This window comes from Alternaria alternata, assembly GCF_001642055.1.
Source record: "Alternaria alternata strain SRC1lrK2f unplaced genomic scaffold CC77scaffold_44, whole genome shotgun sequence".
Classification (NCBI taxonomy): domain Eukaryota; kingdom Fungi; phylum Ascomycota; class Dothideomycetes; order Pleosporales; family Pleosporaceae; genus Alternaria; species Alternaria alternata.
Window position 1 is genome coordinate 1 of NW_017306233.1, and position 61,471 is coordinate 61,471.

At 51.8% G+C, this 61,471-nt stretch overlaps 28 protein-coding genes across 28 annotated transcripts; 13 read left to right on the forward strand and 15 right to left on the reverse strand.

Moving 5' to 3' along the window:
* Positions 1 to 1,536: 1,536 nt before the first annotated feature.
* On the forward strand, positions 1,537 to 1,960 carry CC77DRAFT_1026681 (hypothetical protein). The gene has a single exon (XM_018526308.1). The coding sequence runs from the start codon at positions 1,617 to 1,619 to the stop codon at positions 1,863 to 1,865; it is 249 nt and encodes an 82-aa protein (XP_018378795.1). The 5' UTR covers positions 1,537 to 1,616; the 3' UTR covers positions 1,866 to 1,960.
* Positions 1,961 to 2,669: 709 nt separating this feature from the next.
* On the reverse strand, positions 2,670 to 4,475 carry CC77DRAFT_951036 (DUF862-domain-containing protein; the record flags this gene model as incomplete). The annotated part of the gene is made up of 2 exons (XM_018535355.1): positions 2,670 to 4,202; positions 4,254 to 4,475. 2 exons carry the CDS (start codon positions 4,473 to 4,475, stop codon positions 2,670 to 2,672), a joined length of 1,755 nt encoding a protein of 584 aa, XP_018378796.1.
* A 438-nt stretch (positions 4,476 to 4,913) lies between these two features.
* On the reverse strand, positions 4,914 to 6,912 carry CC77DRAFT_671572 (hypothetical protein). Its single transcript, XM_018532700.1, has 3 exons — positions 6,826 to 6,912; positions 5,010 to 6,774; positions 4,914 to 4,958 (listed from the first exon to the last, which is right to left on the reverse strand). The coding sequence occupies exon 2, from the start codon at positions 6,725 to 6,727 to the stop codon at positions 5,216 to 5,218; it is 1,512 nt and encodes a 503-aa protein (XP_018378797.1). The 5' UTR covers positions 6,728 to 6,774; positions 6,826 to 6,912; the 3' UTR covers positions 4,914 to 4,958; positions 5,010 to 5,215.
* A 1,726-nt stretch (positions 6,913 to 8,638) lies between these two features.
* CC77DRAFT_1026686 (hypothetical protein) lies at positions 8,639 to 9,498 on the forward strand. The gene has a single exon (XM_018526309.1). The coding sequence runs from the start codon at positions 8,829 to 8,831 to the stop codon at positions 9,228 to 9,230; it is 402 nt and encodes a 133-aa protein (XP_018378798.1). The 5' UTR covers positions 8,639 to 8,828; the 3' UTR covers positions 9,231 to 9,498.
* A 463-nt stretch (positions 9,499 to 9,961) lies between these two features.
* On the forward strand, positions 9,962 to 12,233 carry CC77DRAFT_671607 (alcohol oxidase). The gene is made up of 4 exons (XM_018532701.1): positions 9,962 to 10,411; positions 10,468 to 11,074; positions 11,134 to 11,759; positions 11,827 to 12,233. Exons 1-4 carry the CDS (start codon positions 10,048 to 10,050, stop codon positions 12,036 to 12,038), a joined length of 1,809 nt encoding a protein of 602 aa, XP_018378799.1. The 5' UTR covers positions 9,962 to 10,047; the 3' UTR covers positions 12,039 to 12,233.
* On the reverse strand, positions 12,106 to 13,392 carry CC77DRAFT_1026688 (hypothetical protein). Its single transcript, XM_018526310.1, has one exon. It carries the CDS (start codon positions 13,317 to 13,319, stop codon positions 12,180 to 12,182), a length of 1,140 nt encoding a protein of 379 aa, XP_018378800.1. The 5' UTR covers positions 13,320 to 13,392; the 3' UTR covers positions 12,106 to 12,179.
* Positions 13,393 to 13,478: 86 nt separating this feature from the next.
* On the forward strand, positions 13,479 to 14,289 carry CC77DRAFT_1003358 (hypothetical protein; the record flags this gene model as incomplete). The annotated part of the gene is made up of 2 exons (XM_018523204.1): positions 13,479 to 13,779; positions 13,854 to 14,289. The coding sequence occupies exons 1-2, from the start codon at positions 13,631 to 13,633 to the stop codon at positions 14,287 to 14,289; spliced, it is 585 nt and encodes a 194-aa protein (XP_018378801.1). The 5' UTR covers positions 13,479 to 13,630.
* Positions 14,290 to 14,460: 171 nt separating this feature from the next.
* On the reverse strand, positions 14,461 to 15,320 carry CC77DRAFT_951058 (protein tyrosine phosphatase; the record flags this gene model as incomplete). Its single annotated transcript, XM_018535359.1, has 2 exons — positions 14,461 to 14,894; positions 14,996 to 15,320. 2 exons carry the CDS (start codon positions 15,318 to 15,320, stop codon positions 14,461 to 14,463), a joined length of 759 nt encoding a protein of 252 aa, XP_018378802.1.
* A 968-nt stretch (positions 15,321 to 16,288) lies between these two features.
* CC77DRAFT_951109 (hypothetical protein) lies at positions 16,289 to 17,861 on the reverse strand (the record flags this gene model as incomplete). Its single annotated transcript, XM_018535361.1, has 2 exons — positions 16,289 to 16,444; positions 16,497 to 17,861. 2 exons carry the CDS (start codon positions 17,859 to 17,861, stop codon positions 16,289 to 16,291), a joined length of 1,521 nt encoding a protein of 506 aa, XP_018378803.1.
* A 515-nt stretch (positions 17,862 to 18,376) lies between these two features.
* Positions 18,377 to 20,199, reverse strand: CC77DRAFT_671236 (Prp19-domain-containing protein). Its single transcript, XM_018532699.1, has 2 exons — positions 19,566 to 20,199; positions 18,377 to 19,513 (listed from the first exon to the last, which is right to left on the reverse strand). The coding sequence occupies exons 1-2, from the start codon at positions 20,054 to 20,056 to the stop codon at positions 18,589 to 18,591; spliced, it is 1,416 nt and encodes a 471-aa protein (XP_018378804.1). The 5' UTR covers positions 20,057 to 20,199; the 3' UTR covers positions 18,377 to 18,588.
* Positions 20,200 to 20,596: 397 nt separating this feature from the next.
* Positions 20,597 to 23,983, forward strand: CC77DRAFT_1100796 (alpha-glucosidase-like protein). Its single transcript, XM_018530091.1, has 4 exons — positions 20,597 to 21,202; positions 21,254 to 21,951; positions 22,005 to 22,835; positions 22,886 to 23,983. Exons 1-4 carry the CDS (start codon positions 20,977 to 20,979, stop codon positions 23,852 to 23,854), a joined length of 2,724 nt encoding a protein of 907 aa, XP_018378805.1. The 5' UTR covers positions 20,597 to 20,976; the 3' UTR covers positions 23,855 to 23,983.
* Positions 23,984 to 24,195: 212 nt separating this feature from the next.
* CC77DRAFT_1100797 (hypothetical protein) lies at positions 24,196 to 25,791 on the reverse strand (the record flags this gene model as incomplete). The annotated part of the gene is made up of 1 exon (XM_018530092.1): positions 24,196 to 25,791. The coding sequence occupies exon 1, from the start codon at positions 25,705 to 25,707 to the stop codon at positions 24,196 to 24,198; it is 1,512 nt and encodes a 503-aa protein (XP_018378806.1). The 5' UTR covers positions 25,708 to 25,791.
* Positions 25,792 to 27,138: 1,347 nt separating this feature from the next.
* CC77DRAFT_1014859 (hypothetical protein) lies at positions 27,139 to 27,708 on the reverse strand (the record flags this gene model as incomplete). The annotated part of the gene is made up of 2 exons (XM_018523917.1): positions 27,139 to 27,573; positions 27,637 to 27,708. The coding sequence occupies 2 exons, from the start codon at positions 27,706 to 27,708 to the stop codon at positions 27,139 to 27,141; spliced, it is 507 nt and encodes a 168-aa protein (XP_018378807.1).
* A 149-nt stretch (positions 27,709 to 27,857) lies between these two features.
* CC77DRAFT_1026694 (hypothetical protein) lies at positions 27,858 to 30,123 on the forward strand. Its single transcript, XM_018526311.1, has 3 exons — positions 27,858 to 28,447; positions 28,582 to 29,590; positions 29,652 to 30,123. Exons 1-3 carry the CDS (start codon positions 28,188 to 28,190, stop codon positions 29,979 to 29,981), a joined length of 1,599 nt encoding a protein of 532 aa, XP_018378808.1. The 5' UTR covers positions 27,858 to 28,187; the 3' UTR covers positions 29,982 to 30,123.
* CC77DRAFT_1100800 (hypothetical protein) lies at positions 30,017 to 31,865 on the reverse strand (the record flags this gene model as incomplete). The annotated part of the gene is made up of 2 exons (XM_018530093.1): positions 31,177 to 31,865; positions 30,017 to 30,727 (listed from the first exon to the last, which is right to left on the reverse strand). The coding sequence occupies exons 1-2, from the start codon at positions 31,822 to 31,824 to the stop codon at positions 30,017 to 30,019; spliced, it is 1,359 nt and encodes a 452-aa protein (XP_018378809.1). The 5' UTR covers positions 31,825 to 31,865.
* Positions 31,866 to 32,441: 576 nt separating this feature from the next.
* On the forward strand, positions 32,442 to 33,335 carry CC77DRAFT_1045374 (hypothetical protein; the record flags this gene model as incomplete). The annotated part of the gene is made up of 2 exons (XM_018527395.1): positions 32,442 to 33,147; positions 33,319 to 33,335. 2 exons carry the CDS (start codon positions 32,442 to 32,444, stop codon positions 33,333 to 33,335), a joined length of 723 nt encoding a protein of 240 aa, XP_018378810.1.
* A 541-nt stretch (positions 33,336 to 33,876) lies between these two features.
* On the forward strand, positions 33,877 to 34,799 carry CC77DRAFT_951053 (Cloroperoxidase; the record flags this gene model as incomplete). Its single annotated transcript, XM_018535357.1, has 3 exons — positions 33,877 to 33,991; positions 34,045 to 34,557; positions 34,624 to 34,799. The coding sequence occupies 3 exons, from the start codon at positions 33,877 to 33,879 to the stop codon at positions 34,797 to 34,799; spliced, it is 804 nt and encodes a 267-aa protein (XP_018378811.1).
* A 2,105-nt stretch (positions 34,800 to 36,904) lies between these two features.
* CC77DRAFT_1014864 (pectin lyase-like protein) lies at positions 36,905 to 38,133 on the forward strand (the record flags this gene model as incomplete). The annotated part of the gene is made up of 2 exons (XM_018523918.1): positions 36,905 to 37,287; positions 37,344 to 38,133. The coding sequence occupies 2 exons, from the start codon at positions 36,905 to 36,907 to the stop codon at positions 38,131 to 38,133; spliced, it is 1,173 nt and encodes a 390-aa protein (XP_018378812.1).
* A 2,447-nt stretch (positions 38,134 to 40,580) lies between these two features.
* Positions 40,581 to 42,510, forward strand: CC77DRAFT_977379 (hypothetical protein). Its single transcript, XM_018535966.1, has 4 exons — positions 40,581 to 41,241; positions 41,321 to 41,780; positions 41,857 to 41,987; positions 42,054 to 42,510. Exons 1-4 carry the CDS (start codon positions 41,058 to 41,060, stop codon positions 42,413 to 42,415), a joined length of 1,137 nt encoding a protein of 378 aa, XP_018378813.1. The 5' UTR covers positions 40,581 to 41,057; the 3' UTR covers positions 42,416 to 42,510.
* Positions 42,511 to 42,669: 159 nt separating this feature from the next.
* On the reverse strand, positions 42,670 to 44,125 carry CC77DRAFT_1100805 (NAD-binding Rossmann fold oxidoreductase family protein). The gene is made up of 4 exons (XM_018530094.1): positions 43,559 to 44,125; positions 43,388 to 43,489; positions 43,273 to 43,334; positions 42,670 to 43,225 (listed from the first exon to the last, which is right to left on the reverse strand). The coding sequence occupies exons 1-4, from the start codon at positions 43,953 to 43,955 to the stop codon at positions 42,698 to 42,700; spliced, it is 1,089 nt and encodes a 362-aa protein (XP_018378814.1). The 5' UTR covers positions 43,956 to 44,125; the 3' UTR covers positions 42,670 to 42,697.
* A 1,134-nt stretch (positions 44,126 to 45,259) lies between these two features.
* CC77DRAFT_951103 (hypothetical protein) lies at positions 45,260 to 46,701 on the forward strand (the record flags this gene model as incomplete). The annotated part of the gene is made up of 3 exons (XM_018535360.1): positions 45,260 to 45,331; positions 45,391 to 45,703; positions 45,812 to 46,701. 3 exons carry the CDS (start codon positions 45,260 to 45,262, stop codon positions 46,699 to 46,701), a joined length of 1,275 nt encoding a protein of 424 aa, XP_018378815.1.
* A 149-nt stretch (positions 46,702 to 46,850) lies between these two features.
* CC77DRAFT_1045378 (protein GCY) lies at positions 46,851 to 48,624 on the reverse strand. The gene is made up of 7 exons (XM_018527396.1): positions 48,175 to 48,624; positions 48,028 to 48,112; positions 47,953 to 47,960; positions 47,720 to 47,877; positions 47,628 to 47,657; positions 47,261 to 47,558; positions 46,851 to 47,193 (listed from the first exon to the last, which is right to left on the reverse strand). Exons 1-7 carry the CDS (start codon positions 48,236 to 48,238, stop codon positions 46,901 to 46,903), a joined length of 936 nt encoding a protein of 311 aa, XP_018378816.1. The 5' UTR covers positions 48,239 to 48,624; the 3' UTR covers positions 46,851 to 46,900.
* Positions 48,625 to 48,859: 235 nt separating this feature from the next.
* CC77DRAFT_1003397 (general substrate transporter) lies at positions 48,860 to 51,026 on the forward strand. The gene is made up of 2 exons (XM_018523205.1): positions 48,860 to 49,698; positions 49,769 to 51,026. The coding sequence occupies exons 1-2, from the start codon at positions 49,204 to 49,206 to the stop codon at positions 50,903 to 50,905; spliced, it is 1,632 nt and encodes a 543-aa protein (XP_018378817.1). The 5' UTR covers positions 48,860 to 49,203; the 3' UTR covers positions 50,906 to 51,026.
* A 766-nt stretch (positions 51,027 to 51,792) lies between these two features.
* CC77DRAFT_1003399 (putative flavin-containing monooxygenase) lies at positions 51,793 to 54,294 on the forward strand. The gene is made up of 3 exons (XM_018523206.1): positions 51,793 to 52,424; positions 52,524 to 52,935; positions 53,066 to 54,294. Exons 1-3 carry the CDS (start codon positions 52,160 to 52,162, stop codon positions 54,282 to 54,284), a joined length of 1,896 nt encoding a protein of 631 aa, XP_018378818.1. The 5' UTR covers positions 51,793 to 52,159; the 3' UTR covers positions 54,285 to 54,294.
* A 287-nt stretch (positions 54,295 to 54,581) lies between these two features.
* Positions 54,582 to 54,965, reverse strand: CC77DRAFT_1067920 (hypothetical protein; the record flags this gene model as incomplete). The annotated part of the gene is made up of 2 exons (XM_018529047.1): positions 54,582 to 54,689; positions 54,741 to 54,965. The coding sequence occupies 2 exons, from the start codon at positions 54,963 to 54,965 to the stop codon at positions 54,582 to 54,584; spliced, it is 333 nt and encodes a 110-aa protein (XP_018378819.1).
* A 2,283-nt stretch (positions 54,966 to 57,248) lies between these two features.
* Positions 57,249 to 57,998, reverse strand: CC77DRAFT_1026702 (hypothetical protein). Its single transcript, XM_018526312.1, has one exon. It carries the CDS (start codon positions 57,949 to 57,951, stop codon positions 57,487 to 57,489), a length of 465 nt encoding a protein of 154 aa, XP_018378820.1. The 5' UTR covers positions 57,952 to 57,998; the 3' UTR covers positions 57,249 to 57,486.
* A 568-nt stretch (positions 57,999 to 58,566) lies between these two features.
* CC77DRAFT_1003405 (NAD(P)-binding protein) lies at positions 58,567 to 59,759 on the reverse strand (the record flags this gene model as incomplete). The annotated part of the gene is made up of 2 exons (XM_018523207.1): positions 59,288 to 59,759; positions 58,567 to 59,235 (listed from the first exon to the last, which is right to left on the reverse strand). The coding sequence occupies exons 1-2, from the start codon at positions 59,537 to 59,539 to the stop codon at positions 58,567 to 58,569; spliced, it is 921 nt and encodes a 306-aa protein (XP_018378821.1). The 5' UTR covers positions 59,540 to 59,759.
* Positions 59,760 to 60,332: 573 nt separating this feature from the next.
* On the reverse strand, positions 60,333 to 61,211 carry CC77DRAFT_1045382 (hypothetical protein; the record flags this gene model as incomplete). The annotated part of the gene is made up of 1 exon (XM_018527397.1): positions 60,333 to 61,211. The coding sequence occupies one exon, from the start codon at positions 61,209 to 61,211 to the stop codon at positions 60,333 to 60,335; it is 879 nt and encodes a 292-aa protein (XP_018378822.1).
* Positions 61,212 to 61,471: the final 260 nt, after the last annotated feature.

The window sequence follows — 61,471 nt, forward strand, 5'->3', positions numbered from 1 at the left end:
AGCTATCTCCCACTATCCTTAGTAACGTGAAGCAAGCACTATTGCCTACAGTTACGCCTCACAAAAAGGCTCTGTCGGAACGTCTGGTCCAGGCTGCTGTTCACCATATCGCGCTCTCAGCCATTCCCTAGCAGATGACCAATACTCGTCTTCGACATCGCATTCGAGATCGCTCCATTCCGGACGTAGGAAGCTAAGGCTCTGATGCCTCCGGCTATCGCACTCGGTACCGCTTTCTTCCGGATTTAGGGAGCTGGAGCTATGATGACTTAAGCGAAGCTCCAATTCAGATCTGTTTTCAAGACGTCCTCAACGGATGTATAACGTGAGTATAGTCTTGCGCACTGGAATGTACAGTTTGTACTTCTTGCTGATGTTAACTATGTCAAACGACGCTGACCTCCGGCATGGCATGATCACGTGCCCTTCTAATGCCGTAGCAAAAGTAGTGCTTCTTCTGCATTCCTCCTGGATCAAGGAGCGCAGAGAGGCAAGCATCGTATCCTATGGAAACCGGCGTGAGTTGGTTAAAGTTCAGCGAACGAAGGCTACATACATACGCGTAAAGCTTCTGGCCCACGAATGAATTCAACGACGGCGTCTTGGTCAAAACGGTATTTCAACAGATGAGCGGCAATGGTTGCATTGTCCAAGATATAGTTGGGGTATTTCCAAAAGATCAGAATAACGAGATTGATGTGAAAAACAGGATTGAGAGGCATGGTGTTACAGGGTTAGAGTATTGAAGGAGCAGACCGAGGCAAAAGCTTTGGGTGGACTTGGAAAGATGGAAGGTAAATCCGGAAATGTTTCCAACACCGCTGCTCATAGCATTTAAGAAATACCCCTTGCCTTTGGGTAGAAACGCTAATAGTTGCGCTACGTTGACCCCGCGGTGGTGCGACACGCCATTTCCGGCCCCGGAGAGACTTGACAACTACACTGGGCAACTTTACAACATTCCATCGAAGCCAGCAAGCATCTACCGTACTTCACATAAGCACAAAAGTCATCACGAAATTTCCCCCCATAACAATTTGTCATCTCGTCCGACCGTCGTTGTTCGTGTGGTGATGGTACTGAGACAGTTGGTGATCAGCCCGTAGATCCCGTTCAGGAACCCGGGCTGAGCGGGGCACCTCCTGCAACTCTTACATGGCGCCCCAACACTCGCGTTAGCTACGTATTGACTACCCCTTACACTCGCATTAGCTATGTATTGACTTCCCCTTTATCTACTGAAGCATCCTCAGTCCTGCGTTGGCAACATTGCTCCAACACTAAATCCTTCGATATGGGTGACGTTCAACAGTGCACGGTTGTTTTCACAGATGGTAGTTCGCTCAAGCAAGGCAAAAAGACTGCCGCTGGTGCTGGCATCTTCTTTGGCGCAAACGATCCAAGGTAAGCGTCCAGATAAAACCGCTCTTGCATACAAAGACGCCGCCAACAACGTATCACAACGAGTCTATGGCTGACGTCCTCGAAGAAATTGTAGTAGTTTCGTGGACGGGAATCAGACCAATCAACGCGCGGAGCTGACTGCCGTCCGAGACGCGTTATCAAGAGTCAAATAGACCGAAAATGTCATCATTTTCTCCGACTCGCGGTACGCCATGAACTCAGTAACGACCTGGTACAAGCGAAATGTGATTAAAAGTTGGAAGAGCGTTCAGCCAATCTCCTTTTCTAACTGGGATCTTATAGAAGACACCGTCAAGATTCTGAATGAGCGCAGGATGAAAGGTGGGATCACAGAGTTCTACTGGGTCAAAAGTCACTCGGGCAATGCAGGCAATGAAGCAGCCGACAAACTGGCTGGACATGGTGCACGGTATGCGCTACCTACACCTGACAGGGTTTGAGTATCCTGATTCAGCGCTTGCTAACATGCACCAGTCGCGCATTCGAGAACCGCTACGGCAAACCGTACAGCGAAGAACGACGAAGTCTTTCGAACCTCTGGAACCCCGCTCCACCTGGGTGGAGGGTGATCAAACTCGCGAACGGGGATGAGTAACTCGTGCGCATCGACAAGCAGGAGCTGATGCGAAAGAAGAAACAAGAGAAGAAACGAGTTGAGAAAGCACAAGCTGCTCGAGGCAATTACAAGCGAACCAAAAACAACCCGAATGGGAAGAAGGCGCCGCAGCCGAAAAATGCGATGGAGAGGATAGCGGCCAGGAAAGCCATGGAAGACGCCATCGAAGAGGACCCCATGGCGTACCCCCCGCCGAGGTGTTTATATCAGTCAGCCGGGAAGACAGCGTTGCCATTAGCATCAGGAATGAGAAGACAAACGGATAGTGAGGCGTATAGATCAGGTATGCTAGAGGCATCGGATGGTGGGCGGATCCCACCGGTGGTAGACATGATCCGGTTTGGAGAGAATGAATTCACTCCAAAGGAGATCGTAGTGACACATCATGAGATGGGGGAGACGGAGGACACGGAGGACGTGGCGGACGCGGAGTACGTGGAGGACATGGAGGACATAGAGGACATAGAGGACAGGGAAGAGACGGAAGAGATGGAAGAGATGGAGGAGACGGATGACATGGAGGACATGGAGGTGACGGAGTGATTTCGTTTCGAAAAGGTGCCATTTTCGTGTATATTAGAGTCAAATTCTATGTGTCACTATCTATCATACGTCCTCACCAAGTGGTTTATGCCTCAAGCAAGCCCGTAACCTCCTTCACCATCAACCTATCCTCGGCAGCCTTCGCTTCAACCTTCCCTATCGTGCCTGCGGCATCCATCACCTTCCATGTGTCCCTCAGCTCGCCTTGCAGATCGGCAGCATATACCAACCAGCCAACACAGATGATGCCCATCTTCTGGTTCTCGCTCCACTGCTCCTCACTACTGATGTTTTCCAGCAGCGAAGCCAGTAGCTCGCCCTGCTCCGCTTCCGGTAGCTCAGACTCCGAAGGTAGCGCATGCGATACATTTGCGCTGTGCTTCTTCATCCTTATCTGATGATTGGAAGATGTTATGTTCATCGCCAGGCTGAGGGCGGAGGCTTTGAGCGCGGGGTGTTTGTCGTCGAGTAGGGCGGTCGTTAGGATCGAGATGAGCGTGGACGAAAGCGGTGGAGCGAGGAGGTGTGGTACGAAGAGCGGCGAGGTGAAGAGATTACATGCGAGATGTAGCGTCGTAAGTCGAAGCGGGTAAGGCGCAGATTCGCCAAGCTTGTCTACGTGATCGAGAAGATGGTGGATGGTTGCTGGTGTGCCTGTGGCTCCTTTGTGTTCTTCTGCAAAGAAGCCAGCTACACGAACGTCGATCAGCGATATTCTAAGCAGGTCGAGTGCAGTGAAGAGAAGCTCTGGTGGAAGGACTGAAGTGCTTCTCCTCAAAAATTGGGCAAGCTGCGGAAGATCGCCTAATGGCGCTTCCATGGCTCCAGATTGCTCGCGCATCTGGAGGAAGGACACAATGGATGATACCGCCGGATCTTTCCCAGCATCTCCCATCTTCGCGACCAGCTTCTCCATTGGCGGTACCTTTGCGAACTTGACTGGTCTTTGACTTTGCCGTAACAGCATGGATGTGCTCTTCTCGAGATGGGGATGGGTTGGGAATGCAGCGTTGACTAACATCTCCACATTGTTCCGCAGCTGCCTTGGATCAGCTCCACTCCACTCATCTTGCTTCTCGCCTCTGAGGTATGTTATGAAAGTTGGTGTCGCGCGAACGTTCGGATAACGGGTGCTGATCGAGCGCTCGGCGTGGCTGAAGTCTATCTTGATGAAGACACACTTCGTACCGTTCTCGGCGGCGAGATCGTCATACGGCTGATATACCAGTTTACATGGCGCGCATGTAGAGCTCGTGAAGAAGATGATGGCGCAGCGGTCCTTCGCTAGATCGAGAAGGCGATCTACGTCTCTCAACGCTGTTATGTTGTTGACCCTGCCCGTATTCATCTCCAATGCGCTTCCTCCAGATGAGGCTCCGTTGGATGTGTTTCCATTCGAAGTCTTCGAGTTGGCTTGTGGTTGTACTGGCTGCGGCGTCGGTGCTTGCGTGATGGGTCGCATGGCGGCGTCGATTTGCGGCCGTAGCATCTGCCCGAACGGCGTATTGAGGACGGTCTGTGGGAGCGATGTAATGTGGTCTGGTATCCCCTTGCCTACGAGGAACATGGCGAAGTCGTTGGAGAAGTTGTTGCAGTTGTGCTCAAATAGATCGTAGGCCTGCATCTGCCGTCAGCGTAGTCTAAGAACAAGTGTCAATTGGAATAGTACCTCAGGGGTATAAACCTCCTTCAAAGACTCGAGATACTCCAATATAACCTCCATGGGAAGTGCAGTTTGGCCAAGCTTGATGACTTCCATGGGCCGGCCATGATGTGTAGCTCCCGCCTGACATGTCTGTACGCCTTGGCCGTAGTAGTACTCTACGCCATCAATCACGATGGAGGTATGATATACAGCATCGATCTGTATGCCTAGAAACTGCATCGACATGCTCCGTGCAAGACCCTGTATGCAGTTAGTTCTGGGCGATTCTGGAAAGCATCGCGAATGCGCGCGCCTGTACACCTGCTCAAAGCACTTACTTGAGAAAGGTCATACACGTATAATTGGACATCCATGTTGGAGACTGTTTGCGAACGTTTACGGAGCGGTATCGCGCTTTGTTGGTACGTGAAGGCGTGGTTCGAAGTCGTAGGCAGCTAACAAGATGACGTAGAACATTCGAGAAGTCGCGAAGGCTGACGAACGTCAAAGCGCCGGCGCGACCCGCGACCCGCGACATCGCGCTGGCACATGACCTGCTGGGCGCAGTCCAGGTCAGTCACTGTCGTCATTCCATCGGTTGCTAAAATGCCCACATTGACTCGAGAATGTGTCTGTAGGTCTTGCGTGTGTTGGGGGAATGCGGTACCCCTCAAGTTCACGGACGCACGGACTCATCCTAGGCCGCAACGCCGCTGATCTTCAAGATCTCTATGCCGGATGCTTAGATGGAACAACGGAGGGAAAAAGTTTTTTACTAACGTGCGTCTGGTCATCGCCATTCCAAAGATGCCGTAGTGTCATCAAGTCTAACGAAAAAGTAAGACCGCCCAGGCCTCGGTGATCTGGACGGCCGACGTTATGCCGCCGCCATCCAGCGCCCGCCCCCCGGCCCCTCACCGAGCGCCGCCGTGGCCATGAAATGATTCGACTTTGGCCATCTCCATCTCCCTGCACTCGATGACGTCTTATCTGATTACATGCTGCCATCGAAGTAGGTGCCACGGGGGTAGCGGCGCCTCAGTCTGGAATTGGTGCGGCTCGTGTAATTGCCATCCCTCTTCCCAGTCTTCCGGCGTCCATCCTTCGTGCTCTTGCAGCAGTTGCTCAACATCGTAAGGTGCGCCAACGGGGAAGTTGGTTCTGACCAAAGAGCTGTGCGTTGAAATAGCACCGATTGCTTCTGGAAATTCTTCATGTATGAAACTTGCAGTGTAAATTCGCTTATCAGGCCAAGAAGGTCGTGGTAGGAGTCCAGTATCGTAGCAAATGTCGAGGGCGCTCTGCCAAGCAGCATCGCGTTGGATGATTTTGAAGATGCGCGACGTCTGGTCAGGCAAGGGATCACCATCAAGTACGAGGGTGAAGGAATCTTGCGGCATCCCGAGCGAGGGGAGTGCCCTAGCCTCCATGATCCATGTACCTACCCCCTGGCTGATGAAACCAGCGTCACAACGGTGACGGTCCAGAAGCCCGTGATCAAGGAAATTCTGATCACCATGGAGGTAAGCGCTTATGTCCTTATAGGACACGGGGATTGCATTTCTCCAAAGACTGACAAAGCGCTCAACCTTGAGTTGCGGGTGTTCTCGACAGACGTCAATGAACCCCCTACCATGGCTTTGAGGAAACGCGATGGATTCGCGGTCTTCTATCAGTATAATTTTCCTGATATTGTCACGCGTAACCCTCGGCATAGAGTGCAACAACCGGAGAGCCATAGAAGCTGCTGAGTAAGTGTACTTTGTGTTGGAATGAGGGACCACGTTGTCGTCTATGATGAGCTCACGCAGTTTCGCGATCTCCTCGATATCTGTAATTTGCCATGGCACAGGCCTTGCTTCGTTCAACGCAAGAGTTCTGGCATCTTCATGCGGATCTGGGTCTGGAATGACCATAACTCTCGGACCAAACAAGAATCCAGATCGCTTCTGGCGAGCCTCCAGTTTTAGCGCCTCAGCTTCACCGAGAAATCCGGGCTGTTGAGAGATCAAGTTCAACGTGAATGCCACAAAATCGCGCCATATTGATGGAGTTACACAGCATTCCTCACACAGCGCGCCGATGAGACGGATTTTTCCACGCAATCGCCAATAATCTATTACAGGCGCGAATTGTGGATATAGCGACTTCGCCACCTGCGCCTGCTCTTGGCTGAGAAGCTCAGGAGCCAGTGAGTCTAGTAGTGACTCCTGTCTCTCGTATATCTCTCGATTGACGACATGAAGTACACTAGCATGCTCCTGTGTATGATCTGAGTGAAATGTCTTGAATCGGAGTGTGTTGGTCCGCAGCGCAAGCCCGTGTGTTTCGGCAGCGATTTGCCGGCAAGCAAGCACCAAAGACAGGTCGATGGATAGACCATCGGCCCATCGAAGCTTGTTGGTGACGAAATCATATTTGAAGCCTCCTTCACCGTCGAAGTAGTATTCGTAAATGAGATCGCGCAATTCGCGAGGCAGTCGGAGAAGATGCGCCATGATGGGGTCGGTCGGTAAAATGGCCTGCTGGGGATTCGCTTCGGTAGCTGTTTCGGCGGTTAGCTGTGCAACCCCGCTTCAGCGGCAGCCATGCTCACTATCGTTGAGGCGCGGAGGATCGCTACCAAAATATTGTCGTCGCGGGTCTGTTGGGGGAAAAGTCTCTCACAGCAGACACTTTCCTAGCAAGCTGGAAGACAACCCAAAAGACGCATCGGTGACCTTATATATGCGAAAGTGCAGCAATGAGAAAAGTGGGACATAGCTTGGTTGATCGTACCAAGGTTGTTTGCGGTACGGACCGTTTTGGCCTCAACGGCAAAGCTCGCTAAGGCGATTGCTTCCATGGAACGAGTCGCACGACCAAAATCTCGGCATCATCACGTTCGCAACGTTTTTTGTTCACATCCGCACACACATCCACAGTACACATGAGGGAAAGAGAGTTATATTTGTGGTGGGACGAGGTCCACCGAGTGCAATTTATGAAGGATGACCACGACGAGGCAGCGTAGCTGCCGTACACGAATGAGAGACGAGATGAAAAAAGCAGGGCCTCGCTACCCTGCAACTACGAATAGCTTAAGACGATGATTAGCTAGAGACTCTAGTCAGCGTGGTACAGTGATCTGGTGTGTAGGCAAGACATACCTGGGAGCCGAAGTTATCTTAGTAACATCATTGTTAGAAGCTCGTTGGGTTGCGCAGTACCCGAGCAATCGTTGTCTCCAACAGCGGTTGTGAGGGTTTTGGTGGGTATCCTGTGTATTGCTATCTATCCTAGATGCTAAGGTACATGAGATGACCGGGGCGCGCCCTTTGTAGCCTTAGCTTGCCAAGGCTAGTCATGTGACAGAGATCGCTGTCTCCATATTTTGCGGGGTTTTGAATCTTTTAGTGCAGCCGTGATCAACAGCCATCGTTGTAAGTTGCCTATTTGAGGAAGTGCGGGGTAGTGGGTGGGTTGTGGGTTCTGTGCTCTTGCTGTGATCAACAGCTTTTTTGAAAGTTGCCTATTAAGGAAGTGAAGCTGTTGGGACTAGTGAGACCCAGCCGTATGGCCCCTCACCAAAGTACAGCTGTCTCTAGGAAATGCTAGCTATCGACACGACCGAACCGTCTGGAATAATACCTATAGATTTCGGTAATCAGAATGATCCCGAGCATATCGCCTCGCCGGCTGACGACACTGCTTCAGGACGCAAGCACGACGATGAGGGGCAGCGTCCAGCCTCGCTTACGAGCAAGGGGTAGGCGCACACCACGACAATAACATCCCAGGAACGCGCCTATGGCACCAGCCATCAGCTCCCATTGCACAAGAAGCGGTCAGCGCCTTGTCAAATCCTGCACCATTACCTCCAAACATGTACCTGCGCAAGCCCTCGCTCGCTCAGCTCCGGTCCAACGAGACCCTGATCCCGCGTCTCTCCACATACGCCTCACACCTCCACCTCTGCCCATCCATCATGCAAGCAGTTCATTCGCTGCATCCCCTGGTCGTTCAGCGCAATCCTTTTCTGCCCAGAATGCGGCTCTACTCACGCGTTCGCCTCCTCCGCCGCGCAATGCGACGTGATTGGTCCCTCGCTAACGCCACTAACTTTGCCTTGCAGCCAATTCTAAGTTCGCGACGAGGGTTCGCCAACTACGCTAGGCACAACTCAACTGCGTGTGGCCAGCAGACATTACGATTTGGTCGGGATAGGCATGGCAAAGGAGTGGGGGTTGATTGTTCTGGAAGGTGGAACATGTTGCGATTTGTGCATGAAAACCCCTCATGTTCTCACTATTGTGATTTGACAGCCCGGCATATCCTTTCTTTCTCGTTGTGCAACGCAGTCTTCGGTCGTTCTCGATTCTATTTACCTAGGCCAATTCGCTCACTACTGTACTGTCGTTTGCTTTCTCCTCGACTTCCTTTCATTGTAACCTTCGGTCATCGTCAGCATCACTTGACGAACTACCATCGCTAGCAGCTCAAAAGTTGGAATCGTCCGATCAAAGACACCATCGACAGATCTCATTACGCTTGAGCACCAAGATCAGCAGAGGCTAGAAGAAGACATCGAATCCTCCACGACACTACCAAATAAACAAAATGGCACCAGCGCCTACCTCAACCTTCACACCTGAAGCCCCACCAGCCATAATCCCCAACGCCAGCTCCCGTAGCGACGGCTTTAGTCCCGGCGCTATCATTGGCATTGTGATAGCCATCGTCTGTCTTCTCCTCGCCGTACCCTTGATTGCCATCTGCCTTCGGCGATACGAAAAGACACGTCTGCGGGAGACACCCAAAAGCCCAGGAAGCAGCAACATCAGTCTACGCAGCGTGCAAGAGCACCACAGCTTGAGCAGTATACTCGTGACGAAGGAGTTGTCGCGGTCGAGTATAAGGATGGAGAGGGTTGACTCGGGGATCAAGAGGCCAGATGAGGTTTATGAGAACGGAAGAGAAAGGGAGAGAGAGTGGAGCTGTACTGAGGTCAGAGGTGGGTGATAAGGTCGGGTTGGCCAATGGCATTGCTTCCAATAGCGATGCGGACATCATACGGAATGCATGCAGGTAACGCTACATATGGCATCAGCGTCTCTGGCATACAACACCTGCGACGGCAGTACACATGCATGTACTAGGTCGGTGCTACAAGAAGGCATCAGCCAACGATCGGGGACGGTAATGAAGCGTTATAACGGTGGTGGCTGCGGAACCGGACCGCGCCGTAGCTGACCTGGCCGTGCGCGCCCATTGCAAATGCTTACGAAAACCATGATCGCAATGAAGAGTCGCAGGGATATGACGGATATTGGGCTCCACATGTACCCACCCGCCAGAACATCGAATTTTCTGGAAGACACGCCATCGCCATGTCTGCTCGACGATGGTCAAGAAAGCGCGTCCAACCAAGCGCGTTCCGCAAAGATCGCGAAGCTGATCTCATCCTCGCGACTGCTGCACGACTTGTTGTGTCGCATGGAACAATGTAGTCCGATCCAAGTGAAGATTTGGCTAGCTGGCACTAGCACCTCGGCGAAAAGAAAAAATCTGGCCGAGCTTTGGATCAATACTGGAACAAAGCAGCTTACAAGACGCTTGATAATGGTTGAATTCAGCAAAGAGGTCCACTTTCGTTGCTGTTGCTAAGCTTTTGCTAAGCTCTCTCCTTTGCTACAGTGTTTGTACGCCATGAAAAAATCGATATCGTTATCCACGATAAATAGCATCGCAATGCGTCTCAAATTGCCCACTTTCACTTCCGTGCTTTTCTGTGTTTGATTCAGTACCGAGAAACTCTTCTTTTCACGTTCTTTTCAAGATGTTCAATATGCAAATTGCCCTTCCTACACTCCTGCTAGCACCAGCAGCGTTAGCGGTGACAAAAGGTGCAGGAGATGTTTGGACACATAGCCCACGATACGACTACATCATCGTTGGTGGCGGAACATCAGGCCTTGTTGTTGCGAATCGTCTTTCCGAAGACTACAACGTCTCAGTAGCAGTCATCGAGGCTGGAGGCGTTGAGCTATACAACCCCAACATAACCGACACCTCGAAGTATGGAAACGCGTTTAGCACCTCGGTCGACTGGCAGTATCAAAGCGTTCCTCAGACCTTTGCTGGAAACGCCTCACAAGTTTTGCGTGCAGGCAAGGCTCTTGGAGGAACAAGTAACATCAACGGTTCGTCCAAAACAAATCTCAACTCGACCCTTAGTTCTGACAGTTTCGTCCGACAGGAATGACATATCTACGAGCTGAAGCTGCACAAATCGATGCATGGCAACAGATCGGAAACGCAGGCTGGGATTGGGAGAGCTTGATGCCATACTACAAGAAGAGCGAATACATCCAACAACCAAGCGAATCCCAGCTCCTCCGTGGAGCCTCAATGGATCTTAAGACCCACGGTACCACTGGTCCTTTAGCCGTTGGATGGACGAACAACATGATGGGTGAGGAGGTCATGTCTTCGATCAATCAGACTTTCGATGCACTGGGTGTTCCCTTCAACGACGAGCCCAACGCAGGGAACATGCGAGGCCTTACAGTCTTCCCTAAGACCATTGAGCAAGCGGATAACGTCCGAGAAGATGCTGGACGCGCTTACTATTGGCCCGTGTCCAAGCGGCCCAATCTTGACATCTATCTCGAATCCTTCGTCGAAAAGATGATATGGCATCCAGAATCAGAGCATCGAGACGCTAAACGAACCGCAAGTGGCGTTGTCTTCTCAGGGCTCAATGGTACGAGGACCACAATCCTCGCCAATCGCGAAGTCATACTTTCGGCAGGAAGTCTCAGATCGCCGCTGCTTCTGGAGCAGTCGGGCGTTGGTAACCCATCGTAAGCACCAACTCAAGTCGATACGGATACACTCATGACTAGACTAACGATGACTATAGCATTCTTCAAGAGCACAATATTGACGTCGTCGTCGACCTTCCATTCGTTGGCGAGAACTTGCAAGACCAAACCACCACCGACATGTTCTACACCAACAACAACAGCACCAACTTCACTGGACTCGCCGGTTATGCAGCCTACTTCAACGTGGACGACGTTTTCGAATCCGATCTTGCTGCTTTCAACGCAAGCGTCGCAAGCGCTCTCAAGCAGTACGCCGACAGGACCGCCAACGCCAGCGGCATCATCGACAGCTCCGTGACCGAGAAGCTCTTCCGCATCCAGTACGACCTCATCTTCAAGAACAAGATTCCCATTTCCGAAATCATTGTTTCGCCCGCAGCGACTGGGCCCATTACTATCGAGTACTGGGGCCTTTTGCCCTTTTCGCGCGGCAGTATCCATATCAACTCTACCAATGCATCTGCGCCGGCGAACATCAACCCCAACTACTTCATGCTGGACTATGATATCCGTCAGCAGATTGCGACGGCCAAGATGGCGCGCAAGTTCGCCAATACAGCGCCTTTTTCCAACGCACTCTCTAGCGAGACGACTCCCGGACTCGACGTCGTACCCACCAACGCATCCGACGCAGTCTGGGAGAAGTGGCTGAAATCGACGTGTAAGTTCCCGCCCTTACAACAACATGATGCAGTCAAAGTGAAACTGAAACTAATACAACGTTGTAGATCGCTCCAACTTTCATTACATCTCGACGGCTGCCATGATGCCGCGTGAGCTTGGGGGCGTGGTAGACTCCAACCTCACTGTCTATGGTACCAGCAATGTTCGCGTCGTTGATGCTTCTGTTGTTCCATTCCAGATCTGCGGTCACCTGACATCGACGCTGTATGCTATTGCCGAGAAAGCAGCAGACATGATCAAGGCTCGGTATGAGTAGAGCCGAAATCGGCATACGATTGGTAAGGAACCGCTCAGCCTGAGACTGTTATCAAAAGAGAGCCATGTAGTTGTAGTTTAGTGTTTGGCATTTTGCTTATATCCATTTATCTCTCGTTCGAATAACAACATTGCGCGCTTTTTACAACTTCCGATACAAATGGACTTGCATACGCATATTCTCCAATTCAATCGGATAACGCAATCTCTCATCCAGCCTATACCATCTACTCCCATCTTCCTTGATCTTCTCCCACCTGACAATCTCATCTTTACTTCCCCGGTTCTCGGTCGCTTGTTCCAGCAGCGTGTGGTCCAGTAGCCACTGCATCGGGTACTTCTTCTCAGCTCCGTTCAGCGTGACTGAAGAGTAGCTTCCGGGACTGTCGACTACGAGGAGAAGCGCACCGGGCTGGAGGACCGATGTCATTTGGAGAAGAAATTTCTGGGTCAGAGGCATGGATGTCGAGTAGAGTTCGTTGAGGGTAAAAAGCAGCGTTACGAGATTTGCGTCTGCGAGTTGAGCAGATAGGTCTTCTGTCGAGGCTTGGAGTACATCTTGCTGCTTGAAGTGTACCGAGATATCTTCAGGGTTGAGAGGTGAGACATTTGCGGCTCTCGCAGCTGCTGATGCGTATTTGTTTAATGTCGGCGCGGTGGTGAGTTGTTTTGCGAGATTCTCCACGACGACGCTCCAGTCGGCGACATCTATTGCAGCGACTTCGATATGTGACCCGGTGCCCTCACTTTTCCCATCCTCTTCTTCTTCTGCGTTTATGCTAGACATCAACTTCAGCATGCCACCCAGCGCCACAATCTCTGCACCTGCTCCGCCACCGAGACACACGACTTTCCGACTTTTCGACTTGGTACCCTCTTTGCCGGCCTCTTCTCTTTCTTCTTCTCCTTTATCCATGTCCGCCCATAACTTGTCTCTCCACTCCCATATCAGATCTAGATACCCCAACGCACGACTGGGACTCCATCTCGCCGCATACACCTCCAAATACTCATTCTTTCCAAACGCAGTCGCAAAATCGCGGTTATAAAGATGACCTTTGACTTCCTGCAGTAGCGGAGCAAAGTCTGAACTCAGCCTTTCCGCAAACGAGTTTCGAAAGATGTTGAGTAAGAGTTGTTGAAGTTCAATGGGTATATACGATATACCAGGCCCTTTGACTGGGGCAGTCGAACTCGGACGTTTGTCGCTCTTCGGTTTCACAGGTTTCTCTCCTTCTCTCTGCGCCTTGCGCTTCGCGTTGAGTTTGGAATTTGGCGCCATGTTCGTTGCTTATCGTCGTTGTTGTTTACACAGCCCAATGCAATGGGTCAGAGACTAAGTGGGAAGGAGGGTGGGATGAAAGTCTCATCGCGTTATCGATAGGCGGTAAGCGAAACGAGTTGTGTGTGGTTCGCCCCCGCATGTTCAGTGTTCGGAATCCTTTCCGAAACTGCATCCCGACCTCGGGGCATGTTGCGACGAGCATACGGCCTGACTCACTTTCCTACATTGATTGACTCACTAGCAGAATCTCACAAGTATATACAAGCAGATTGCATTCACGCAAGTATACATCATTGACACATCTCATAATGCGTCTTCCCTACGTCCCCGACCCTCCAAACTTCACGTCCGAAGAAGACAAAGCTGTCGAGCAGCGCGTGAGACAACGTCGAGGCGAAAAGGGTCTCATAGCTCTGGACAGAACATTACTTCATGCTCCTCCGGTCGCCGATGGATGGTAAACCATAACACCTCACCGAATAGCAAGAGCAAAGTCCTGACTAACAACGTGTCTTTTCACAAACAAAACAGGAACTCATTCCTAGGTTCCATCCGCACCAAAACCAGTCTTCCAACTGCCATCCGCGAAACAGCCATATGCCGCGTCGCCGTCCTAAACAAAGCATGGTATGAATGGGAATCGCACTCGCCCATCCTAGAATCCGCAACAGACGTCACCGAGCACCAAGTCCGCGCCGTCCTCGAGTCTGCTGCCCGAGAACCGCTGGACGATATCCTTGGACCTCGACTCTCGGCCGTGCTAGCCTATACAGACGCCATGACGCTAGATGTGCGTGTCCCGGATGCTGTGTTTGAGAAGCTCAAGGAAGCGGGGTTCAGCGACAAGGAGATTGTAGAGATTACGGCGACTATTGCAGCGTATAATTGCGTGTCGAGATTCCTAGTTGCGCTGGATGTTGGAGAGAGGAATGCGCAGACGGGGCCGAAGGAAGGGGGTAAGGAGTAGTAGACAAGCTGCGCAGAGAGACATGTTTGTCCGTCAATTCAAAAAGGACAACGGTCACGTCACATGTTTACTTTTTTCTTGGTCTTATATACGACTGCTGTCCTACACACCTCACATACACACACACACTTCTCTCCCATCCCACCATGACCCGCTCTTCCAAAACGCTAATCACACCCTCTTATTCTGCCTCGCAATCTTCCTCCTCTGCGCCAACATATGGCTGAACAAAATATACGAGCCCGGCACATAAACCGCCAGTATCGCCCAAAGCGCATAAGCAAACATCTCATTCCTCTCCTTTGCCAGCGGAATCGCGCTATACACCAACCAGCACTCACTCGCAATACCCAACGGATACAGAACCAAGAAAGTGTTGTACCGCAGCCAAGTCCACAGCTTGGGCACTCCAAGCCCAGACAGCGAGAAGACAAAGTACGAGTAGCGTATTACTTCTGTTACGCTCCAGGCAAGCAGCATGGTAGCGTAGGCGGGGGAGTGGCGTGTAGATAGAGGGAACGCAGGAGGCGAGGCGATGAGGTGTACGAGCAGGAAGCGGGAGGCTACTTGCATGAGGGTTGTTAGGAGCGGGGCGCGAACGAGGCCTGTAATTGTAGTTGTTAGCTGGTCGTCAAAATCTCATCTTTATGGTGTAAAACGAGAGAAGAAGAGATATGTTAAATGGGAGATAGATGACAACACGTACCAACTAGACTGTGCAAGACTTCCAATCCAGCGAGCGTCTGTACAGTCCTCGTGTATCCCTCGAGACCATCATACACCTTCCCGCTCGCCAGTCCCCGTCGCGTTGCGGTGAACCAGTCGTCGCTGCCAAAGAACGCGCCGGCCTTTTGTGCATTGACCACTTCGTTCGCACCGATCGTCACGGTCTGGTACAGCACGCCTGCCCACAGTGCTGCAGAGGCGGCATTATAGGCGAGAAGGTATGCGTTCTTCGCCCCGGATTGTTTGGCGGGTCGCTGGTCATTTGGCGCGCTGGCGGCCTTTGCTGGTGTAGATTTGGCGGACATTGTTTTGTGTGTGTGTGTGCTGCAGACTCGATTGCAGTGAGTGGATTCGTTCGAGAATGGAAGGAGCGAGATGCAGCCTCGGAGGTAATGACGAGGTGACGACGGTGTGTGTGTGTACCTGAGGCTCGCTGATGGGCATGCAAGCTGGCATTTCTCGTATGGCCTCGGCTCGCGTACCTGAGAGACCCTGACGTCTTGGCGCGGCTGATGCCGGCTTGTGCCATGTGGGATGAGATCATCATACGTCAATCTTCTCGTAGATTTCCAGGGGTGCGATCATCGGATTCTCATCATCTAAGCTGTAAACGCTGCTTGGGATTAAAACAAATCAAACCAGATCAAACATATGAGTCACTCGTCTAGACATCGTCATGACAATCACTACGGGAAGTGAGTCGTGTTGAGACACAACAGGGCAACGGCGAAGCAGTCGAATGACTTGGTAGAACAAGCTCAATGCAGACGCACTTCCCAAACACCTCGTCTTTCTTGTATTCAAGCTGTGATAATCAATGGACAGACGGTGATCATGTTCAAATGCATACTAGACTACGAAAGAATGGCAATGAACCGAGACATCCCCCAACCTCCCTACCGCCTCTCTCACACTCTCAATGTTTTCCGAAGCCCATGCAAGCCCATCAAGCCGCGGCTTTGCATCTTTCATTGTACAGTAGTTAGACCTTCCATATCCAACCCCGCCCTTTTTCTTCTCTTTCATTGGGGATAACCAGCATCCTAGAGGAAGCAGACCACCCATGAACATTCACCGAAAAAAAAAGTAAAAAAAAAGGAACGCCGTGCTATGCAAATGCAACAAATGCGAGTTAGATATGATGATTGCGCAAACTGAGATGATGCAAGCAAGGGTATCGTCAAAACACCCAACCATGACTGAGCCGAGATAGGAGAGATGAGAAGGTTCGTCAAAGGTATCCGCCTCTGGAGTTGCAATGAAGCTTCCCCAGTTACAAGAAGACCTGAATCATGCTCTTCTTGTTCGTCACATTCTTGTCGCAGCCATCAACTACGCAAGTCTTGAAAGGAAGCGTATTCGCCGGTCTCTCCTTGCCCTTTGCGCTGCGCTTCAACGATCGGTTGGTCGTGCATTCACCGCAGTAAACCTGAGTAATCATCAGTTGGCTGTTCTCTCCATCTCCGTCGTATTGAACTTACGTGGCCGCATCCCTTGACAATCCACACCTGCCTCTTTGTCTCGTCTCCCCCAACACACAGCTCGTCCTCGCAATTGGGACACACCAGCGCACCCCCGTCCTCTTCGGGACTCCTCGTAAAACCCTCAGGTGCCTTTGGCGGCGCAGTATACGTTGGCGGTGGAGGCGGTGCCTCCCTGCCCCCACGGGGACCAATTTCGAAACCCACCATCTCAAAGTCCATGACGGGCGCCATGAAAGCGCCAACTCCGACTCTAATATGTGGTGCACGTCCCCTCGACGCGCTCCTCGAAGGCGCCACTGGCTCCTGTTGGTTCCCAAACTGCGTTCTCGTCCGATTGACCTGGTCGTGAAACCGTTCGATCTGTGCGCGGAGGTGTGTGAAGCGCCCGTTTAGTGTGAAGAGGTCGAGGACATTGTCCATTTGCTCGTTTGCTTGGCGACGGCGTTGTTCGTGCTCGGGGAGGGCGTTTGCGCGGAGGAATTCCACCTCTTCGTCGCCATCTGAGTTGTCGCGGGGGAGGCCGTTGGGCAGGGGAGAGAGAGAGCCATGGGGGCGGCGGCCACCCGGTATGGTGCGGGAGGATATGAATTCAATCTCTGGTGAACTCGGCGCTTGTCCTGGTGCTGGTGCATCGACATTCCACTCTTCGTCCCCGTTGTCCAGGTCGATGATGATGTCCATCCCCCGCGGTAAGCGAGGCGCGTGTCGGCGATTACGATGGCTATGCGACTCTTGCTGTTCTCTTTGCCTCTCCCTCTCCCGTCGTGGTTCTCGCGCTTGGTGAGGTATTTGGCCGTCGTGGCTTGCACCGTAACCCGAATCATCAGCCGTGAGATCGATGACGTTGTTGTCCTGCCTCACATGGATGGTGTCGTCCTGCCTCACATGGATGGTGTCGTCCTCGTCCATGTCATCATCCCCTGTCAAGTCCACCGATGCTGTTGCTTGCGACTGCTGTGCCGAGCCAGCGGGCCGCCTGTAATCGAAGCCATCCCCTGCAAACCGCCGTGTTGCTGAAGACGCCATGTGTTGGACGCGCGGGAGGTACAGGCCGGCAGTACGTGAGTGTTCGGCACTGGCGCTGGAATCGGCGCGCTCAAGGGGCGGCCGGGCATGCGATCGTAATGCCGACTCAAAGCTTGGTGTTGCTTCGCGGCCGAAATGGGGTGCTGCTTCGAGGCCGAAATGGTAGCGTGTGGGAGGCTCGTAGTAGTTTCCGTTTCCTGGAATATGTTGTCTGTCGTCATCGTCATCGTCGTCGTCAATGTGGTAGGTTGGCGGTGGAGCTTCGCGGTTGTTCCTATTGCCAAAAGGGTCGTATTCGAAAAAGGCATGCGGGCCAGAAGCTTCCTCTTGGTCCATTTGGGCATGTGAGCGCTACGTGACGTTCTCTATCAGCGCCTATTCTCCGCTCACTCGCTGGGTACAACCGCCAGCGGCACTCACCTTCTGCTGTCTGTGCGTATACCCAAAAGGCAGTGCTTCTCCGTCCATGCCGGATGTGAGGGAGAGTGTGCGGCCGTGGGTGGATGTGGGTGGAGTCGCAGTCGGAATCGACAGCACCGAGCTGAGGTTGAGCGAGGGTTGGGCCCGTCTGGTGCCGTTGGGGTGCTGACTTCGGCGAAACTGTGGTGGCGCTGGGAACATTGGACATCTGTGCAACATGACAAACCATCCAACGTCAATCCTCTCAACCCTTTCACCTCACCGTATACCCGCACAAATCAGTCACCGACTATTCTTCGACACTCTTCTCGCATCTTCTGCGACTTGATTGCTCCTGACGCCATCGCAATTGCCTCGCTTGCACATGTGAGATGGATCGTGACGTAGTGTTTTTCAGCATATGGAAACATGATATTCAGATTGATGGTCTCGGAGACGACCCGATTTTCCCGTCGTCTACAGTAATGCTACAAACCAATTTACGCCATATCGCCCTTCATGCACTAGCAACGTCCTCAAATGCATGCGCATAGCTTCTAGATTGCCCCACACATCATGGAATACCCTCGAGGTAGTCGATCAAGTTCCCGCTAACGGAAGACTATTAAAAGTGATGGAGTATACCTTCAGACCGATTCTCTGGCTAAGGCGCTGTCAGCACTGCCAAACCACCCTCGGTAGTCAGCGCCACAACATTCTCGGCCCTGCCACCCCAAGCGACATCCTTTGCCGGCGCCGCCTTCCTGACGAGCTCAGCCCAGCTCTTCGTCGCCTTGGTGTACTGCTGCACCGAAACACTGCCAGTTCCACCAATTGCCAAGAACTGGCCGGTGTAATCCCAGCTAACGCTATTAACCGGGCTGCCAGATTCAAGCGTGTGGATGGCAGCCTGCTTCCTGATGTCCCAAATCGCGACACTGGACGAGTTTTCCTGTACGACGGCGAACCAAGTTCCGTTTTCAGAAAACTTGAGATCGACGACGGGAGCCGAAGTTGCGAGTTCGGCCATTTGTGTGCCAGTCTTGATGTCGTAGATGCGGATGTTGCCGTCGGAGCTTCCGATGAAGAAAAGCATGCCGTCTACGTGGAACGAGACGCATGTGATCTCGGCTTCGACGTAGACTTGCGAGACCGTCTTGAAGGTTGTAAGTTCGTGGATGGCGTATCGCTTGTCGGCGCCGGCGGTTGCGAGCATCTTGCCGCTGGGATGTACGGACATGGACGTGACAGCTCCGGCGTGAGAAGCTATTTGCGCAACGTCATCCCCGTTGGAGAACACCTTGACTGTGCCTGCCGATGTTCCAACAAGCGCGCGCTCTCCCCACCATGCCACCGATGTGACTGCGCTGCCTGCATTGAATGTCTCCAGGACCTTGCCCTGGGTCAGTGAGTAGACGCCCGTGGTGCCATCCGCTCCACCGAACAGCACATTCTGTGCCTCGTTGACCGCAATCTTGGTGCTGCCTGGGTATAGAGATTCGGTCGTCTTGGCAACGTCGTAGTTGGAAATGGCGTCCCCAGAGGTCCAGTCTGCCGGCGCAGGTCGCTTTCGTCGGGTGCCGAAGAGTCTGTGTATGTTAGCTCATGTTGATGGCGTCATTCGACTGCAAGGGAACTCACTCTTGCTGTGTCTCTTCCACAAGAGCTACAAGCTGCTGAGGCAGGCCCTGGCCGTCCACCTGCATGGCATCGCCCTGGCCGCCTCCACTGATGGTGACGTTGGACAATGCCTCGCGCGCCTCGTCTCTCTCCTTGGATATCCGCGCGATGACCCTCGTCGCCGCATCGTTCTGGTACAGCGCAGTACTCAGCTCCTGCCTCGTTTGCGCCAAGTGCTGCTTGAGCGTATGCGTCTCCAGAACCAGCGCATCCCACTCGTTCTGGAAGGCGCTGAGCATGGCCGGTATCGAGGTGAAGTTGGGCGCGCGCGGAGTGACGACATTGGGCGACTTGAGCTCGATGAGGTCCTCCGTCGCGAGATCCTCGCCAGTAACGGGGTCGGTGTGGTGTTCTGAGATGTGGGCTTCGATGAGGCGCTTTTCGAAGACGTTGCCCGATTTGCGCGAGGCAACGGGTTCGCGGGGAGCTTCGCCAGAGATTGCGCAGAGCATGGTTGCGGGATTAGCGTGTTGGTGGTTGATGCTGTCGCGTTCGTTAACTTTTCGGTCTTGGGATTGAAGCGCGCTAGTAGTTTGGACCGTGCGCGTCCACGTCCAAGATGCTCCACGAGGGACTAGGTAGAAGCTCTCTTTCCCATCATCGAGAGTCTTCGTTCTGTGAAGGCTAGCATGTTGCGTCTTGTCTTATGTCTGTGGTTCTACTTGCTCAAAGCCAACCACTTAGCAGCCGTCAGTGCATGTGCTAACCCAGGCTTTTCGTTTATTTGTGCCGACAGGCATGATTCTGGAAGCCATAGCTGTTCGACTGTCCAAGTCACATTACTTGCCCCGAAGATTTGACGTCTCGGTCCGGCCACTCGTTCCATGCCACCAAACTCTAGTTTTCGCATCTCCAGCCGTCCTCTTGGCGAGCGGAGGCACGAGGGCGCGTCGGCATGCGAAGTCGGACCGGCATCTCCCACTCCCGACATTCAACGAATCAACGCCCACGCGCTTGCATCGCGCTTCGCATCCGAGTAAACAAACTGGATCATTTACCCCAGACTTTTTCGCCTCTCACCATTTTCAGCCCCAAACCGGAAGGTCTCCGGGAAATCAAGCAATTATAGTGTCCCCCTGCGGAACCAATGACCCCGCCTCGCTCCATCTATGGCTCTCGCATCGTTGCCAAGCCATGCAAGAGCGACCTCCTCTATGACGGTACTGCGGGGGAGCGCGTCTTGGGTGCATATCCGCCTACTCTAGTTATGTAAACGGTAAGTCCGAACCGAGATCACGATGCATGCCTTGTTGTTGTAGTGCCACAGACTAGCGTACACGGGCTGCATAGGTTTGTGTATAAGAAGGACATCGCTCCCTCGACGGATCAGCATCCTACCAAGGTCCTGCTCTTTTCAATTCCATCAGGCACCATGATCACCAAAGGACTTTTAGCTCTTGGAACAGCGGTACCCGCACTTGCGGGTTCGCTTGTTCAACGACAGAGCTCGTCGCTTGAGGGATGCCCCGGATATACCGCCAGCAATCTCCAAGATGATGGCTCCAGGGTCACCGCAGACCTCAGCCTTGCAGGCGCCGCTTGCAATGTTTATGGCGAGGACTTGACTGACCTGAAGTTGGAAGTCGAGTATCAGACTGGTACGTTGCGTTGGCTTCGCTATTCATCGGCTCTATGCTAACAGTCCACAGCCGACCGACTCCATGTCAAGATCTTCGACGCCGCCGAACAGGTCTTCCAGATCCAAGAGTCTGTCTGGCCGCGTCCTTCCGGCAGTGAGGGTGTCAGCCCGGAAGACTCTGCTCTGGCATTCACCTGGACCGACAGCCCTTTCTCGTTCGCCATCACGCGTAGGGAGACCAACGAGACCCTCTTCGACACGTCGGCTGCATCTCTTGTCTTTGAGTCACAGTTCCTCCGTCTGAGGACCGCTCTGCCTCCTTCTCCAAACCTATACGGTCTTGGTGAATCGACAGATCCGTTCCACCTAAACACCACCAACTACACCCGTACTCTCTGGAACCGAGATGCCTACGGCACCCCAGAAGGGTCCAACCTTTACGGAGCTCACCCAATTTACTTCGATCACCGCGGTGAGAACGGAACCCATGGTGTCTTCTTGGCCAGCTCCGAGGGCATGGACATCAAGATCGACGACTCCGAGGGTCAGTACCTCGAGTACAACACCCTTGGTGGTATCCTTGATTTCTACTTCCTTGCTGGTCCTGGACCAAAGGAAGTCGCAACCCAGTACTCCGCTCTTTCCGGCCTTCCTGCCATGATGCCGTACTGGGGTTTTGGTTCCCACCAGTGCAAGTACGGTTACCGTGATGTCTGGCAAGTTGCCGAGGTTGTTGCCAACTACTCTGCTGCGGACATACCTCTAGAGGTGAGTTCTGAACTGCCGAATCGCCATTTTATATTTTTGCTGACATTATCTAGACCATGTGGACGGATATTGACTACATGGAGCTCCGCCGCCTGTTCACCCTGGATCCAGAGCGTTACCCGCTTGACCTTGTCCGCCAACTCGTTGATTACATCCACGCTCACCAGCAGCACTACATCATGATGGTCAACTCCGCTGTCTGGAGTGGTGACTACGACGGCTACAACAACGGAGCTGCGCTTGACGTGTTTCAAAAGCGTCCTAACGGCTCTTTCTTTGAGGGTGCTGTCTGGCCAGGTCCCACGGTATTCCCTGACTGGTTCCACCCCAACACACAGCAGTACTGGGACGAGCAGTTCGCTTCGTTCTTCGACCCGGCAACTGGTGTTGACATCGATGGCCTCTGGAACGACATGAACGAGCCTGCAAACTTCTGCCCGTACCCTTGCCTCGACCCCGAGGCCTATTCTGAGGAGTCCAAGAACCCTCCCAAGCCACCACCAGTCCGCACCTCCGCTGACGGTCGCCAGATCCCTGGCTTCCCAGCAGACTTCCAGCCTCAATCCAACTCTAGCGCGGTTCGCCGATCAAGCGCTCAGCTCAAGAAGCTTTCCAACGTCAAGCGTCAAGCTTCCAACAACACTGCTGACCTTGCTGCACACCCCGGTCTTCCTGGCCGCGACTTGATCAACCCGGAGTACCAGATTGCGAACGCCGCTGGATCTATCAGCAACAAGACGCTCGATACTGATATCCAGAACTACGACGGAACGTACCACTACGACACCCACAACTTCTGGGGTTCGATGATGTCGATTGCTTCGCACAAGAGTATGCTTATGCGCCGTCCCGAGCGCCGTCCATTGATCATCACCCGCTCTACTGTAAGTTCTCAGCATATCACCAGACGCTATGTAGCTAACAAGAGATCCAGTTCGTCGGTCTTGGCACATACCTAGGAAAATGGCTCGGCGACAACGTCTCGGAATGGGCGCAATACCGCTTTTCAATCGCCGGCATCTTAAACTTCAACTCCATCTACCAGATTCCCATGGTCGGCCCCGATATCTGCGGTTTTGCCGGTAACACCACGGAAACCCTCTGTGCACGTTGGGCAACACTTGGTGCCTTCTACCCCTTCATGCGAAACCACGCTGGCGACACGTCAATTGACCAAGAATACTACCGCTGGCCATTAACCACAGCCGCAGCCAGGAATGCTATTGCAGTACGCTACAGACTACTCGACTACTTCTACACTGCGTTCCACCGCCAGACCACCACGGGTGTACCCAGTCTGAACCCCCTGTGGTTCCACTACCCCTCTGACGCCAACACCTTCGCCATCGAGCACCAATTCTTCTACGGCGACGCCATTCTCGTCTCTCCTGTATTGGAAGAAAACTCGACCTCCGTGTCCATCTACCTGCCCAACGAAATCTTCTACGACTACTGGACCGGCGAGCGCATCCAAGGTCACGGCTCGATGATCAACCTCACAGACGTCGGTTTCGACACCATTCCCCTGCACATCCGCGGCGGATCCATCTTGCCTCTCCGCGCCGAATCCGCAAACACAACCACGGAGCTCAGGAAGAAGGATTTCGTACTGTGGATCGCGCCCAATGCGACGAATCAAGCTGAGGGATCGCTGTACCTCGATGATGGTGATAGCATTGAGCAGCCGGCCGTGTCCATGATCTCTTTTACGTACGACAATGGCGCATTCAGCATGAGCGGTGAGTTTGGATACCAGACTGAGGTTGTTGTGAAGAACATTACTGTGCTGGGTTGCGAGCAGAGTCTTCAGGGTCCTGTTGCGCTGGATGGAAAGTTTGAACATGTCTTTGGCGATTGCGCAGCTGGTTATTCGGGTAAGGCGCCGAGGAGGGGTTTGGCGTAGTGGTGTTGTTGTTGAATTGATGGGGTTGTGGGTTGACCATGTTTCCATTGCATGTAGTAAGGGAAGATGACATGGGAGCGCGATTAGCAGCCGCTTCCAGGAATTAATCCAAGTGAGATGCTAAAGACGATATGAGATTTCGAACAGAATTTTGTGACTACCGCAGGATTGAGAGGGGGTTTAGGCTGAGACTACCGTGAGTATGTGGAGGGGAGGGGGACATGAGACGAGAGTGAGCTGGAGCTGAAGTGGAAATCGAAAAAGGTGGGAGAGGAATAATCGTTCGGTAAAGGCCGAGCTCTCTAGGTGGGGAGAGAGATAACACTCTCGCGAGAACGTCTTTATATTGATGCATACATACTCTCGTCTATCCACGGACGAGGCGGACATGTCTTGACCACCCACTGCCGATGCAGCTTCCTCGTGCTCGCCACCTTGGCCCAAAAGTCGTCCCAGTATACCGTATACGCCGTTTTGTTATCACGCGATACATACAATTTATGGCTAGAGTTGCGCATATCCGTCATCCTATGGATGCAGAAGCGCAGGTTGGCGATATCAGCAACGACTTCCTTGCTCACATCTACCCATACAGTATTTGGCTGTTGTGCATTTGACTCTGGTGATGAGGGCGGTTGCTGCTGCTGAGTGAGGACGTGTTCGTCCAGAGTAATTACTTCGAATGCGCAACCAGCCCAAGGACCATGTATGAATTCTAGATACTTGTCCGGCGAGTGTGGGTCCTCTGAAATAGTAGTAGGAGTAGTAGTCGCAGATGGCGCTCTGTTACCACCGCTACAAGTGAGAACGAGAAAGATGTTGGCCAGGGTAAACTGCTCGTCCGTCTTTGGCTCCGCGTGTTTATTTTCCCTTTTCGGTTTGTAGAGCACGCGTTTTGTGAAGGTTTTCCCGACTCTTTTCATCCTATCGGATAACAGCTCATAGGATCTAGGGTCGTCCCCCCAGTCAGCTGCCGGATCAGAATCAGGCTCTTCTTCCAACTGATCCGAGCGCACGTATTGTCTGGTGGTCAGGTTGCGGAGCACCCATACTCTCCGCCTAGAATATGCACCTGGTTTGGGACGCAGCATCAGATCCTGCTTGATATTCTTCAGGTCGTCCGGTCTGTTCTTCAGGTCGTAAATCCACATCTTGAAGGCCTGCTGGTCTGAAGCTGAAGGACAGTCCTTCCAAACAGTAAGAGCTAGCCATCTTTCATCTTGATCATGCCATGTCCAGTCCCATTTCCAATCGTCAACTGAAGCAAGGGGCGTCTCGAACGTTTCTTCGATACCATAGTTCTGACACTGCTCGCTGGTGAATCTCGCCTTGACGTGGTGGAAACCAACCTTCCTGCCAACCCAATTCTCCCGATAGAGACGGTGAATACGGCTCAACACGAGCGGCCATATACGAGCGGAAGAAAGGCCTAGCGCGAGGAAGTTGAGAGAGAGCTCAGCGATGTGATCGAGGGTGGCTTGGGCGTTACGGATCTCGTCGACGTATTTCGGACTGGGATTGCGGCCCCAGTCGAGGTGTTTGAGTCCGCGACGGCGGTCGAAGCAGTCCAGTGGCAATACGTGATCGAGGATCTGATCAAGGATCTCGTTTGGAAGACGTTCGAAAAGGTCCCCACCAGGAGGATAGAAGTGTTGAACACGCTGAGCATCCGACAAAGGCTTGACAAACGCGTGATAAAACCAGTCTTCGTTTTTTTCCTTAAAAAGTGAGGCCGTGTCGCAGTTGTAATCATCGCGCTGTCCAATATGAATGGCTTGATTGAGCTCCGGGCAGACAAGCTGGTACCAATCAGGAAACCCGTTATCCGGGTTACGGTCGAGACGGCCACTCATGGTCTGTAAAGTCTTTATGCAGTCCCAAGGGGATGAAGCCGTAGCTTGGGGGTTGGGGAAGTCATCTCGCGACTTGTCTGCCCCTTGTTCATGTGATGTCGCACCACAGCCTAGGCTATATCCAAACCGGAAACAGCAATGTGATGCAGTAGTAATCCAACACGCTTAGGCAGCTGCGCTGCCGTCCACGAATGGAAGCACGAAGAAAAGCGGGCCCTCGCTTGCCTGCTACCACGAATGGCTTGGTACGATCGTACAGCAATGTAATTAATCCGTCGAATAGGCATCGTCAAATGAGGTACGCGATTGCCTTGCCAAGTAAACACCGCACCGTTGAGTGTCATGGCTCGGTGTTTGTCTGCAGTGTCAACTTTTTGTCGCGCTTCGATTGGCAGCATATCCAAGAGCCGTAGAGGTTGTGATAGAGTGATTAGCCTAGGCTGCGTCGGGCTAGTGCAAGATAGATGCATAGCTACGAGGGATTGGACGAACCTCGGCATCTCAATTTGGTGAATAGCAATCGAACTTCACTAACTGTTTGTTGGATGATAGCGTGCGAATGCACTCACCACGCATAAAACACCATAGCTGAGTCAAGGGAACAGCGCCCAATTCACTTACTAAGCGCGCGGCATTGTATGAATGAACTAGATATTCACGACCGTGTTTGGGCAGCTGTGACTACTTTGCAATGACTGAATGAAATACGACGGGCGATTACATATACCTCTGCGTACCGTCAGCTAGCCATTCTTACACAAATACCTGCAGACTTGTGACCATCAAAGTTGTTATATACTCATTTACCTAGCCTATTCCTCGGCTATCCACCCACTTGGCCCATATCACAGCCTGAAGCTAGAACACACAACCACCGCGGCACCACGATGTCCACCAACATTGGCACCAACACAGTGCGACGTGGAAAGTCACCGCTCGAAGAATTTTTTCATCGGGCCAGCAACGCCGGCCTACACATAGAAGCGGAAGTAGAGATTTATCAAACGAGGGTTGACAGCAGCGGCAACTGGGAGGTCGTGAATGAATCGCACTACGTAGATGAACAGGACAAGGACGAGTGGGTTCTTGTCGGCAAGACAGAAGGCGAGAAGACGCAGGAGTGTAACGCGAAGCAGAGGGCGGACAAACGGGCAAAGCAGGTCATACAGCACTGAAGGATTGATAGTTGGACCGTTAGCAAAAGTGCCATGGAATCGAGATCAAGCAAAGACAGCTTGGAAGCAGGATTGGGTATCTTCATTCAGTAGCCACGCGCAACATGCACTCTCGCCTTTATATCAGCAATTCAATTGCCACCGACATCCATATCAGTCTCATAGTGTCCGCTCGCGGCACTCGTGCTATGCGCGTCGCGACGATGCTCCCGTGGTGTCCAGCGTGTAAGGTAGTGTGATGGCACCGAGTCCCGGCTCATTTCTTTCCCTTCTTCTTCTTCTTGCCTCCCGCGCCGCCCGTACCAGCCGCAGGTACACCACCCATCTTGACGTCCCCACCCTCGTCGACCTGCGGTGTAGACGCGCCTTCTCCGCCAGCCGGCATGCTCAAATCCTCCATCGTCTCCGGCAGCGCTGCCATGTGTCTCCCCAATCTCCCCAGATTGCCAATCAGCCGGCCGACCTCGGCGCCCTTGTTCGTCTCATACTGCAGACATGTGCCCGACTCTGGATCGTACGTCTTGAGCGTAAAGAAGACGGTGACTTCCTCGGGGTTCTGCGATTGCGGCGGCGGTGAAGACGCACGCGATGTGTCGGCGGGTCGGGCGGCTCTCTTCTCGTCGTACTTTTGGCGCTTCTTTATCTTGGAGGATGTGGGTTTTAGGACCGAGTATTTGGATGTGATGCGTGTCTAGGAGGCATGGGTTAGATGAGGCCGTGTCGCGTGCGTGCGGCAGGGTGGAGCTTGGCATACGGATGTTGGTCGCGCTTTGAGGAGGAGCGACGACTGCTCGTACCACTCTGCGCTCGTGTCGAAGTATGGCATCGTGGCGGGTGTGGGTGGGTGTCTGGGGTAATGGGAGAGTGAAGGTGACGATGAGGCATGGTCGGTGCCCTGTGGGTTCGGTAGGCGGGCAACTTTTGGCGGGGTCGCTCGGGAGAACATCGGTCCAGGCCAAAACCGTCACTCCCACCTAGGCACCGTACCGCGCGACAGGTACCCGGAAAAAGGGCTGAAGCAACTCCCGACCTATCAAGCAGCAGCATTCCTCGTTGTTCAATACTCCCTCGAACCTTCCACGGCCAAGGTAGTTGACTCACGGCTCAACCGTCTCATCTCAAAACTTCAGACTCAACTGCGATACCCTCCAAAACACGCCTTGGTCTACCTAACACATCAACCGCATCTGATACATTTGCCTCTCGAGAATGCGGGGGCCTACCTATTCGGACGCTGACCTGTTGGCTCTGAAGGAGTCTCCAATAGTCAAGAAGCCTGATGGACTGCCTTCAATCTCACAATGGATGGACGTGCCTGCCGACCAAAACACCAACAATGGCCACGCCAACAATGGCACCATGAATGACTCCGTTGCGCAAGACCTTGGCAACATGAAGCTAGAGGAAAAGACGGACTATGACAAGATGCCCACTCCTAGAGCTGAACTCGAAATTACCATTCAAGGACTAGTGGCACGTGGCAACCATCTCAACAACGAAGTGGAAACCTATATCGCCGCAGTTCTAGAGAAGCAAAAGGTTGGAAAAGTCTACAATCCAGTCGAGTACGTTCAGTCATCGTGCTATCCAAGATAGCCTGGATGATCCCCTGGTATTCACTCCACCAGTAAGCTTAGCCGCGATATCTACTACAAGAGTACCAAACCAACACGCTCGTTCACACCACTAACGACAACAGATACCGAAATCTCCGCAACGATATGCGCAATGAACTCGCCTTCCTGAAGAAACTCGCAGGCTCCAACATGGATGAAGAGAAGGCCCGTCACTACATCGTATCTTCTAACCTTCTTTACTACGAAGCCCTATGGGCCGCCGCAAAACGTACATCAGGGATCCAAAGTTTCCGAAAATACTTCTTCTGGAACCGACACAAAGCTCCCGGTGGTAAAAACACAACAAAAGGCGTCAGCCTAGCCAAAGGAAGCCAAGGCAAGAGCAAAACTTCTGCACTTGTCGACATCGTCGCGGAAGAAGGCGCAGAATGGATACGAGTATCAACCGTCTCCGAGAAACGTATCCTATTCGATCTCGCAAAGCTGGGCTGGGTGAACGACTCCGACTCGGACGAAGACGAGGACATGCCGCCGCCCCCTGAAGACGACGATGACGACGAAGACCAGATCGACGTGGTGCGAAATGCTCGCGAGCTTGCGCGAGCTGCGCGCGCAAATCCCGTGCGTGGTCGGCCACCCAAGGTGCATTTCGTCCTCACACGAATCTCTGCTGGTAAGACACCAGCTATCGATATGACCATCAACAAGATACGCGCGACGGGTGCGATAGTACAGTGCGGAGAAGACATACCGCCCGCGCTGTCGATAGACGCCGTGCTACCACGGCTGCTCATCGATCGATCGCGAGCGCTGAGCGATACCCTGAATATCGACTGCACCATTCTACTAGCGCTCATCTCGGATATCTCGCACAAGCCTTGCCCGATACTCGACTGGTATCCGGGAGAGGTGCGCGCTCAGATTGAAGAGGAGGCTGTGGAGCACTTGTTGCCAACACGTCTGTATCCTGCTATTGGCGCGCATCCCATGGTGTGCACGCGCGAAGCTGCCGACCAGATGAATCTTATCGTGCAGACTCTGGCGACTGATACGGAGAAGCTGAGAGCGGATATACTGCTAGGACAAGGCGACTGCGCCTCGTGGTCGCGAGAACGGCTTGTGGAAGAATGGGTGGGTATATCCGAGCTTTATGATTATACCATTGTTAACCCTGATACTAACACGTTATCAGTCTAACCTCTCCGACTATCCTCCACACCCACATCTGGCCCTCCCCATCGTTATCAAGACCCCCAACATCGACACCCTCATCGCCAGTCTCCCCAGCGTAGCAGCCACCGTCGCTGCTGAACTCGAAAGTCCCTCTGGTCTTCTCAACCAATCCATCTTCCTTTACGGCTGGGCTGAGGGCCTCACGACGCTGAGCGCGAACCGTGGTCGAGCGAAACAGATTGATAATATTATTAATGAGCATGGATTGAAGGATGGAGAGGCAGGTCCGCATATTTGGCTCTGTGGTGAGTCGAGGAGTTTGATTGCTAAGCATGGGCGGAGGAAGTAGGTGGGATGATCATCCTGCTCTCTGCTACTGGCTTCTCAGAAATGATCATACTTGTTCTCCAGGTCTGTCAACTTCATCTCTTGTCCCTGTTCGTAGTCTATGAATAACACATTCTCCTTCCCGCAAGGCCAGGTGTAGTCCTGCGCAGCCCATTGCCATTCCTCAAATTCGCTGCCTTCGCAAAGCACCACATGGATTTCCGACACGTTTTTGTAGTGGCAAAGCTCGTCGGGTTCATCTCCACGGGCCCAATACTCATCGGTATTGTCGCGCGTAAATCTCAGGCGTTTGATAAGGTGCGCAACAGGCCTGAAGGCTTCGAATTGGCTCCAGCCGATGGAAACCATGTCGATATCCAGGTTCAACCACACGTAGCGCGGTTCTGCGTCTTCCGCAGCGCCGCCGCGCCAAGGCATATCTGAGAAACAACGCTGGTATAGTCCAGCGTTCCGCGATTCTCGACATGTCTGCAGCGGTGCTGGTACAGGTGTAGGCGAAGTCAACTTGTTGAACGTCTTCTCACCCCATTTCCCCCGGACCCTGAGGCGCACTTCAACTATACGAGGCTCCACTGTCATTTGCCATATCTGAGCACGGAGTTCGGCCGGCAGTCGTGGGAATGGGTGGAATGTGGCCATGTTAGAATGTGTGAAGAGTTCGAGGTATGTGTGGATCGGTTCTGACAACGCGATCGAGATCGTGGATGCACGCTCGAAGGTTAGGGACTGTTTCAAAGATGTGCTCGACTGCGAGGATCAGGATGTAGGTGAGGGTACTGGGAGTGACGGAAAGTTGGGAGACAGTGAACTGGGGGGTTAGACGGTTATACCCGGGCGGAGGCTGAACGCCAAGGCGGGAAAAATGTGGGCAGGAGTCATGAAGATTTCCATGTTCATTTTCATAGGCACATGACCGAAGGCACAAAAAATGGGAGAGGTTGCGTTGCATTGATCGAATCTTGCAAAAGATCTCAAAATGGAGACGCGGGTTGCCAATGATTTTGCTAATGCATTGAAAAGATACCGAGGTCTTTGTTCCATTCTTTCGTCGCTACGTGTTGTCAAGATAAGGAGTAATAATACAGCGATCGATGGTGTAAACTGGCTCGACAATCTTCCCCTTCTTCGTCGACGTTATTTAGCATCTCTCCACAGCAATAGAATAGTTTCCAGCCCCATTTCTTTCTGTCCCATACTTCGGCCTCACGATCATATTTGTACTCCAGGTCCATCATCCGCATCTCTTCGCCCTCCTTCTCGTCTATGAACAAGACGTTGTCACAAGGCCAGGGATCCTCATAGGAAGTCCCATGCCAGCTCGCAAAATCGTCCGATTCGTCGAGCACCACGTGAATCTCCGACACATTTTTGAACCAGCGAAGGGCGTCACAACCAGGGCCAGGGCCAGCCGGACGCCTCCAAAATTCATCCATGTTGCGCCAAAATTTCAGTCGTTTGATGAGATGTGCAATACTCTCGAAATCTTCAAACAACCAACCGTCGATGTAAATCATGTCGATATCCAGATTGCACCAGACATAGCTGTATTGCCCTTCCCACACATATCCGTCACGGCGGTACTTTTTCTGCGCGTTCTTCCTGTTGCTGTTAAGGACACAGAGCTCAGTGAAACAACGCTGGTATAATCCAGCGTTCCGCGACTCCCGGCAGGTCTGAAGTGGCGCTGGTATGGGCGTCTTTGAATATAAGGCTGTGGTCTGCCAAAGCTCTCCTTCATATCTGCTTTTGAAACCAACCTTGACGGTGCGAGGCTCCACAGTCAGCTCCCATACCCGAAGACGAAGTTCTGCAGGGAGTCGTGGAAAAAGATGGAATGTAGCCATGCCGTAGCAAAGAATGCGGACGACGGTGATGTTGCGTGGATAACTTGGTGTGTGTACAGATTCGAGCGACAACTATACGTAATGAAGCATCGAAACGAGTGATTTGTACCTGCATGCGAACAAAAATTAATGCAGGAACCCGGATGGTTGCCAAGAATCAGGGAGTCATATGATTAGCCTATGTTCGTATCCACCTTCCGTTTCCGGAAGCGTCCCGGATCCTTCGTGGTGACACGTTGGGATTTGCGATATGAGGAGATCCGGATAGCGCCTGTGCGGAACTAGAAACGGAAGCTGCGATTCCTTCGCAGTATGCGAACCGTCTTTACCCGCATATCCCAGGCCTCGGATCTCACGATGCGCAATGAGCATGCGGCGCAGGCGGCGCAGTAGGCCCAGACCTGGATCTATCAAACTCAGCTCCATTACTGGTATGAGGACCTAATATCGCGTTGCTCATTCGAATGATGTACTCGAAGAGGTCCAAAAAGTCTTGTCGGTAGCATACACTCGATCGCTCCTCGCCCGCACTGCTCCTTGCTGTGGTACTACACAAACCTCTTTCACGATCTCGACTATCGGTCGCACTACCCTGCATCGTTGCGATACCGTCTAACATGAAGCTCACAGCCTTCATCGTTCTGGCGGAGCTCGTTCGCCTGGTCGTTTCCGAACGCCGACCAAACCTGCAGTGGGATCCAGAGACCGCCAAAGACTGTGTCGAATGGTTCGATGGTGGTTGGGATTTGTCGTGTGAAGAGACGCGCAAGATGTTCGGCATTAGTCCTGAGCTATTTCATAAATGGAACCCTTCGGTTGGCCTTGACTGTAAGCCTTGGAACTTCCAATCATATTGCGTTCTCACGCAGGAGAGGGTCGATACCGAGCCACCGAAATGGACTTCAACAATCTCTACAACTACGACCACGGCAACCTCATCTACAGTCACTCCTTCTCCTACTTCTTGGACCGACATAGGGTGCTATGTGGAAGATCCGACATTCCCACTTCTCGACCAAAATATGAGCCCTAATGGAGACGCATCCTTGACCATCCCTGATTGCAAAGACACCTGCTATCGCGATACCTACAGATTCGCGGGTGTACAGGAAGGCAATCAATGCTGGTGTGGCACTTACGTCATCGGGCAATGGGCGAAGAATCAGACCGACTGTAACGTTCCCTGCACTGGAGACAAGACGACATATTGCGGTGGAAAGGGATTATTGAAGATATTTCAAGAAGCAGGTTGGAAAGAGGAGGCTACACGAACGGTTGTCTCAGGAAGCAGCATTACAAGCACCAACACCGCCAGTACTAGCAGTACGACAAGTGCCAACGTTGCCAGTGCTAGCAGTACCACAAGTGTCAGCGTCGCGAGTAGTAGCCACACTTCTGGAGCCAACAAAAACGTGGTCATGTTTCGCGCGGTTCTGGCATTCTTTTCAAGGTGTCGATAGTATTGCTGAAGTTGTAGACTGCTTGTGCGCGTAGCGAGCCAGCTCGCGTAACGAGCCACCGAGGGCGTGATGGTACGAGTGCGAGTGCGACACCGAGAACGAAGCTCTCGTATGGCGTCGTATGCACGGCCCCGGATCCGTGCACTTTCCGATATACGACTAGTACCCCAGACTTGACGTCGCCTCGCGCTGTCCTATGCAATTAGAAAAGATCTTATTGGCCAAATGTGTCTGTGAAACAAATAATTCTGGGACCGTTGGATTAAGCATATCTGGGATCGACACCGGAAGTGCGGCTGCAAGCCCTTTCCGCCTTGCATCGCCTGGGATACGGGTGCTTTGTAAATGATCATCTGGTATTCGTTGCGAAGCTGGTGCTGTAACCTAGCAACTACTGTTACGCGTATGTCGTAAGGATACGTGTGGATACTTATTGTTACTTTTGGAGCCACAAGTCGTCTACGTAACAGGCTTCGAGAAGATATAAGGGATGGCACCGCTCTCATCAGTCGTACTTCAACCACAGCTTCCACTGCAACCCAACTCATCTACAAAGCACCATTTCACGAACACCGCCATCGGTAACCTCATGATGAAGCTCACTGCTGTTCTTGCCGCCTGCACTTCCGCGCTCGCTTCTGCGAGGCCCCAGTATGGTGCCGCAACTCCAGATCCACACGCTTGGATGCCTGCCTCCACAAACGACTGTAAGTGTACACACCAAAAAGACCATGCTATGGTTCAGAGCTGATACGCGCAGTCCGCGGCCCATGCCCGATGCTCAACACTCTAGCAAATCACGGTTTCCTTCCTCGCGATGGCCGCAACTTCACCAAGGAGAACGTCGTTAAGGGCCTGAAGGACGGCTTGAACTTTAATGGTTCACTTGGCGCACTCATGTGGCAGCAAGCCATCATCGCAAACCCTGAACCAAACGCTACGTTCTTCACTCTAGAGCAGCTCAACGTCCACAATGTTCTTGAGCACGATGCCAGTCTTACCCGTACTGATGCTGCCTTCGGTAACAACCATGTCTTCAATGAGACTGTATACAACACATCAAGAAAGTGGTGGACAGATGAGACCGTAACACCTGAAATGCTGGCCAACTCCAAGATATTTCGCCAGTTGGAGAGCCGTGCAACCAACCCAAACTACACCTTTACTGCTTCCACCGAGGAGTTTAGTTTGGGTGAAGTCTCGGCACCTATCATTGCCTTTGGCAGATTAGAAGACGGTACCGTCAACCGCACGTTGATGGAGTACTTCTTCGGTAAGTTCTTTGGCAACGCGCAATCGTGTGCGAGGAGCGGTGGTGCAGTAACTGACAACTGGGCAGAGAACGAGCGTCTTCCTTTTGAGTTGGGCTGGACTCAGAAGACGGACGAGATCACCCTCATGAAGATCATGGCTACTACAGACATCATTCGCAACGCGACGAGTCTACTTACTGGTGGCGAAACCGCTGAGGATTCTCCTCATGGCAAACGCGATCTCCATGGTGGAATGTTCTAGAGGACCGCCACGGCCAGATCTGGTTCAACCGGCCACCATGAAGTGTTGTGCACAAGATCCCATAAGACACACGTGTTGCCTTGGTCTTGCACTGACAGCAGATAGTTATACATCATCTCACTATCGTAATCTCTTTGGAGAGAATCGTTTTGTCTCCGTTGCGTCCATTGGAGTTGTGATCAATCATCCGGTGGGATTCCAAGCATTTTACCCCATACACATAGCGCCAACAGGGAGCGCGTCACAGAAGCAGCCCAATAGTTGCCAGTCACGATGAATGATCGCATTCCTAGTCGTGTACCAGCCACAAGCCGAAGGAAATGCGCCCACTGCACGAACTGAACAGTGACCTGGTCAGCAATACCTGCGCGCTCACTGTGCATATGGTCCGTACTTAACTGCGGAGCCGCCGCACGAAACGTACATAAATGGACACAGGTCGGAGGCAACTGGTCTTCAATAGTATTTTAATGCCTTGCTTGTCTTGTTCATGACCACGGTACAGCCTGTAGAACCATCAACTCCAAGTTCGTCATTCTCGTCGATGAGCGATGCTATGTACTGGATGTCGACGACAAATGTTGACTACAAGCGATGTACAACGAGGTCTACGCGGCATGCAGGATATGGTAGACGACGTTCACAGGTAAGAAGATTAGGCTCAGCCGTAGTGTGTCAGCCCAATGGTTCCCTCTTCACCAGAGTCACGCAGAGGGCATCGTGCATACTCGACTGGTGATGCGCTGATGAAGCCTATATCGATATTATCTTTCCAGGCATCGGACAGTGTTTTATCGTACTCGTGTGCTTGCTCAAGCAACGCGCCACCAACATAGAGCCGTAACCACCCACACACAGCGCCGCGCCAGCAAATGTCATCCACTCTCGCAATCCATGATACTCCGGTGTTCGCCATGGGCGGCTCAAATGTGCTTGCGTACCCATTTGAGTCATCTGAGGCACTTCCGAAGCAGGTCGTGCTATCGCCGGCCAACGTCCGATATGACTGGGAGCCCCAAGGCCCCCATACCTGGCTAATCGTTCATCGTCCTTACCCATTGTCACCGAATGACAGCGTACTATCGCGCATCGATGCGATGCTTGCTCACGTACTGTGCAGAATCCTGGGCGCATATTCATTGCGCAAGCTGTGGTGTGAAACGATGACGGGGGTGGAGACAGCAGAAAAGAAGACGAACATGAAGCGCATGGCTTTTGATTGGTGGCCTTTGAGCTTTAATCAAATCGCGGCATGGAAGAAGATAGGTGGAACGTCCGAAGAAGAGGGCGAACCAGCAGAGGAACTCATCGTCTGACCCTGGATACACCGAACCAGACCCTGACTAGGAATTTGCTCTGGAAAAGCTAGGTTGTGTTCGTGGAAACCTAGGTAGGCGTCATGGATGGACGCTGTCCAACAGCCGAACTTGGCGCATTTCGGCCCGCCGCGGTTGCCGCCAGTCAGCCTCCCCATTACTGGACACCACACCTCAACTTGACCCGACCACTGCGCATACAACCACTTGTTCACCACTTGATATTGCGCGACATCGGCACAGATGCTGATTGTACGTACCATGGATCGTAAGTCAAAAGTCTAGACCCTCGGTCGGTATTGTTCCGGTGCGGCCTTCTAAGTCATGGGAAACGAGTTGTCCATAGTAAAAACCTCCGCTCGCTTGGCGACGTTTTGAAACCGCATCCGTGCAGTCCATCAATCATGCCCACTATCATGCACACTACACGTGCGACATGAATAATTACCGCAGGCGAGGTGTGGGGTACAGGCGGTCTTACTCGTTCAGGAAGTAGGCGTCGCCTCTTCTAGCCTGGCGCTTGTGTACAGGGCGAAGAGTCGGAAATTTCAGGCATTGGTGGAGCTTCGACAACAGCGCTTTCTCATCTATTATATCTTGGCAACTGACACGAGAAGTACATTGTTCATGACTGGTGACGGAATGCTTGATGCGAAATGTCATAACGAAAGAGGCGGTCGTGGTGGGAGTATATATGGTACCTGGTACCTGTAGTTGTGGAGAGACAGTTTATCTTTGACCTACAAGATCGCATCAACACCCATCTCCACCATCAAGGTTATATTTACTATGCGCTCTCTTACATTTGCTGCTGCAGTTGCAGCTCTGTCTACTGCCAACGCGAAAGACATCTACGTGTCGCCAACAGGCACGGGAACGGGAACTTCTACCGCCCCCTTCGGCTCGATTCAATCTGCTGTCAACGCTGCCGTGGCTGGTGATGTGATTCTCCTTCGCGCAGGTACATACAAACCGACCACCAACATCCAGATCACCAAGAGCGGCACTAGGACTCAGCCTATCACTCTCCGTTCTTTCGAGAAGGAGAAGGTCATCATCGATGGTGAGGGGATGCCTGGAACGCCATACGCCTTGGACGCATCTCTACCGAACAAGGAGCGCGGTGCTTTCCATATCGAAAAGGCGAATTACTGGAAGTTTTACGACTTGGAGTAAGTAGAGCCGGCTGCCTTGGTCATCACCGTCACGCATACTGACCTATGTCCAGAATCATCAACGGCCCCTACGGTGTGTACGCCCGCGACGCCTCGCACAACCACTACGAGCTTTTGATCACTCACGACAACTACGAGACTGGCTTCCAGCTTCAGGGCGCATCGTCGAACAACACTGTCCTGTACCTCGACTCCTATCGCAACCGTGACCCGCGCAAGAACGGCGAGTCAGCCGACGGATTCGCATGCAAGGAAGGCTCAGGTGAGGGCAATGTCCTGCGCAATGCGCGCCTATGGGATAACGTTGATGACGGGCTCGACCTCTTCATGTTCGGATCACCCGTGACACTGGAAGAGGTATATGCATGGGGTAACGGCTTCAACCGCTGGGGCTTCAGTTCTTTCGAGGGCGACGGCAACGGTTTCAAGCTCGGTATTACCGATAACCCGCCTGCCAACCACATCGTGCGCAACTCCATGGCTTTTGCAAATGCGAAGAAGGGCTTCATCGATAATGGAAACCCGGGTAGCTTGACTTTCGAGCGCAACACCGCGTGGAACAACGGTGACGTGGGCTTCAATCTGAGGAGCTCCAGCTCGACCATGAACAACAACATCGCTGTGGCAAATGTGGGTAGTTCGCAGGTCAGCTTGACCGCGTCGGGAATCAAGGCTACAGGTAACTCGTGGCAGTCGGGTAGCTGGTCTAACTCGAGTTTCACAAGTGTTGACCCATCTACGCTGAAGAAGGCGCGTGGTGCTGATGGCAGGGTGCCTGCGAGCGACTTCTTGCTACCGAAGAATGGTGCTGCTATTGGTGCGACTACGCGAACCGACGTTTGATTTGACTCTGCAGTGGAGGTGGTTGGACGCCTTACTGTCTTCTCTTCTTGTAAATATTCCATCGCACACGCCTGTAAATATCGTAGTGTCTTACTCGTTGCATAACTTTTCTGCTAAGAGCCTTTGACATTGTGTACTTATTATTAATGACTTGGAGCGATGATTTTCGACATTGAAGTGACTGTTTCAGTAGCAAGTCTTCCCTGCTCTCCAAGACTGTTGCCATTGGGCGATTTCTTGGTAGTTGTGATATACTTCATTGATGGGTACCTTAGCGTACGTGCAAGGCATGTGTCACGGAGGTTATGACTGGCTCGTCCAGAATGGATCGTCGCTGTAGTTTCTAGGGTAGTACTGCTAACATTGCGGCTCCGCGAGTACCTTACATGGGAGCGTTTGACAAAGAAGGGGCACGCTCTCCCTGCATTCTTGTACAAGAAACGGACCGATATGGCTACGACCACTTAAGGACTTACCTGTGATTGAAGAATCAGACTGACAAAACCTGCATCAGATTTCCGCTCGGATCGATGATCCCGCCACGGCCACCTTTCCCAATTCTCTGTGCACCCTGTGCGATCTACCATCATGAGGCTTCTTGGATGGAAGATTGTTGAGGTCTTCAGGCACCTTCGGCCCGAAGGCTTGGCCAGCAGCCCCAGCTGAACCTGCATCGGCTCTCCTTCGGCGCTGAGTCTGCATCGAGGCGAATGTCGCGTCTATGCGTTCCCATCTCCGAATCGATACATGCAGATGCTTGAGTATACGTTCGCTCACATGTTCGTCAAAAGAATGATGTGGTGACAACAACTCCTTCACTCTGTCTAGTGATCACTTGATTGTCGTCGGTCCACGTGCAGTCGAACCTATATGTGCCGGCGGATCCGTTTTCAGTCTCTTTTGAGGCGATGGAGGTGTAGATCTTGACACAGAAGTCGCAGTCGTAACAGCACTACTGTAGTCTTCGTGTGCGCTAGCGTCCATCTCAAGGAGGCAGGGGTTGGCGAGAAAGCAAGGAACACCAATCACAACGGGCATCTACGACACTGCAACAACCGAACAGAGCCCGACAGCAACCCCATCCCTACCACCGTCCCCACTGGCACGCAAAATTCCGATAATTAGCCAAGGTCTGGACGTCACGAGAGTGATGCGATGCGCACGCAATGCGCGCCGTTCGTAGGAACTAAGATTGCGGAACAGCGGCAGGTGGGCGAACCGCCGCTCGAAGCTAGTACTCCCCGTGCTCTATCGATGGGTACTTGCTTCCGCTTGCCGACTGTTACATTGGTCCACTTATCACGAGACGAACCGGATAATAACAGCTATAGCAGCGTTCTTACTCTACGAACAGTGATTCCAGCGCATAGCTCGTGAGACTTGAGTCCCACGACCCCGAGGCTACCCAGGTAGCGTTGAACAAGAGTCCTCATCTTCCATGGACAGAGATGCATAGATACGGTACCGCACAATCATACCCCGTCTCGGCTATCACGAGGTTCAATTGAGTGCTGTCGCAGTCGCAGCAGCAGCATCGCTCCAGAACGTGGGGTATTCGAGCGTAGCGATTGCGCTTCCCCGCAATTGCAGTCGCAACATAGTTCGCGCCACGACATGCAGGGATCAAATCGCCTTACCTACCGATCCCGCAGTCATCGAGCTAATCATTCTGCGCTAGCGGGAGCGGAGACAAAATGGTATCAGTCGACCGTCCTGCATCACTGATTCAGGGACGCGCTGAGCGGATCTGCTTTACTATGCCAGACAACCAAGGATGTGAGAACAGGCGAAGATGGGTCCATTCGGAGTACAACATCGTATACCGTCAAAGGACGGGAGCCCCTTTTGAACAAGGTGCAGACAACGCTACTGATGATACCTGGCAACGCTCGGATACGCACGTCGCGCGCGATGCGCCAGTCCTTCTATGAGCAATCCATCAATACGATCAAGTAGCCACGGCAAGCTTGTCGACAATCAGACCGATCAACAGGCTTAGTCGACTATCTAGGTTTGCAAGTTCCGACGTTCGGCTCGTGCAGAATACAAGTCGAAATCACGCCGCCTATCGGGCCGCTTGACTCTTGACAAGTCCGCTTACCCACTCGTCCGCCACATCTTCATACAATCATGACATCTCGTGAGATCAAGAAAGGCGTATAGTCGAGTTACCTTCTCCAACACTAAGTCTAGCAAGCTGAAGGAGGAGCGGAGTGACTGCTGTAAAAGCATTGGGAGATCAGAAGCGTAGCATACCAGCAAGGCTATTAAGGCGTCCCATGGCGCCAATGTCGCAAGGCCTGACCGCCTGTAGGCATGCCCAAGAACAAAGAGCGAGATACGACAGTAGTGTCACACCAGAACACCAAGAGTTGTATGATCAGCTCCGCGTGTCGCCTAAGTTACAAGGTGCCAGAGTCCTGGATCATGTTGTTGATGCGGCGGTCGGAACTTTTACATGGGATCGATGCTGCATCCCTGCCGGCATATCAAAGTTTAATCGCTGTAGGCACTCGCTTGTTCGAGCATGACCACTCATGTTCCAGATTGCATCCCAGCTGGTTGATTCAGGGCCTGTAACCTAAGAATGTCTCACGGCACTTCCACGGCTACCATCCCGGGCGGCACAAAACCCTCGATTCCGTGCAGTGCTAGCTCAAGTCATCTTCGAATGATTAACAAGTCCCCACCCCCTCGTTCCGCTTCTCCACTGCAATACAAGAGGTCGCTCCCCAACCGTCTCCCGGAGGATTATCCCCTGTCAGTTTATCTTGTCTTCCTTTACCAGCGAGCATTCTGCCATAGTACCCACGCCCTTTCCAGATCCTGTCGGCCGGTTCTGTCGTCGCAAAAGTCTTATATCGATTTTTCCCACTCCTAGACCACCTCCAATGCGAACTCGATAGCTACCTACGAACGCCGCAATGGGTTTCAAGCCGGACGCTGGCGTGATGTGCGCTATGACCATCACGTTCGGTGTCGCTACAATCCTCCTAATCTGTCGCATAATCTCTCGAAGGATGACAAATGTGGCGCTGTGGTTGGATGATTACTTTGCTATGGTTTCCTGGGTGGCGGCTGCTCTCTACTGTGGTTTTGCATTATACTGTAAGTTGTAATCTACCAAACTGCTTCAGAACTTTCCTTCGAGCCGCAAAGTACCAACATACTGATCTTCACTCGACAGGGGCGCTTGTAATGGGTCTCGGCCACGTGAAAGCAGACATTCCTCATCCCGCAGAAGAGGTTGACGAATACGCTCGATTTGGGCTTTTCATGGCCGAGTTCCTATATGCATGGTCGCTTGGAATGTCCAAGCTAGCTATTCTATGCTTCTATTGGCGCCTGTTCAGTGTCTCCAACATCCGACCAGGAATCTATATACTCGGCGCATGCACCATAATCTGGCTTACCATTCGGACCTTCATGACTATATTTCACTGCATACCAGTTCAAGCGTACTGGAACTTCAACATCAAAGACGCTGTGTGCACTATTGATCCCGGCAAGTTTATGTTCGGCACGACCCTGGTTCATCTTCTCCTTGAGATCTCAGTCTTGCTGCTGCCTGTGTTCCAGGTGGCCAGTCTCAGACTTCGCCCGGGTCAGAAATTTGCTGTTGTGGCCATGTTCATGTTCGGTATCTTGTACGTCCTTTTCCATATCTTGCTTTCTTCTTTGCTACGCTATCTTTGTACATCATTGACTAACTTGTTCTTGTAGTGTCTGTGCTGCGTCAATCGTAGTACTCATTGTGGCAATCAATCTGAACGCTAAGACGACAGAGATGTCAAGGGATGTCAAAGGCGTCATAATCTGGGCAGGCACGGAATCATACTTGGCTATCATCTCTTGTGAGTATTTCCGCAATCCCAAATGGCCAGCGTTTTGAGTACCGATGCTGACTTCTCCATCACAAGCATGTCTCCCCATAACAAGACCTGTCTTCCGCAAATTTCTGTCCGGCTCCATACTTGGCTCCAAGTCCCACTCAACTGGCCCGAACCCTCTCAGCGATTTCAGCGGCAAGGGCATCAAACTTCGGAACAGTCATCGCACGAAAGAGCTCGACGATAATAGTTCAGAGCGGCAACTTGCTCAACACGAGGATGGGTCGTCTGGCCGTGGTGATATGTACTATGAATCTTATGCGGAGCGCGGAGGATACAACAAAACTGTTGTTAGTCGCGTGGACGAGGTACCTGACGGCAACGCTAACGCTCCGGGAACGTATGGCATTCAAGTCAGGAATGAGACTAATGTACGTTATGAATCCATTTGAATGAAAGAAAGGTTGAGGGCTTTTCAACTTGCTCTCGTCGAGTGATCTCTCTATACATCATCATCATCATATATAGCTTGTAATAAGACTTGCGGTTTCCTTTCTTCCCTCTATCACTCTATGAGCAGTTTTTGGTGGACGCTGTTGAGGACAACTCACTTAGTGATGGCCAAGAAGAGTTCGGCACTTATGTGTTCCGCTTAGTTCACGCAATAGGGAGTGCTAAGTCACCATTGAAGCAAAGAGAATGTTAAGGCAGCATGGAGTTTATATCTTGGAGAACTACGGAGTCGGTATACCATCATCGAGGATTGGGAATCCTTCATCGTTGAAGTATACTGACTGGCCAGTGCGGTAAGAATGCTGAAGAGCAGTACATATCTTTCCTGCCTCAAAAGCATCTTCTGCAAGGCAAGTCAAAGGCTTGTCAAAGAGAACCGCATTGGTAAACTCAGTGATATCTGTTTGAAATGTCTCGGGGAAAAGCTTGAAGGCATCAGGCACGGTCTGCTTGCGAACGCCATGCTTGTCCCGAATCTCGACGTTGCTGGCGGAACTGACGATGCTGTGCCCTTTTGTACCGCACACGCGTGTTGAGTCCTCAAACCCGTTTGTCGTTGTCCTAGCGAGATGCGTTGTCCAAACCTTACCATTGGTAAACTCAACGAAGCCCCAGGCATTATCAGCATCTCCGAACGCGGCAAGATCAGTGTATACAGCTCGTTGACCGATAGCTATAACTCGCTTGACTTGCTTCTTCGGGTTTGCGAGGTTGGACTTTACGTCCAAAAGATACCGTCCAGTATCGATCTGAAGGAGGTTTAGTAATGACCTCTCCAAATACAAGGAGGGCTTACGTGATGAATACCCATATCAAGGAAGATACCGCCGGAATGAGCAGCGAATGCAACGAAGTGACCTATGACTCTTAGCTTACGACATAAAGCGTCTGATCCATATGCGTTCGCTTACCAGCAGGATCTTGGACGTCGCTCATCCAGGTCTCAACCGCGTGAATCTCTCCAAGTTCGCCGCTCTCAATAAGGGCCTTAGCCTCACGATACGACTTATCATCTGAATCAGAGTAAGCTTTATCCTTTGCTTAATGGGAAATGCATCCGCTCATCGGGGCGGTAGACATACATCGGCGAGTAAACGGAACAAGGAATTTGAGATCTGGTCGAGATTGGGCCTTTTCTATCACAGTGGCGGTGGTGATAACGTCTACAGAGATGGGCTTCTCACACATGACGTGTAGTCCTAGGTCGAGTGCTTGAACGATTAGCGGAGCATGTGTAGCTGTAGCTGTGCAAATCAGGACGGCCTGTGCTCCGCTATGTTTAAGGCACTCTTCTGGGTTTGTGAAATGCTTGACTGATGACGGCAGGTTTTGCGCAGCCCACGCATCGGTTCCTGGCTTGGTATCGCAAACAGCAACCAACTCGACAAGAGGTTGCTCGTACGCTAGAATCCGGGCTCGGATGACACCCAGACGACCCAGGCCGAAAAGGGCGAATTTGAGACGAGGGATGACATCCATTATGATGATGTCTGCGGCTTTTATGGTATGAAGACGAAGATGAGAGATTTCGGGTCAAAGATATGTCAAAGAAGACGAGAAGGAAGGATACTTTGGACCTGCTCAAGAGGATGAGATCAAAAGGTGTCTCAAGTCGATTGTCTTCGAAAATTCACCCTAGTGACCAATTCGGCTGCGATTTAAGATGCTCTCTCTCTCGAACCCTATATATTCGGTGCGAGACTACCTAGGTGCCTAGTTCACTTAGCATTTCGGCGAATCGCTCCCCGTTCACAACCCAGTGCACGAATCGGCGGAGCATGTGCGACACAGTGGATAGCATCGGCTAGAGAGCTGTCCGATTCCGGGGCTGCGGTAGGGCACGATGCGGCTACAGCCCTGGGGTTTCTGGGGGCCCCACTACTGGTGTGGAGAGGCGCTATCCCCAACCTGGCTATTTTCGCCGACTGATGACCAAGATCTCCGAAGCAGGCGATTTCCCCCAGAAGCAACTTTACTCTCCGTCTTTCACCACCCTCCCCAAAACACCTCAATTCTAAGCGCTCACGTGCGCACCATGCCTCCGCAACGCCGGCCGAGAACCAGACCGTGCGAACAATGCAAGCGTTAGTGGAGACTTGGCAGGTTCTTATGATGCTCAATATGCTGACGATGACCACGTGGAAGTGAAACACCTAAAATGTACGTCGTGTATCGTAACCAGCATATCCCTTTTGATCGGTTTTCTCTGATTATGATCCTCTGGCTTGCTAGGCAATGGTGAATGTCCTTGCGCATGCTGCCAGAAAGCGGGTGTCGAGTGCAAACCTGGCAATCAATCTCTGCGTCTGAGAGTGTATACGCCACCGACGAAAAGGGCTGGACCCGAGACAGATCCTCTACCTCCACCAAACCATGCTCGTGAAGTCGTGTCCACGTTCGCTGTCCCTATGTTAGGTTCAGACTCTGTGCCACCTCTTGCGTACTGTTCGCCGCCCCACTCGGGCGGACGGCGTGATACGAACATGCTTCCACCTGTGGACACCAGTCCGATTCAAAATTCCTTTTCAGGGGACTCGCCGCTGTCCCAATCCCAATCGGCTGGCGGCAGAGAGCGGGATGCTCCTCCTAGGACTATGGCCCGAGACCGCCTACCATATGATGGAGGACAGACAGCTCTGCTTGACGAGGGTTCGGATGGTTTCGGACCATCTCCAAGCATGCCTAGCTATTCCGAAGATTCGGATCAGGGCGAGGTCATTGCGTCAGACCTAGGACCAATGTTGCTTCCATCCTGGAGTTTCCAGGACGCGCCTAACCCTCCTATGACGCCTGGTCCATTGGGTCCACAAGAAGCATGCCTTATTCGATGCTTCGCACAAGAGTTGGCAACAACAGTAAGTGGCGAAACTCATCAAGGAATTCTAGGTACATAATTTTGACTTTTGATGCTTAGTTTGATACGACAGATAGAACCGGCCATTTCGCTACGCATCTTCCTATGCGAGCTTTGAGAAACTCCCTAGTCCTCAATGCTATATGCGGGATTTCCGCTCAATATCTGCTACGAATGTCCACGGAGTCATCATCACCAGGGATGGTTAAGTTCCAAGGAACAAAGCTGCCACATCTTACCGAGGAGTCAGTGATGCAATACCAGAGCACATGCATTAATCTTCTTATCGATGCTTCTGCTAATCCAGAGGAACATGCAGATGGCGATATACTGTCAGCTATCACTATCCTTCGATTCCATGAACAAAATGATGGTGAGAGCATGACCCCTGCCCCCTCTTTCCGACTATCTTGCATCTGCATCTAGCAGTCGGCTTCGACTTTTCCAAGTTGGGAATCATGATCTAACAAAATTCTCCCAGTTTTGATGACCGGATCAGATTTCGAGGTCTTTCAAAGAGCGGTGCAACACAACTTCGAAACGCAGTTCGCACAAGGGCGTGGGTTGGGACAAGCTCTACCCAGCCTCTTCACCCCACTTCCCATCTTTCAACCAAACCATCTATCTGCGAATATCGCGGCATACCTAGTAGCTCTGCGGATGGAAATATGGGCAGTGCTGCTGTATCAGCGTCCCATAAGATTACCCCTCCCATCGTTCAAGGACTGCCGACATGTCCACGATGGCGAGATTGATGACGACTACTTGTGGACCAGGAGAGTCCTCGTATGGTGCGCGCACGTGCTAAAGCTGCATTTTGGTAGCGATGGGTTCGATGTGAGCGACGATGGTTACGCGAGCGCATCGGAGCTGTGGGGCGCGCTGAAGGCCTTCGAATTCGATTGGGATACGCGACCACCTTCCTGCTTCCAACCACTCTATTCCCGGCAGAACGCGCCGCAACAAGGACGCTATTTCCCCGAGTTGTGGTTGGCCAACCCATGTCAAGTCATGGCTCTCCAGCACATCGAGTTCGGGCGGATGATGCTAGCTAACCACGAGGCACAGCTCCAGAATCGGAGGCTAGGAGGCGGTGAGCTTGCATCCCAAGCTTCCGAGGCACTCTTCTTGCATTCCATGAGAACCATCTGCGGGCTCGCGGCATGCCACTCGGATCGACATGAGGCACTCACGGCCGCTGCTGTTGCGATTTCCATGTGCGGTAAATACGTGCGCGACGCCGGGGAGCGATCAGCTTTGATGTCAATCCTCCACAAGCTCAGAACTGACTTCGCTTGGAATATCAGTCATGCTGTGAACGCACTCAATGGTGGGGCTGGGGATGCGACTCAAGGTGACTTACGTACGTAGTGCGCATAAGCTGCATGAAGACGTCGATCACCTCGTGTCATGCTATGCCTTTGATGAGGCGGTCGAACTGTTTATCATAGTGACACGGCTTACGTGAAGATGGTGAGGCATGGTAAAGGAAACCTTCCAAGACAGAGTCGTATAACCTTAGCGAACAGTGGCTTTTATGTTTTCTTGTAGCAACCCTATCCTAGCCCATCTAGTGGGAACTTGCTGAGGGACCATACCAGTCATCAAAGCCGAGATCCCATCCCCACAACGGTGTGTTGATGCGCTTTGCCTTGCCTTTGGCAGCCAGATCATCCAGTAGCGCTATATCCTCATCAGACAACTCAATGACTGTCTTGTTGCTGATGATCCTCTTCTCATGTACAGACTTTGGCAAGACGACCACTCCCTTGTTAACATGGTAGCTGATCAGAATCGTAGCAGGGGACACATCGTATTTCTTTGCGACCGCCTGAATACTGTCGTCGGACATGATAGGTGCGCCTAAAGGAAGAGCCGAGGTTAGCAACAACTAAATAGATGTGTTCATCATGACATATCTTCCACTCACCTGCTGATCCGAGTGGAGAATATGCCTCTAGCAATATATCATGCTTTGCACAGTACTCCCGGAGCTTGTGCTGAGGCAGGAAAGGGTGTAGCTCCACCTGATTGACTGCGGGGACGACCTTCCAAGTCTTGCTCAGTTTCTCTAGGTAAGGAATCGACCAGTTGGCGACTCCAATGGCCTTGACTTTGCCAGATTTGTAAACCTCTTCCATCTGGCGCCAAGTCTCACTTTGGTCCCAGTCTCGGTCAACAGATCGTGTGCCATCCGGATTCACGGGGAGAAGCTCGCTAGATTCGTTCTGTGCCAGTGTTTCCGAGTTAGCTACTTGCTACATGGTCGACTGATCGAAGGGAGGCTCTGCACTTACAGGGACTAGGCGCACCGGCCAGTGGATGAGCTATCGGAGTATCAGATAATTGCTCCTGTGTGCATCCATCGAGATGAAGGATCGTTACGTACGTAAAGATCGAGATAGTCTGTGCCCAAGGCGTCTAATGACTTTTGTAGACCCTCTTTAACGTTGGGCTGGTGGGTGTTCCATAGCTTGCTCGTCAAGAATATCTCCTCACGAGGCACACCACTATCCTTGATACCTTGGCCAACCTCATTTTCATTACCTGAAGGAAGACGACATGTTAGCATTTGAATCATAGTTCACATATACCGCGATGGGCTGGTAGTTCCAGACGTACCATAAATCCTACGTAGCAATCAGTAAAAGCGATTTTCATCGTTGTTCGAGACGATAGGGACGTTACTACACCTACAAAGCTGCATCAATGTGACGGTATCCCTGCTTTAGGGCGAAAGATACTGCGTCGCGTACTTCGCCGGGCTCCGACCTCCAGGTACCTTCGCATACACAATTAGCTATTCCTTCTGTGTTCTTTCTTCGTTCCTAGGAATAAACCCACCCAGGCCAACAGCAGGAATGGTTGCTCCTGTGTTGAGCTTGAATTGAGAAGCTACAGGGGCCATTTTGGTCGTAGTCGTGCTTTACGGGTTGATGAATGTGCTCTTCGTCTGGCCTTTGATTCCTTGAAACCAACGAATCGTTTACACACTCAATGAGATGTGCGAATATAGAGTGTATATGAAGAATAACAAAGTGTAGCAACTCGACAGATTGGTTGGGCTCGGTATTCGTCTTATCCTTGTCACGTTTATGTAGTCGCAAGATGCCAACTTGAAGGAGGAGAACTTGGTAATGAACCTTATGTTCGCCGAAATTCCAGCATGCCATCTATGCCGGAACAATGGGCCCGAAAAGAATGCTCCGCCGAAGAAGACCTGCATTTGCGTCCGAAAACAGCAATATCTGCCTTCTGGAGGAGTTTGACTATCATATTATCCACCATGACATAATTCCAGAGATGTTTGGTTTATCCCAGTGCCGTTTGCCTTGGGCTCGCTCGGATCACTAAACATGTGGCGCTTCCCCCGCAATGCGGCTCTTTCTGTGATGGCCGCGTAAGCAACAAAAGTTGGTTGCGTCGCCGAATATTGACTAATCGGGCTATGTTGGCCGGTGGCGCCGCCCGTCCCCGTGGAAATCCCCAGGTTATGCACAGATGCGACCAAATCACAGCTAGCTCGAATGGCCTCCCTTCTCAGACAGCGATCATCTTCGGAGCGTTAGTACCTTAGAGCCCGGCACCAAGAGTTGTGGGGTTCTGGCCAATGCAATCCTTCATGCAATGACTCGATCTTAGGCTCCGATTCATGCGCTTCCCATTCCACCCCGTACACATCCACGCCCCATGGGGTCGGTGATGCTAGAACCTCGGACCTTTTAAACGTTTCCAGGCTCTTCTCGTTGAGAGGCTTACCTCTTCTATCGCGGAAGACTTATAAAGCTCTTCGTTCTCTTCTGCAACCTTTCTCTCAGTCACCAACTCTCTCCACAAATATCTTTCTTCTTATCCTTCACCCACAACCTCACCATGGAGAAGAGCGATCCCTACGATGACATGTCGAAAGCAGATGCAGACGTTGCCAGGGTGGAAAACATCGAGGACAATACGATGGTGGTAGTCAACGACGCCGACATCTCGTACGGAAAGAACGGCATTCCAGGACTTATTGGATCGCCTTACGTCTTCGGAGCAGCTCTCCTGGCGTCGTTAGGTGGCTTTTCCTTTGGTTACGACCAAGGAGTTATCTCTATCATCAATGTTATGCCACAGTTCCACGCCGTGTTCCCTAGGACGGAAACTGCATTCGGCAAGAGTTTTATGACTGGCATGCTGGAGCTTGGTGCCTTCATCGGGTGCCTCTTCATGCCGGCGTTAGCCGATAGGATCTCGCGTAAATGGGCTTTGACCGTCGCTGTCGTGATCTTCAACATCGGTGCTATTATGCAGACGGCGGCTCCGAATTACGCAGTACTAGTTGCTGGGAGGACTATCGGTGGTGTTGGTGTGGGAACACTAGCAATGGTGAGTGCTGCTCCTTGTTTTTCTGCTACTTCACAGAGCCACATCTCTGACTCGAACACGTTAAAAACAGGGTGCACCTATCTACATATCGGAACTCTCTCCACCGAACCTTCGAGGTACTCTACTAGTGTTGGAATCGATCTGTATCGTATCCGGTGTCGTTATCTCCTTCTATACTACTTACGGCACGCGTCACATCGCCAGCGAGGCATCTTTCCGACTTCCTTTTGGTCTACAGATGGTCAGTGCCACATTTCTCGGTGTCGGACTACTTTTCTATCCCTTTTCGCCTCGATGGCTCGCCCTAGTTGGTCGCAAAGAAGAATGTCTTCAAAGTCTGAGGCGCCTACGAGGTCTCCCGGAAACCGATCCTCGCGTGCAGGCCGAGTACAACGCCATCCTTACCGAGGTAGAGGTTGAGAAGTCTATCCAAGAGAAGCACCACCCAGGGGTTTCTGGTTTCAAGCTAGAGATCCTAGGCTGGCTAGATCTACTTAAGAAGAAGACATGGCGTCGCACGGCTGTAGCTGTAGGCGCCACCTTCTTTCAGCAGTTTTCTGGAGTCAACGGCTTCATCTACTACGCCCCAACTTTGTTCGCTTCTCTTGGTCAAGACCCAGAGATGGCGCTTACTATGTCGGGAATTTTCAACATCCTGCAGTTAGTAGGTGTGGCACTTTGCTTTGTCATCATCGATCACGTTGGCCGTAGACCCTTAGCCATCTTTGGTGCCCTTGGCGGCGCTATCACTTGGGGAATCATGGCGGTACTGACTGGAATCTACTCAGACGACTGGTCTGCCAACACTTCTGCGGGATGGGCAGCCGTGGCCATGGCGTTCATCTTCATCCTGGTATTTGGAATGTCCTACTCTTGTCTTGGTTGGGTCTTACCAGCGGAGGTATACACGGGCAGCTCTCGAGCCAAGGGTGTCGCTATGGCAGTGTGTGTGAACTGGCTCTGCAACTTTACTGTTGGTGTCGCTACTCCACCAATGCTCGAGAGCATCGGGTTTGGTATGTACGTATTCTATGGGTCTATGTGCTTTCTGGCGTCTATATGGGCATACTTTCTGGTTCCCGAGACGATGGGCAAGACTTTGGAGCAGATGGATTTTGTTTTTGGGGACAATGCAGCACAGGAAGAGAGGGAAATTCTTGAGACGCGTGTGCGCCGGGGAGTCGGAGCTGATCACGGAGTCGTTTGAGGTCGATCAGTGAAGTAGAGGGATCAGGCTAGTCAAGGCTCTATTTCCTAACATAGAGCTGTTGATGGGTGTACGAAGGTTGAGTTCGAGCCGTTCGTAGTGAATAAAGGACAGATCCGCCATTTCGTGGTAAATGCATTTGTGACGAAAGGAAAACAGCATCTCCGTGTCTATGTGATGAACAGTGATTGGAACAGCTAACGCTTATGAGGACGATCCTGCACACGAGCAGTATATGTCTACTCAATCGTATACTATGCTTGCTGTTCGTTCCAAAATCTGATACGGAGTTGGATAGTCGTTCGCAGCATAGAGTGAATCAACGCGCAATGCACGTAGTGGCTATATAGCTGAGGCGAAATGTGGGACTAAGAAAACGGACGAAGCCTGCTATCCACATTACTGAGTGCACTCATCATCACCTGTAGTAGGCTTCATTATGGATGGAAAACCATGCGTATGGAGAGGAAAGGTCTTTCCGAATAGACGGAACAAGATGTAAGGTTGGAAGCCACCCAAGAAAGTATCGATACTATCTCGTGTCTTCGGATCTTTTCCACCACCGGACACGCGATTCGCCCGAAGATGGATATCATATCCCCTTCGGATCGCAAGCCGACCGTTGTGCGGAGTCGGACTTTGGAAATATGGAGCTACATCGCGCACAAGGTTTCTTGCAGTATCACAGAATGTCAATCTCTCTGCATAACATGAGCAATACGACCCACCTTTCGGTGGGACGGGATCTATGGACGCTGAGTTACTTAGGAATCTCCATGGAATGTTCGGCGAAAATTACTGTTTTGGGTAAAGCGTTGGTTGCGTCTGCTGTCTTCGGCGGTACCCCACATTCCGCCTTCCCGCTTTTCCAGCACCAACAACGTCAAGAACTGCAGACTGTAGACTGAACAGGTCATGCGAACGGCCACATCCGCCATTCTTGTCATTGGTTTTCCAAGTTTTGGTCCCTCTTAGCTATGGAGAACCAACCGCCGAAACTTGGACCCCACTTGAGCAGGCACGCAGTACTGCAGGGTTCAGACGTGTGTTTTCCGCCGATGCACGTCCCTTCAAGTAATGCTAGGCAGTCTTACTATCGCGGAATACACCTCTATCGATTGACCTGGCGATATAAGAGACCGCCATAACGCTCAATGCTGTCAGTTGTAATTGGCAGCATCAAGTCTGTTGTTGACCTTTCGTCTCATCTTTCACGCCTCCAAATACAACAAATCCACTGCACGAGACGGAACGATGGGCTCTATTGATACAATCCCTGCGCCTGAAATCAAGACCGACATCGTCATCGGCAAAAATGAGGTCCCGAAGCCTCCTGTGGCGGATGACTTCATGTATGACTTCAAATACAATCACCCTCTCCCGACGACCGACATACTAGGAATTGATATACCGGCCGATTGCAATGCTCAACTTGAGGCAGAGGGCATCGTGGAGAAACTCTCTACTGTCATGAGAAAGGGGGACGCCAACGCATTCGCCGATCTCTTCCTCGACTATGGTGAGTCTGGCTTCATTGTGTATCTTCCTAGTGCCCTACCCGACAGTGAGCATGGCGTACATTCTAGCTGTAGCTGACATCTACTCCTCAAATTCACAGGCGTGTGGCGTGATAAGTTGTCATTCACATGGGATTTCCGTACGTTCAATTGGCGACCAGCGATCCTGAGAGCCGCGACCGACTTATTCCCCCAAACTCGAGCTAGGAACTTCCACTTCCTTAACCCTGCGCCAAAGGTTGCTCGACCATATTCCGATTTCGCCCACCTGCAATTCGTCGTTTCCTTCGAGACAGATGCTGTAGTCGCTTCGGCGGTCATTAATTCTGTTCTCACCAAGAATGATGGCTGGAAGATCTACACAATGCATACAGTCGCAGAGGAGCTCATCGACCATCCTGAAGTTCCCCCTGAGGATGGCCACATGACTGGTTTGATCAGCTGGGAGAAGCAGAGAGCACTAGATGTTGACGCTGCTGACCCTGAGGTTTTGATCATTGGTGGCGGACAAAAGTAAGCAACTTAGCCCAGCCCCCATATTGTCTCCTTCCTTTGGTTCTCATGTTCACATGCTCTACTCGGCCGCGAAGCGCCCGTAGTAACAGTATGATTGGAATTATACTCACTGACCCGCGTGTTACAGTGGTTTAGCCATGGCCGCACGGCTGAAAGCCCTTGGCATGGACAGTTTGATCATCGAGAAAAGCGACGAGATCGGCGATATCTGGCGGAAGCGTTACGAATACCTCTCTCTTCACTTTCCTCACTGGCCTGATGCGCTACCGTACTTCCCATACCCTAAGGGCTGGCCGACCTATACCCCGGCCCAAAAGCAAGGCCTCTACATGCAGTGGTACGCTTCAGCACTTGACCTGAACGTCTGGACCAAATCCACTGTCACCAATGCCAAGCAAGATGAGCAAGGCCGTTGGACCGTCACTATAAACAAGGAAGGCAAGGAAAGCCGAGTACTTCACCCTAAGCAGCTGGTCATGGCTACCTCGCTCTGTGGTCTGCCCTCGATGCCAGATGTGCCTGGCTTGGATAGATTCAAGGGCACGATTCGGCACTCTAGTGCTCATGACAGTTCTCGAGGCTTCAAGAAAGTTTGTGTCGTTGGAACATCATCTTCTGCTTTCGACACGGCTTATGACTGCTCTCGTCGCGGCATCGATGTCACCCTCCTCCAGCGATCCCCGACCTATGTCATGTCTCTTACTCACTCCGTACCGCGTATCTTAGGAGGCTATGCTCCGGATAGCAGGACCCGTGATATCCCGAAACTAGAGGAGCAGGACCGGCTATTCTTCGCAACCCCCTGCGGTCCTGGTGAAGAGCTTGGCAGGCGTAATGCAAAGGTTCTCGAAGACCTCGATAAGCCGCTTCTCGATGGCTTGAATGCTAAAGGCTTGCGGACATGGAGGGGTCAGCGTAACACAGGCAATGCGACATTAGGTCAAACTCGCAACGGCGGTTTCTACTTCGACGCAGGCGCTTGCAAGGAGATCATTGACGGCAAGATCAAGGTTGAGCAGGGTTATATCGACCACTTCACAGAGGATAAAGCGGTCTTGAGTGGAGGTCGAGAGAGAGAATTCGATCTAGTTGTATTCGCGACTGGTTTCACAAACACGATCGAATCTATCCGCGCTACACTTGGAGATGAGATCGCGAGCAGAGTTGGGCCAATATGGGGTGTAGATGAGGAGGGAGAAGCCAAGACAGCTTTCAGGGAGTCTGGTGTGCCAAATCTTTGGATTATGGTTGGCTTCCTCCCCATGACTCGTTACGTATCCAAGCTGCTTGCGTTGCGGCTGAAAGCACTCAAGGAAGGTGTCGCTCACCCGCCATATAAGAACTGAGTATCATTTGTAGTAGCTTAGGGAATATATCCCAGTAGACTTTATATCTCAAACGCATGCTCCCATTGGGCCGACTAGTCTATCTACTACACGTTAGATCTACGTCACACTTTGATCTTTCTTAGATCAAGTATTCAAATATGTACTGCGAGCAGAATCTAGTAGAACATACTGTGGTTACATAGAGATACGTAGAGTAGTAGCTAAAGTTGTATAAAGAAGAGCTTCTCCAATATAGAAGTCAATGGCTCTCAATCTCTGCCTTGCCACGATTACAACTAAGAAGTAGCTATTTATCTATCGGCAGACGAGGTTGCCTCGCTTGGGAGTGCCCTTGTCGCACATGCACTGCTGGCCCTGAGCGCAGCGGTGGTTGATAGCCCACTTGCCATTCACGCAGTATAGCTTTCTGTTGTCAGACCTCAGATCTCCAATTCAAAAGATGCAAAGACTTACAACTACAGCTCTGTCCTTGATACCACAAGCATGCGGGTCCGATTCGCCGCCCCCAAACGTGCAAGAGTCGCCGGCTGCGCGCAAGTCGCTGCCGCAGAAGTCGATGCCGCCACGGGCTTCGAGAGGAAAGTGGTTGACAGAAGAGACGTCTTCGACGGCAAGTGGGTTGGCACCGGCCATGAATGGCACAAAGGCGAGAACGGAGAGATACTTGGTAAGCTGCATATTGAGCGAAAGATTCGAGTATTGGTGAAGTATTGTTGTTGAAGTTTGAATGAAGTGCTTTGATGAATTGACGATGGATCAAAGGCCCTTTATACATGAGAGGGTAGCTGTACTAAGCTTGCATTGCAATAGTTAGGAGCTGCGGTGGGAGGCCTTGATAGAAGCGTCTAACCATCTCGAGTTGAGAGATTACTTGCTTGTTGACGCTATTTGGCGATAACACATGGGAACGAAGGCTACACAGAGTGCAATGCTGTCTATGCCATAGGACCGGTAGTGAGATCCGGATAGCCCCTGGAGATGAGTTGGTTGAATCGAGCTTAGAATAGATAAGCTAGGCCGGCATCCCAAGGTCGTCTGCGATAGCGGGAGGCCTGGGTTGTAGTAACTCTTTACACGATACATCTGAGCCTCTGTGGGTTGTGATACGACCCCTGTCCAACGAACCAATAAGGACGCTTCCAAGGGGCGGGCGGAGCGGCCCCTTCCTTACGGATCTATAATATCGATGCGAGGCCCCACGCTAGCCACCGGTAGATGTATTATGTAAGGCCCCCAGACCCTGCATGGTTCTAGGCCAGTGGAACTGCTTGTAGACTTCTGAACGGCGACTTTACCTAGAGGCCTCAAATGCAACAGAGATGTTACGAAACGGTAAGCCAGAAACTATGTAAGATTACGTTACACAACCCGGGTGCTGGTATCTATGTCGTTGTTCACTGTAAGGCATCCTTTAGAGACTAGACCAGCATAACGTGGTGCCTTGATACTTCGGATGCAATGTATCGCCTGCATGGTCCAGAACTGGAAATAATCGAAGTAAAGTACCTCATACCAGCCACCAAGGGCCTACGCCCAGCAGCATCAAGGACAGGAGGCACGGCACGGATGCGAACCTATCTTGATAGAAAGCGACGGTAGGCATCTTGACCAAGGCTTTTCTTATTGACCTTTCGTGCTTTTCCTGTGCAATGTACAGTAGCGTAGATTCGTTGTGCAATTCAACCGCTGGGGAAACCTTGGGGGCGTTCACAGCTATACTCCAGCTCCATACCCATGATATGCCTGTATCACAGCAATGGCCCTTCTTCCGCCTCTAACTACGGCTTTCGAGTTCATTGGCGGCAGCACGTATCGCCTGCAGCAGTTGTTTCACCATCTTCCCTGTCCTTTTCGTTGTCGGGGTTCAAGTGGTCGGCGACGTAACTGCTTGCCTGATTCTTGATAGTTAGCGTTGACCTCTCGCTGGTAGATGCACTTGATCCACTACTATCAAGTCATCGTTCCAAAAGCATCTGTGGCTATGTCGGCACATGTGTTTCCTAACCATGGGCATTAGACGCACAAACACGGTAGATCGAAGCTATCGCTCGGCAAACGCTTCAGAAGCTGCATCGGGCGCAGACATGCTTTTCCTAGGCTATAAACATCAGTCATGATTGGTAGATTGTGATAAGTATGGAGGTGCGAAGAGAGTCAAGGGATGCAGAGCATAAGCGGTAACTTTCGCGCATCCTGAATGCGCAGCTTCAGCCCACGTCGAGCAGGCTGTAAATGGGCGCTTGCCGGAGTCTGGGGTGGCGCAGTTGGCGCTCACCACTTCCCCGCGCCGCGTTCGCCAGCGGTTGATTGAACAGTGCCGGTGCGCGTAACGCCCCACCCACAACACAACAGATTCATGAGTATTGCAGCTGTGATGCCTGAGGAACCGGGTGACCCAGCTTTTGGAGACCTCTTTGCTAGCCAAATGATCAGCAAACGCCGTCCAGTAAGCGTTTCGATATGTCATACAAGCTCGGCTTCGTATTCTGGGTGGAGGAGTTGATGCGCAACGTTGCGGAGTCTTGTTAGGCCTTAGTCCTTTCGAACGAGCGTACTGCGCTCAACACCGTACTTGGCAGTGACTTTGTTATGTGAGAAATCATTTCCTTGATTGCGCGATTTTGTTTCTTCAATCGCTTCTCAAATTTGACCCCGATCAGTGTAGTTGTGACGCGTTGAAGATGTGTTGTCGTGGGGGTGGGGCGTTACGCGAACCTGTGCACTACGCGCGCCGGCACGGTAGTCCTCCCCAGCTGAGCGATCTCTGCGTCAACAACTGTACATGCCACAATGAGCAAACGTTGATATTTCTCACGACTTTCACGATAGCATCTAAACACCTACTTTCAGTTACTGTCTGCCAAGAGCTATTGACGATGAACGGCTAACTGGATGCATTTTGATGATCTTGTTGTTTGTGCGGCGGGTGAACCACCAGAATGCGCATTCTCGACTTCGAATTGACTTTTCAATCTGCAGTCTTATTGCTCTAACTCCAGCTTCCTCCCTAGCTAACTCAATTCTTCGCAGATACGCATTGACTGTCTCATGATGACGTGCGTGCCAGCACGCTGAGATGCACTTTGGACTGTCATTTCACGACTTAACGTCACAACACTGGCTTGCGGATAGGGAAGACAAAAAAGAAAATACAGGATGTGTTGCTGCAGGCTTATTGGACATGAATAGTGACTTCGGCTTACAAAGTCCCCGGAGAGTGCACTTTGTTGGTATTCTTCGCCTTGTTGCGCTCCCTGAGATCTAATTCCCTCACTACCGCTTTAGCCAATTTCCTCCTTTCTTCGCGATCCTTCTTCTTCATTTCATCAGATCCTATTTTGCCTGACTGCTGGTTGCGAAACTCTTTCCAAAGTTTCCCATAGAAAGTGAGATGCTTATCTGCTTTCTCCTCGGCCTTGCGCTGATGGTGTTCTTCCTCGTCCTCAGTGTTATAGAATTCCAGATCGCTGTTCTTTTCAGGGAGGCATCGGATGGTTTCAGGTGACTGTGTGTCGATGAAGTGCTGGTCACGACATTTATGCCAGGCTTTGGTACGTTTGTAAGCCTTGTACCCGTCTAAGCAACTGAAAAAGAGGAACAATATAAGGGTGGGGCAAAGTATAAAGGCCAGAATACAGCCAACAACGATGAAGCCAATGTTCATGATGAGATTTGTCCGAAACCTCGTGTATAGGTATGCAGAAGAATTGTTGATTTCAGAATAAGGGAAGGGAGGACTGCAAGGAAGTGGGTGGTTTTCTAGTCCTATCCGGGTAATCGGAGTCTCTGACGCAAGCGATGCTGTGCTTAGTCTTACCGGATAGCTCGGCCGTTTAGACAAGTCAACTATCGATCCCCGCACGGTAAGCAACGCCACCTTGCCCTGATAGGAAGGGACGCGACGTACTGTCTAAACATTGCTATTGGCATCGCACAACAACACGAACAGCGGTATCAACAGGAGTGTAGTGGAATAAAGACATGCAGCGTATGTATTCGAGGAACAAACTCTAAAGCGGCAGAACGATGTCAACTTTCTCTTGTCCGCGCACGGTCCCCTCCTGACTCCATCTCCATAGCATATTCGCACAATCGCAGAGTCTAGCACCATGAGCTTATGACTGTTGGGCGACCGTGGTCGTTGAGGCTGCATGTATCTCCTGCTCGTTCAAGTCCAGTTGGCGCTGTGGTATGCATAGCAAGGCCGCCGCAAAAGACAGCACAGCAGCTGATACCACTACACATCTAACATCGTCAGATGAATTGCTGCGACTTTCGATCATCGAGTCTTCCATGCACTCTCAACATCCAGCCAGGTCTTGAAGTCCTTGAGCTCCGGATTACGCTCCTTCAGGCTAGGAATGTCTGCTCCATACCCAACATCGCGGAACCACTGAAACATGTAGCCTAGCTCCTTAACCATCCCGTTGATCGCCGCCGATATCAATCTGTACGTCGTCGGCAGATTCTGACCTGTCTTCTCCTCGAAAATCGTCTTGAACTCATCGTAAGTCAACTCGTCTCCTGCAATCGATATCCTCTCGTTGAGATACTCTTTAGGCTTCATGAAAGCCTCGGCTGCGAAGAAGCCAATGTCACTCGTGGGGATTAGCTGTAGCTTCTGGTCTCGGCGCAATGTCGTCTGCCAGCTTGTTGTAAAAACTTTGCCGAAGAAATTTGGCATTAGGTTTTCGAAGAAAGCGACAGGACGAAGGACGGTGTAGTTCATGCTGCTATTGCTGTCCACCTTGCTAAACAGGTGCTGCTCGATGTTGTGTTTGCTGATAAAGTGCGGAATGTTAGTGGGGTCTTTGTCAGATCTCGAGCCGCCGCGATCGACGGACGAGTAGACAAAGTGTTTCACACCGTGTTTGAGCGAGGCATCAACCAGGGCTTTGCCTTGACGCTCTTCGCTCTGGGCGTTTTGTCCACCTCCCATTGGAACCTGCTGTTGTCAGCATCTGCAATGTTGCGCGGGACAAGTCATCTCTCTAGATTACCTGCACACTGAACACCCCCCAGATGGGCAGGTTGGTTGCTTGTCTTGCTGAATTGAAGACATCTTCAATCGTGTCTAGATTGCCCGTAACGAGCTTGATCTTCGGAGACTTCTGGGCAAGCCTCTGTGCGGATGCTGACTGCGCGTTGCGCGTAAGGGCGAGAATCTGCAACTCGCTGTTGGCCTTGAGAAGCGCGTTCACAACGGAACCACCTTGCTTTCCAGTAGCGCCAGTTATCAATACCGCAGCCATGTTGGTGCGTTTCAGAGGATGAAGGACGTGATGCTCAGAAGTGGGAATTCGATGCTATGTAATAAGCAGAAGGACGTGAATGCTAGTAAACACGTAGAGATATTGTGTTAGCTGGCGGGTGAGTGACAGGACAGTCAATTATTTGAGGTCTTCATAGCTTTATCACAGCTTTGGTGAGCACGTTTAGCCGGTGGCAGCGTAGCAAGACAGTCGACTTTGCGACCCCTACAGGCAAGAAGACATCTTTCGTCCGGCTCCCAAGTTGACGATATGTGACGTCACTATCATGTCTGTGCGCGAAATGAGGCGGGCAGCCTTACACATCTCGGCCTTGCTGAAGACGCGAGCGCGAACTCGTATGCCCGCGCCCACAAAAACACCGGTTCTGGCCTGTTGTATGATAACAACCCTATTTGCAGGAGAAGTTCATCGTCCGTAATAGCACGCGGCCTACGACTTGCGTTATCTTTGTTGTTCAATCATCATCATTCGTATTCTCATCTTCAGGCCCACAAAGTGCTGCTATATCCAATGCTACTTATCTAGCCTTTCTGTATCTGATGTCACCCCGGCTGATTAGAACAGAGCTGCATGCCGAGCAAGAGTGCCTCGATGTTTTCGCTTCAGAACGACACTTAGAAAAAGATGGTGATTCTGGAACTACAAGAGCCAAGACACAAGGCAAGAACGATAGGCGCATCTGAAGTTGACTTTCGCTGCGGAGTGGAGTCCAAAAAGAGATGACATAGGTATGGGTGTGTCGGCTTATCGGAATCTCCAAAGACGGCTCTTCCTAAATCAGCGACACTGCAACTGAAGCGCCATCCTGCTGAGCTGAACGATATCCCGCCTCGACGACAGACAATGCACGTTGCGCCTCCTCGAGACCGACAAGCGGCCGCTGGCCTGCGCGGCAACGAGCGAGCGCGTCCCGGAAGAATATGGGATAGAACTCGTCGGTGTTGTACTCGACAGTTGCGGACCGCGACACGCCGTCAGCAGACTTTACGACAATCTGGTCAGCGAATCCCTGGACATATGCAGTATCGTGAGAGACCGAAAAGCCGAACTCGCGCTGGTCATCCGGCGTGCCAGGGTACAGATATCCTGTATGTACATGGGCAATTTGACCAGAAGACATGGTTACTGTGAACATAGCCAACTCGTCAATGTCAATGTCTTCGCGGAATGTCCTCGTTTGTGCCGAAACCGAGATTATTCGACTTTCGGTCAGTGATTCCAGAAGATCGAAAAAGTGCACGCCGACATTGAGAATGGACCCACCACCGGCCGTAGCTTTTGTAAGCATCCATTTGCAGCCATTTGTTTCGTACCGACTGGACGATCCGACAATAAAGCGGAATGACAAATGTCGAAAACCAGCAGGCGATAGCGATCCGTTTTGACTAAGCTCGCGTGCCAGGTCGCTCACACGCAGAATAAACGGGACAGTGACGAAGATGCCAGCTTTATCCGCTGCTTGAAGGAGTGCAGCGACTTCGGCTGTGTTCAGCCCACAAGGCTTTTCGATCAGGAATGGCCGTCCTTTGTCGATGATCATTCGGGCGGTCGCCGCCATCTCCGGGTGCCGGCTGAAGACCATTGCAAAGTCAAAGTCAAGATTGAGCAATTCGCCGCGCGACAGCAACGGGCAATTGAGTCGACGTGCCATTTCGGGGCCCGCGAAGCCCTCGCTATCGCATATTCCAACGACTGTGATGCCAGGGTCGGTCAGGACGGGGATATATAGCGGAAAATGCCAGTGGCTAACATCGAAAACAGCGATGCGCATAGTTGATGAATGTACAGGTAATAGAACAATGCGGAGAAAGCGTATGTTTTCATCCGATTATATCAAACCCGCAATGAAAGGTGTGGTCGGGTCGGTTATTGCTTCCGAAAGCGACAAGGCTGGACGGACCGGCCCGACCG

Coding starts and splice junctions, on each gene's coding strand:
- CC77DRAFT_1045378 (XM_018527396.1), bottom strand. CDS start 48,238: ATGGCCCCTGTAGCTTCTCAATTCAAGCTCAACACAGGAGCAACCATT. Junction 48,113..48,174: donor CATTCCTGCTGTTGGCCTGG/GTGGGTTTATTC, acceptor GTGTATGCGAAG/GTACCTGGAGGTCGGAGCCC. Junction 47,194..47,260: donor TTCTCCACTCGGATCAGCAG/GTGAGTGGAAGA, acceptor CTCTTCCTTTAG/GCGCACCTATCATGTCCGAC.
- CC77DRAFT_1003397 (XM_018523205.1), top strand. CDS start 49,204: ATGGAGAAGAGCGATCCCTACGATGACATGTCGAAAGCAGATGCAGAC. Junction 49,699..49,768: donor GTGTGGGAACACTAGCAATG/GTGAGTGCTGCT, acceptor CGTTAAAAACAG/GGTGCACCTATCTACATATC.
- CC77DRAFT_1026694 (XM_018526311.1), top strand. CDS start 28,188: ATGGACGTGCCTGCCGACCAAAACACCAACAATGGCCACGCCAACAAT. Junction 28,448..28,581: donor AAAGTCTACAATCCAGTCGA/GTACGTTCAGTC, acceptor TAACGACAACAG/ATACCGAAATCTCCGCAACG. Junction 29,591..29,651: donor AACGGCTTGTGGAAGAATGG/GTGGGTATATCC, acceptor ACACGTTATCAG/TCTAACCTCTCCGACTATCC.
- CC77DRAFT_1026702 (XM_018526312.1), bottom strand. CDS start 57,951: ATGAACATTGGCTTCATCGTTGTTGGCTGTATTCTGGCCTTTATACTT.
- CC77DRAFT_671572 (XM_018532700.1), bottom strand. CDS start 6,727: ATGGCGCATCTTCTCCGACTGCCTCGCGAATTGCGCGATCTCATTTAC.
- CC77DRAFT_1026688 (XM_018526310.1), bottom strand. CDS start 13,319: ATGGCGCCAAATTCCAAACTCAACGCGAAGCGCAAGGCGCAGAGAGAA.
- CC77DRAFT_1100805 (XM_018530094.1), bottom strand. CDS start 43,955: ATGGATGTCATCCCTCGTCTCAAATTCGCCCTTTTCGGCCTGGGTCGT. Junction 43,490..43,558: donor TGTTCCGTTTACTCGCCGAT/GTATGTCTACCG, acceptor ACTCTGATTCAG/ATGATAAGTCGTATCGTGAG. Junction 43,226..43,272: donor TTGATATGGGTATTCATCAC/GTAAGCCCTCCT, acceptor AACCTCCTTCAG/ATCGATACTGGACGGTATCT.
- CC77DRAFT_671236 (XM_018532699.1), bottom strand. CDS start 20,056: ATGCTCTGCGCAATCTCTGGCGAAGCTCCCCGCGAACCCGTTGCCTCG. Junction 19,514..19,565: donor GTGGAAGAGACACAGCAAGA/GTGAGTTCCCTT, acceptor TAACATACACAG/ACTCTTCGGCACCCGACGAA.
- CC77DRAFT_977379 (XM_018535966.1), top strand. CDS start 41,058: ATGGGTTTCAAGCCGGACGCTGGCGTGATGTGCGCTATGACCATCACG. Junction 41,781..41,856: donor ATGTTCATGTTCGGTATCTT/GTACGTCCTTTT, acceptor TTGTTCTTGTAG/TGTCTGTGCTGCGTCAATCG. Junction 41,988..42,053: donor ATACTTGGCTATCATCTCTT/GTGAGTATTTCC, acceptor CTCCATCACAAG/CATGTCTCCCCATAACAAGA.
- CC77DRAFT_1003399 (XM_018523206.1), top strand. CDS start 52,160: ATGGGCTCTATTGATACAATCCCTGCGCCTGAAATCAAGACCGACATC. Junction 52,425..52,523: donor CGATCTCTTCCTCGACTATG/GTGAGTCTGGCT, acceptor TCAAATTCACAG/GCGTGTGGCGTGATAAGTTG. Junction 52,936..53,065: donor ATCATTGGTGGCGGACAAAA/GTAAGCAACTTA, acceptor CGCGTGTTACAG/TGGTTTAGCCATGGCCGCAC.
- CC77DRAFT_1100796 (XM_018530091.1), top strand. CDS start 20,977: ATGATCACCAAAGGACTTTTAGCTCTTGGAACAGCGGTACCCGCACTT. Junction 21,203..21,253: donor GGAAGTCGAGTATCAGACTG/GTACGTTGCGTT, acceptor AACAGTCCACAG/CCGACCGACTCCATGTCAAG. Junction 21,952..22,004: donor CTGCGGACATACCTCTAGAG/GTGAGTTCTGAA, acceptor GACATTATCTAG/ACCATGTGGACGGATATTGA.
- CC77DRAFT_1026681 (XM_018526308.1), top strand. CDS start 1,617: ATGAACTCAGTAACGACCTGGTACAAGCGAAATGTGATTAAAAGTTGG.
- CC77DRAFT_1026686 (XM_018526309.1), top strand. CDS start 8,829: ATGGCACCAGCGCCTACCTCAACCTTCACACCTGAAGCCCCACCAGCC.
- CC77DRAFT_671607 (XM_018532701.1), top strand. CDS start 10,048: ATGTTCAATATGCAAATTGCCCTTCCTACACTCCTGCTAGCACCAGCA. Junction 10,412..10,467: donor AGGAACAAGTAACATCAACG/GTTCGTCCAAAA, acceptor TTCGTCCGACAG/GAATGACATATCTACGAGCT. Junction 11,075..11,133: donor TCGGGCGTTGGTAACCCATC/GTAAGCACCAAC, acceptor CGATGACTATAG/CATTCTTCAAGAGCACAATA.